The following is a 72,089-nucleotide window of genomic DNA, read 5'->3' as shown; positions in this document are numbered from 1 at the left end:
CCTGACCACTTGCAGTACTTTTTCCTTGACCACATAGTTCTGAAATTTGGTTAGAATGCTTCTTTTCTGAAGTGGTCTGTGGATTCTTTCAATAACTATTTTACCCTCTAATTCCAGAATATCAGAAGAGATTTCCTTAATAATTTCTTAAAAGATGTTGTCCAGGTCCTTTTGTCAAGTAGTCCAATGATGCTGACATTATCTCTCCTGGATCTATTTTCCAGGGCAGCTGTTTTCCAGTGAGATATTTTACATCTTCTTCTATTTTGTTCATTGTTTTTGAATTTATTTCTTCTTGATGTTTCATAGATTCATAAGTTTCCAACTGGGCAATTCAAATTTTTAAAGAGTTCCTTTCCTCAATTGACTTTTGTAGTTCCCTTTATATTTGGCCAATTGCATTTTTCTACTTTTAATAGTGTATTAATCTTTTATTTTTTCCATTTACATGTAATATATATGTATATATTTATATATTTAAATATATAATATATATATTTCAAAATATATTTTGTAAAATTTTGACTTTCAAAATTTTCTTCCTTTCTATCTCCACTCTCACCTCCCAAAGTAAGGAAGCAATTCTGAGATAGATTATGCATGTAAAATTATGTTATCCACATTAGTCATGTTGTGAAAGAAGAATCAGAACAAAAGGAAAAAACCCATGAGAAAGAAAAAAAAAAGTGAAAAGAGTATGCTTCAATATGCATTCATACTCCATGGTTCTTTTTCCTGATGTGGTTAGCATTTTCTATCACAAGTATTTTGGAACTACTTGGATCATTGTATTGCTGAGAAGAGCTAAGTATATCATAGTTAATTTTTATTTCAATTACTATGTACAATTTTCTCCTGGTTCTGCTCACTTGATTCAGCATCAGTTCATGTAAGTCCTTCTAAGGTTTTTCAGAAATTCAACCACTCATCATTTCTTACTGAACAGTAGTATTACATTATATTCATGTACCACAGCTTGTTCAGTCATTCACAAATTGATGGAATCACCTCAATTTTTAATTCTTCACCCCCACAAAAGGAACTACTGTAAATATTTTTATGTATGTGGATCCTTTTCACTTTTTTATGATGCCATTGGGATATAGACGTATTACTACTATTGCTGGATCAAATGGTATGCATGGATTAGTTGTCCTATGGGTATAGTTCCAAATTGCTCTCCAGAATGGTTGTATCAGTTCACAACACTAACAACAATGCATTAGTTTCCCAATTTTCACATATTTTCTCCAATATTTATCATTTCCTTTTCTATCATATTAGTCAATAAGATGGGTGTAAAGTGGTACCTTAGAGTTGTTTTAGTTTTCATTTGTCTAATCAATAGTGATTTAGAGCATTTTTTTCATGTTATTATGGGTAATTTGAATTTCTTCATCTGAAGACTGGCTGTTCATATCCTTTGACCATTTACCAATTGGAAAATGATCTGTATTCTTATAAATCTGACCCAGTTCTCTACATATTTGAGAAATGAGGCCTGTCTCATAAACTCTAGATGTAAAATTTTTTTCTCAGCTTTCTGCTTTCCTTCTAATCTTGGTCGCTTTGGTTGTCTTCTTACAAAACTTTTCCAAATTTAATGCAATCTTAAGTATCCATTTTACATTTTATAATGTTCTCTTTCTCTTGTTTAGTCATATTTTTTTCCATACTCCATAGTTCTGACAGGTAAAAGATTGCTTTTTTGCTAATTTGCATATCTCTTATGTCTCAATATCTCAATCTATTTTGACCTTATCTTGTTATATGGTATGAGATGGTATTCTATACCTAGTTTCTGCCATACAATTTTTTCCAGTTTTCACATCAGTTTTTTGTCAAATACCAAGTTCTTATGCCAAAACCAAGAGTCTTTGTGTTTATCAAAAAGTAGGCTGGTCATTTACTACTGTGTCTACTGTACCTAATTCAACCCTCTCTTTCTTGTATTTTTTATCCTGTAATAAATAGTTTTATTGATTGCCACTTTACATTATAATTTTAGACCTGGTGTGGCTAGGCCAGTTTCCCATGCATTTTTTTCATTATTCTCCTTAATATTCTTAATCATTAGTTTTTCTAGAAGAAATTTGTTACTATGTTTTTCTAGCTCTATAAAATACTTACATGGTAGTTTGATTGGTATGTCCCTTTAATAAAAAAATTAATATGTGTAAATTGACATTTTTATTATAGTAGCTCAGCCTACCCATGAGCAACTGATATTTTTCCAGTTGTTTAGATCAAAATTTATTTAGGTGAAAAGCATTTTGTAATTATATTTTTATAGTTCCTGGGTTTGTCTCAGCAGGTGGGCTCCCAAATATTTTACATTGTTTAAAGTTATTTTAAATGGAATCTCTCTTCCACTTTTTTGCAGGGCTTTTTTGGTAATATATAGACATGCTGAGGATTTCTAAGAGTTTATTATATTCTGCAAACTTTCTAAACTTGTTAATTATTTCAAGTAAATTTTTACTTGATTCTCTAGGATTCTCTAAATATACCATAACATCATCTACAAAGAATGATAGCTTTCTTTCTCTATTTCCTATTCTAATCCCCTCAATTTCTTTTTCTTATATTATTATAGCTAATATATCTACTATAATATTGAATAACAGTGGTGATAATAAGCATCTTTGTTTTTCCCCTGATATTATGACAAATATTCCTTACTTATCCCCAATACATATAATACTTGTTAATAGTTTTAGGTAGATACTGCTTATCATCTTAAAGTATGCTCCCTTTATTCCTTTGCTCACTAGTGTTTTTAAAAGGAGAGGGTGCTGTATTTTTTCAAAAGTTTTTTCTGCATCCATTGAGACAATCATATGGTTTCTATATTGATAAGTTCAACTATTCTGATAGTTTTCCTAATTTTGTGCCAACCCTGCATTAATGGTATGAATCCCTGGTCATAGTCTATTATCCTCATGGCAAATTGCTATCTTCTCTTTGCTAATATTTTATTTAGAATATTTGCATCAATGTTCATTAGGGAAGTTCTATAATTTTCTTCTTCTGTTTTGGCTTTTCCTAGTTTAGGTATCAGAACCATATTTGAGTTATGAAAGGAAACAGGTAGGAATGTTTTTTGACTATTTTTTCTAAATAGTTCATATAATACTGTAATTAAATTTTCTTTAATCATTTGGTAAATTTCCTTTGTAAATCCATCTGACTGCAGAAACTTTTTCTTAGAGAATTCATTGATGGCTTCTGTAATTTCTTTTATTTTTTTCTAAAATGGGTTATTTTAAGTATTTTCTTTCCTTTTCTATTAATCTAAGTAATTCATGTGTAGTAAATATTTATCCCTTTCATTTAAATTGTAAGATTTATTGGTATAGTGTTGTACAAAATAGTTTCTAATTAGTGTTTTAATTTTCTCTTTATTGGTAGTGATTTAACTCTTTAAATTTTTGATATTGGTAATTTGATTTTATTATTTTTTATCAAATTAACCAAAGGTATACCTTTTTTCATAAAAGCAGCTGTTTGTTTTATTTATTAGTTCAATAGTTTTTTTCCTACTTGCAATGTCATTAATCTATCTTTTGATTTTCAGAATATAAATTGGTATCTAATTGGAAATTTTTTATTTGCTTTCTTCTAGTTTCTTTAGTTGCATGTCCAATGCATTGCTCTCCTCTTTCTCTGTTTTATTCATATAAACATTTAGAGATATAAATTTGTCCCTAAGTATTTCTTTGGCTGCATCCCTTAATGTCTGGCATATTGTCTTGTTATTGTCATTCTCCTTCATGATTGTTTTTATGATTTGTTGTTTGACTCACTCATTCTTTAATATTTGGTAACTTAGTTTTCAGTTCGATTTTGGCTTGCATTATGATTTGAAAAAGATGCATTAAATATTTTGCTTCTGACAATCACCTCCTTCAATGTGCTTTCCCTTCTATCAGCCCCCCTTTTCCTTTCCTTGCTCCCTACTTCTTCATTCCCTTCTTCCCTCCCTTCTGTCAGTCCTCTCTTTTCCTTTTCTTTCTCCTTTTTCTTCCTCTTTCTCTATATGGAGAGGTAAATTTATACACCTAGTTGAGCATGTATGTTTTTCACTCTTTGAGTCAAAACAATGAGATATAATTATCATACCCTCCTGCTTCTTATATTGGGTTCCAGGGACCTTATCACAGGGTTTCCACACCAGGGTCTCAGTTGCTTAAAGTTTGCCCACTGGTGGTGGCCTGCTTATTTGTCCTACTTGTGTTTGGGTTCTGTGGAATGCAACTTGCCTTATTTACTGAAGCTGGAGGCCTCTTGCAGGTCTATTGAGCCAGGACTGAGATTCCTTGGTTGCTAATCTATGGTGAGACTAAGAGCCTCACATGGGCTTGCCTGGATGCTCTCTACCCTCTGCTTCACACTTCTTTAAGTCCTTCTAAATTATCTTAAGCTGGAACATTGTTTCACTCCATCTTTTTGTTGGCTCTGTCTCTCCAAAATCTATTGAAAGATTTGATTTAAGATTATTTCCAAGAGAACCAGGGGAGAGTTCAGGAAATTTCCTGGCTTCTCTCCACCATCTGGGCTCCACTTCCCAATTGTTCTTTTTAAGGAGTTGTCTTCTTCAGTGCATTTTTTTGTCTCCTTTTTTATTTGATCAATTCAACTTTTTAAGCAGTTGTTTTCTTTTTCCAAGCTGTTGATGATTTTTCCATAATTCTGTTGTGTTGCTCTCATTTCTTTTCCCAACTTCTCTTCTACATGTCTTAAATGATTTTTAAGCTCCCACTGGTATTCTGAGCTGGGGTTAACTGTAATGTTTCCTTCTTGACTGTGCTCCCCTTTTACCAGAGTAAGACAGACTTTTCCTGTTGATCTTTCAAGTTTCTTTGGCTGTTTCAAGATTTGTTTTTTGGTTGAAATTTTATGGTTGTTAGGTGGTGAGCACGGAAGCATTATGACAATTTACTGCTTACTCCACCCTCATGGTGCAGGAAGGATTATTTTTGTAGGGAGAGAAGAGGTTGTCCAAAAGATAGGTAGAATAACTCAATCAGAAGTATAGGAAAAAAGAAGAGCATGCCACATCAATAAATAGTACCCAATAATAGCTAACAATTTTGTAGCATTTAAAAGTTTGCAAAACACTCTTTATGTGTTAGTTAATTTGATTATCTTATTATCTACATTTTATAGTTGAATAAACTGAGATTTATAGAGGTTAAGGGACCAGGGCCATACAGCTCTTAATTGTCTGACCAAGCATTTGAGTATTCTCCAAGGCCAGCACTCTATCCACTATGTCCCCCTTAGTTGGCTTTTAATAAAGTAATTAAACATATTTTTCAATTGCCTACAGAGAAGATGCTATTTAGTCTAAAGGAAGCAAAACAAGTCAAAAGCATGCTCTTACCCATCATGGATCTTAGAATCTAGTAGGTGAAGAAGGGGCGTTGGACTAAGGCAAGAGGGAAAGTACATAAATTCAAGGAATTGAGAACAGAACTAACAATAATTACCATGTAATATAATATTTGGATAGGGAATTGTCAAAATTGCCAAAAGTGTTTGGACAGTATTCATAGAGGAGATATGCAGGCTTAGGGTGATAAGGCAAAAGATACACATTTCTAGTTTATTGTCTTCTTTGTGAAGAAATGGAGTGGTCATTAGTTCTAAGAGCATGCATAAGAAAACCTTGACCCATTTAACAGAGATTTAAATGAGAAGAATAGATTTTGAGGAAGAAAGGAAGGAAGTTATTTATTAAGCCTTTTTCCATTTGTTACACATTGAAAATATGCACAAATGTATTAATATATGAGTATTTTAAAACCATGATAATTGAATTGTGAAGTGAGAAGTTGAATTTCTAAAAGGTAATACTAATTAGTCAATCAACAAGTGCATTTATGCAGAATGCAATAGTTCATTCTGCATTTACTATGTACTAAACATTTCCTGGAAACACAAAGAAAAAGCAAAAATACAGCCCCTAATCTCTAAGGAACTTACAATGAAATAGAGGAGACATGAAAATAACTACATACCAATACAATATATACAGTGGAAACAGGAGGTGACCTTGGAGGAAAGATACTATAGCAGAAGGGAGGAACCAGAAATGGCCTCTTATAAAATGTGGAATTTTAGTCATCATGGACCTACTCTGGAGTGTTAGGACTCATTTGGTGGGGTGGGGAATGGGAGAGTATTGTAGACATGAGTGAAAATCAATAAAAAGGAACAGTTAGGAGTCAGAAGAGCAAGGAGGCCATTGTCACTGCATTCCAGAGTAAGTGGAGGGAAGCAAAGTCTAAGAAAACTATTAGAATATGAAGGGGTCAGATTGTGAAGGTTTTGAAAAGGCAAGAGAAGATGTTATGTTTGATCTTGAAAAGTAATAGGGAGCTACTCTAGTAGGTTCCCTGAGTAGGAAAGTGGAATAATCAGACATGCTTTTGGAAGATCATTTTGTCAGTGTAGTGAAGGATAGACTCCTGGAGTGGGAAAAGATTTGAGGCAGCAACAAGAAACAACAGGTTATTGTAGCAGTATAGGCTTGCAGTAATGGGGTTTTTTTTCGTGTGAAGGAGAAGCACAAAATGTTGTGAAGGTAGGCTGAAGGACAGGACTTGGGAACAGATTAGCTATGTGATTGGATTGTCATCACGAGCAAAATAGATGCACACTGGAAATGATCCATGACTAGTGTGATGGGTTACAGCTGGTGAAAAAAAAACAAAATTCATGAATGTTATTGAGGGTTGTGGTTCATGAGACAGTTGCCTTTCATTACTGCTTTTTTTGAGCAACATCGATAATTACCATATATTTTATTTTTATTTTCCTTTTCCTTTTCATTTTGGATGACAAGAGCCCAAGTGGCTTGTAAGAGTCAAAATGTCAGTGAAAGAAAATAAGAACAAACAAGTTGGTTTTAACAGTTCATTCTTGGCTTAGCACTGCTCAAAAACTAAGGAGATGGGAAATCCTTTCTTCTCTCTGCTTTCCTGAGGGAGGCAGAGACCTGAACGTTATGTCCTGTTATGCCTCTATGTGACTGTGAGGGAGAAATAACACTGAATCATGAAAAATAGTCCTCTGGACCAATTGTCAGACAGTTCACTCCTTTAAAAATACTGAACTACTGAAAATGTTACTTTTCAATTTCAGAGTCAATAAATACATATATTAACAAAAATCCTAGTTTATCAAAATAGAAATATAAGCACTAATCTGATTACCATCATCTCAGCACAGATACTATACCTTGTTGCATTTAAAAGGAGAACAGAGACATGGCAAGAGAATTATTTTTTTTAAAGCCTCTTATAAAAGGTGGAATTTTAGCCATCTTGGAGCTACTCTGGAGTGTTATGACTCTGGGGGAGGGGTGGGAGAAGAACATACTAGACAAATATATATCATTTACCTAGTTCAGGGGGAAAATGCTAGCACCCAGAACTTCAGAATACACTGACAGAATTATCAAGACAGAGAAACAGATCAAGTAGACAGTTTCCAAACTGTCCAACCATTACATCCATACCAAATCAACATCTGGGTTTTTCAAAGCCGGGGGGGGGGGGGCCCTCAACAACGGCTTCCCAGAGTCTCATCTGATCAAATCACAGACCACTTCTCAAAGTGAGCCCCAAAACAAAGCTACACATCAGGACTTATATAGCCTTCTCCTGGCTCAGAGAATGTAACAACCTTATTGACTCACTGGCCAATCAAAAAGTATCTACTGAAAAACAAGCCTCCCACCCCAGGCTCCCGGTGCACTTTAGCCCAGGGGCAGGGAAGATCTTACAAATTTACATTTCCATTACAACATCTTATAGTCATCTTTATGATGACAGAATATACAAACACCATCCACCCCTAGGTCACAGTAAGTCACAATCTCCTCAGGCAATAGATAGTATCCCAGTAAAGTCATCTTTCATCTGGACTAGAGACTGACTTCCAAACCCCTTCCTTCCCTATGAACTGACCACTCTCAACTCTTGCCTGGATTCACACTTAGGCAGCTCTCTTATCCTATTCTTTGTCTCAGTTCTACAGGGCCTGCTCCATTCCATGCTCTTCACAGTTTCTGTTTCTAGGAAAACAAAGTTTAACAGGGCTACAACAATATTCACATACATTACCAGTGCTTTCATCACAATTCACTTTCTGTCTGAGAAACCAATACAGAACAACAGATGGGGCTTCTGTCTTAGAAAGTAACACAGATCAACAGACAGAGCACCAATATCACAAACATTCTCTCATTCCTGCTTCCTCCCAGCTCTGTTCTGCTGCTTCATGTTCCTCCCTATTTGCAAGCTCCTCCCACCATGGTCTCCCATGTGATTACATTTAACCTATTAAGGAGCAGGGGAGATTTTCAAATTCCCTTAGCCTTATTAAGGACAATAAAATGTATACTGATTTCAATCAAAGACTCTTGATGCAATCAAAGGCAAGGCTCAAAGGTACTTGAATGGCTAAAACTCAACCAGGAAAAACATCAAAAAGTTCTATTATTATTATAAGCATATGAATATATTAGGAGATTTTCCTAGGATGGCACTAGGTTGTGGTAGAGAGTAAAAGAGAGAGATAATGATTCGATTGGGGTTTAATACCAAAGATAAAATTAACTCCATGTAATCCTTGATTTGGGAGGTGGGAGAGAGGGTTGCACAGGTTGAATGATGGGTTACATCTCTGTCCTCAAAAAATCTCATTATAACCAATGATTCTATCTTCTTTAGTGTTTTTTTTATTTTCCCGGGTATGTTAATGAGCAACTCAAGTAATTTACATAATTCTTGCACATTTTTTGTGAGTTTCTAGGAGTTTTGTGTGTTTTCTGATCATTTTAATGTTTGTTTAAAACAAATTAATTTTTTTTATTTTTTTTCAGGGCATTTGGGGTTAAGTGACTTGCCCAGGGTCACACGGATAGTTTTTGTGTTGTCTAAGGCCAGATTTGAACTCAGATCCTCCAGACTCCAGGGCCTGTGCTCTATTCAGTGTGCCACCTAGGTGCCCCCTAAGACAAATTATTATATGACCAGTATATTCTTGGTACTTTGAGTGCTTTTTGGGAAATATTAACCATATTGTCTACATTTGGGAGTACCTAGGCATGATAATATCATTATAACCAATGATTCTATCTTCTTTAGTGTTTTTTTTGTGTGTGTGTGTTAAAGGTACTACCAGTTTTCTACTTGACCAGGTCCACAACCACACAAACATCCCTACTTCTTCTTTAGCCCTCATTATAGCTTTTTTTTTCTAATTATTTGTCAAATTTTCTTGAATACACATCTGCAATATCCTTTATATCTTCCCCCTACACTCCACTCATATTGTCATTAAATAGATTCCTTATTCCCCTCCCCATTCTCAGTCTCTCCCCTCTGTCATCTATCTTCCACTCAGCTGCCAAAATGAAAAACAATACTTAAATACAGGACTCACCATATCAATCCCCTATCCAAATTTTTAGAGAGGTCTTATTGCCTTTTAAATAAATAAGAAACCTTCTATTTGGTATTTAAAGTCATGATGAGTCTGGCTCCAACACCTCTTTATAGATGAAGTTCACATTAGTCCCCAGTATGCATTCTACATTCCAACCAGTCAACTACTTGTATATGCTATTCTATCTTGGCATCTGTGCCTTTGCTGAAACTATACCACATGACTCTAATGTCCTTATGCCCTCCTTCCTCAATTCTGCCTCTTTCACTCTCTGGCTGTGTTCAAATCTCAGCTCAGGTCCTAAGTTTCACATGCAAAATCTTTCCTTTAAACACTAATTTTTAGTGTTCTCCATTCCCTGCCTCCCCAAAAAAATTTGCATTGTCTTTGTATATATTTCATATTTATTTTTGTATATGTTTCTTCTCAGAAGAAGGGAAATTTCTTGAGGTCATTTTTGTCTCTGTATCCTAGTATCTGAAGTATACCAGATAGGTATGGTGCTGAAATTCTTATGAATTTATGAAAGATACTCTTTTGTCCTCAAATTATATATTATTATAGAAACATGCATATATATACACATATATATGAATATGTTATTATGTTGTTATTCAATCATTTTTCAGTCAAGTACTACTCTTCATGAACCTATTCAAGATTTTCTTGGCAAAGACACCAGAGTGGTTGGCCATTTCCTTCTCTCTCTCTCTCTCTCTCTCTCTCTCTCTCTCTCCCCCTCTCTCCCTCTCTCTCCCCCCCCCCCCTCCAAGTGCAAGTGCATAGTAGAACATAAGAGAGGATTCTATAGGGCCAGCTAGGTGGCACAGTGAATAGAGCACTGGCCCTGGAGTCAGGAGGTGTGTTCAAATCCGGCCTCATACACTTAACACAAAAACTAGCCATGTGACCTTGGCCAAGTCATTTAATCCCAACTACCCTATCTTCACCCTCCAAAAAGAAAAGCAAAAAAGAAAAGGAGAGAGAATTCTATATAACAAGAAATTTTCCTTTCAAGAAAGCCTGTATGATAAACAATATTTGTTGTGTTGAGAATTGTCCATCTTTTCTGTGCATCCTTGTGCACCTTCTGCATCATTTTTGTTCTCTCCTGCAAAATTTTTACTTTGTTCTTTCTTTTTTCATCCCTCCATGTTACCCAGAAAGAAACGAAAAAATTTAGATGTTTCTCTATAACTATATATGCATACATATATACATATACACACACATATGTAGACATTTACTTTCCCAAACATATTCTACTCCTGATTTTTGCTTTTATGTTTGTGCATATCTCTTCTTTTCTATCCATCCTGCTTGCTCTACCTTGCCCTTCTATTGCTTGCCTACCCCCCTCCAAGAATCGCTCCCTTATCCTCCAATTCCCATAAATCTAAACACCCTTCTATATCCTCATTTACCTATTACATCCCTCTTCCCTCTAAAGATCCCTCCTTTCCTCTGCCCCTTCCCTACACCCCTACCATTTCATTTCTTCTGAATTTAGAAGACTTTCACACACACACACACACACACACACACACATTGTTCCCTCTTCAACACATTCCCAATGAAAGTAGGTTGCTAGAACTACCTGCCCTCCTCCCCCATCTAATCCTTCTTTATCAATTCTTCCTCTTCAACTTCATTTGTAGAAAATAATTACTCTTCATAGCTGCTTCTAAAATTTTAATTTCATATCATATTCATGTTTACCCCAATCTTACTTATGAGCTACCCAATTATTGATAAGAATCTTAGACATAGATTTTACACATATAAAAATAAACAGTACTTATAAATGCCTTATAATCAGTCTTTGGTATGTACTTATATTTCTCTTGCTTCTTTTATGTTAAATCTTCCGTTGAGTTCAGGATTTTTTTAGCAGTCTTTAAAGTCTGAGAATTTATTATTATATTATATCATATTACATTACAGTACAGTATAGTATAGTACATTACCTTATTTTGTTGTACAACACATTACGTCACGTTACGCCATGTCACGTCGCATCACATTATGTCATGTTTGTCACGTTACATTACGTAACTTTATATTATATTATGTTATGTTATGTTATGCTATGTTGTTATGTTACCTAACGTTACCTTACGTTACATTATATTATATTATAATAGTATATTGTGTTGTGTTGTTTTATGTTATGTTGTGTGTTATGTTATGTTATTTATATCATATCATATATATTATTTATATTAATTATGTTATATAATTTATATTGATTATATCATGTTTTACTGTTATATTTTACTTGTATATAAATTATTCATCTACCCAATTATTGATAAGAATATTAGACATAGATTTTACACATATAAAAAGTAAACAGTCTGTCCTCATAAAGCCCTTATAATCAGTTTTTGGTATGCACTTATATTTCTCTTGCTTCTTTTATGTCGAATCTTCCATTGAGGTCAGGATTTTTTTTTTTAGCAGTCTTGAAAGTCTGACAATTTATCATGATATGAAATGATTGATGTGATGTGATGTGATGTGATTACACACATAATGTACACATATAAATATATATTAATCCAACTTCTAGAAATCTTCTTTTAACTTGTTGCTATTTTCATTTCCTGATATTTTTAGAGAAACCATTCACGTGTCTATATACTGGAAAGCTGACACTTCATTAATCCTTTTCATTCAAACTTAAAGTATATTGTGTATTTTAATGTCAAAAGAGAAATCAGTCTTTGTTCTCGTAATCATTTTACAAAGTATTTCTTTTCAGAGATATCTTTCTCTTTAGTAATATAGTATATAGAGACAACTTAATAAAGGTGATTTTATTCTTAAGGTGGCATTGAACAATGTCCAAGCTTACTAAAAAAATATTTTTTATATAAGGCAAACTCTGTTAAAGCTTTTTTGTTGTTTAGCTTAAAGGCTACTATAGAAATAAGTCTTAATTTAAGTCAGTTTTCAGTCTTCATAACTTTACAAATTGCTTTTCAATGACAATATTATTTTGACTGATTCCATATATAAATTGGCAAAAATCATAATATCATCATCTCTTACCAAAATCTCAACATTTTTTTAGGAGCAGGGAAGGCAAGGCAATTGGGGTTAAGTGACTTGCCCAAGTTCACACTGCTAGTAAGTGCAATCAAGTGTCTGAGCTCAATTTCGAACTGAGGTCCTCCTGACTCCAGGGTATGTGCCACCTACCTGCCCCAAATCTCAACATTTTTTTTAATGAGTGGTGAATGTTTTTGTTTGTTTGTTTTTAAAAAATGAGCGTTTTCAGCGAGGTACAGTGCAAAAACCAATGAAGCTGGAGTCAGGAGACTTGAACTCCAGTCTCAGCTTCATCAATTACTATCTATGTGACATTGGGCAAGTCATTTAACCTCTTGAACTGGAGTACTCTCATCAATAAAATGGAGAAGACGGTTCTTGAGCTATTTATATCACAAATTTATAATGAGATCATTTTTAATGGTAAAGCATTAAACAAATTTAAGCTCCCCTCATGCAACTTTGTTAACAGAGAACATGGTTCTACATGAAAATTAATATTCTGGATTTTATATACACTTGATTTCCATTATGATATGTCATGGGTCTGTGACTTAAATCATTTCAGAAATCAGCACTTAGGTGGATCACAATCTGTCTTTAATTGAAAATCATACACAGTTACCAGAGGCAGAAAAGAGGTAAGTGATTTACTCATGTCAGTTATTTAATCCAATAGATAGAATTTAAGACTTCAAGTTCAAGTAGAGATAGATTCAAATTATGCCTCAGATATCTCTTTTCTGTTATGCTGGGCAAGTGACTTTAACCACCCCTCTTGGTTTCAATTTCTTTAGGCATAATATAAGAACAATAGCAGTACCTATCTCACAGGGTTGTTATGAGGATCAAATGAAATAACATGTTAAACGCTTTGCAAACATTATATAAATGCTACTTATTATTATAGTCACAAAATCAGCAAGCATCTGAAGCAAAATTTAAGTTCTATTTTTTTTACTCCAAGTCCAGGTCTCTATCTCCTATGAGGCTGCTTCATCTTTTAAGATATTTAACATATATTTCCTATTCTGTTTAAGAGACATCCATACTTTGAGGAATTCAACTCGTCTGATAATCTTGGTCATCCTATGCAAATCTTGTCCATCCTTTTCCATAAATCCTCCATAAAAGGTACACTTCATATGCTAAGAATATTTATCTCATTTTGTTAACATTGGGTTCCAGTGAAGTGACTATGTCTTAAATTTCTATTTGACTGGACCATACTAATTTTCCAACCATGTCTCTCTGATGGCATTCTTTATACCATTTCTACCTCACAGTTCTTGATTTGTAATGTGTAAAGCCTGAATATGCCCACTATATGTCTTTCCATTGTCCTTGGGTGACATTTAAATTTAAGTCTTTAGAGATTGTGGCATCCCATGTCTTAGAGCTGTACAGTGCTACAAGTTGAACATTGGTGTTTTAAAGAAAAATGGTAATAATTTGTTTCAGAGAGCAGCTTGGGGGAATTGAAGGCAATTTATTAATGCAACACATTCATTGAATATATTTATAAGAAGTGTAATTTGAAATTTGTCAAATTTTCATTCATCTTATTCCACTGCACTAGAAAATCAAATGTCATTGAAAAAGGTGGATTACGTAATATATCGTTTTTTTTTTATTTTTGTATAATATTATTTTGACAGAGGAAAAAGAAAACTTCAAATTAGAAAAAGGAACACTCATAAATTTGTCGCTTTTTTATTCACCTGTGTCTATGGAAGACTGAATTGATTTTCAATACAAAGAATTCACTTATGCAAAGAAATGTCTTTATAAGACAAATTTTTAAGTGTCAGTATTTTTTACACAAATCTTGTGGTTTTTGGAGTTTATCTGCTGTAAATCATTTCATTTTATTCTGCCACTCCTGTCATCCACATCCCAGTACCATAAATAACCACTGGACCAAAAATTTCCAGATCATTTGAGAAGATTTATTCTTCTGCTTATATTTCGTTAAGTTGTTGAGACCATGACTTTTTTTTTTTTTTTAGAAAAACATCCTGAGAAGTACCAAAGACCTAATGCAATGCTTGCAAACTTGTTTTTGAAAGTTCCAAAATGTTTCACTCTGTCTTGGAAATCTTTTCTATTTTATGGGTATTTCCTAAAGAGGAAAATAAAAATATGAATAGTCCATTTTTATACAAAAACAATCTGGTTTCTACAAAATGACAATAATTTCATGCAGTTCTATAGTTAAGATGAATAACATCCAATAATATTAATCCACTCATTCCTCTTCATATGCATGTGTTCTATTATTTTTTTTATTTTCCTGGTAAATAATTATATTGTGTATTATATTATAATCCAATTATATTATATGTAAATAAGTTACATGTAAGATAGTTTTCAACATTCATTATTATAAGATTTTGAGTTTCAATATTTTCCCTCCTTCCCATCCCCATGAAGGCAAACAATTTGATATACATTATACACGCACACTCATGCAAGCATTTCTAATTAGTCTTCTTGTGAAAAAAGAAACAGAAAAATGGCAAAAGAGAAAAAAAGAAGAAAAAATGAAAACAAAAAAGTGAAAATAATATTCCTTTATTTGCATCCAGCCTCTATAATTTTTTTTTTCTGGATGTGGACAGCATTTTCCATCATGAGTCTTTTGAACTTGTTTTGGATCAATGTATTGCTGAGAAGAGCTAAGTCATTCATAGTTAATTATCTCACTGTGTTGCTATTACTGTAAACAATGCTCTAGTTTTGCTCACTTCAACCAACTTAGGTTCACATAAATATTTCCAGATTTTTACTGAAATCCACTTGTTCATCATTTCTTATAGCACAATAGTATTCCATTACATTCATACACCACAACTTGTTCAGCCATTCCCAAATTGATGGCCATCCCCTCAATTTCGAATTTTTGGCCACCACAAAAAGAGCTGCTATAAATATTTTATACCTGTACCTTTTTAATGATGTCTTTGGTATACAAATGTAATAACTGTATTGGTGGATCAAGGAGTATGCATGGTTTGATTGCCCTTTGGGCATAGTTCCAAATTGATTTCCAGAATGGTTGCATCTGTACACAACTCCACCAAAAAAGCTTTAGTGTACCAATTTTCTCACATCTTCTTCCAATTTATCATTTCCCTATAAATGAATTTTTAAGTTGAAAGGATCTGTTCATGGTGTAGTAGAAAGAACACTGAATTCAGAATTAGGAGATCTAGGTCCTGGTCCTGGTTGTGCCATTAAATAGTTGTAACACTTTGGGGATTTGTTTTAACAAGTTTGAGCTTCTATTTGTTCTTTTCTTCTATTTGTTCTTATGCAATATAAGACTATAGATGAAATCGCCTCAGAATTTCCTCTCAATATTAACTCAATGATCCTATCATCCTTGGGAAAATCTCTCAGTTGCTTAGTGTCCTTAACCAACTCTTGAAAACAGTAAGTAAAAGACACATTTTCAAAAGACACTAATTAAGCAATTTCCATTTAGGTGTTCTCTACACTATGGAAGTCACAGTTCCAGCCTCACCCCCACCAATATATACATATACATACATATATATATATATATATACACATATATATATATATATATATGAACAAATGAATGAATGAATGAACAAACAAATAAATAAATAAAATAAGACAAAACTGACTTGGGGGGGGGGGGATCTATATAAAACACAGAGAACACTGTACTTGAATCAAGAGAGACTCGATCTTGAATTACGTTCCCAAACCTTACTTCTTGCTTAGTAATGGAAATGTCCCTTCACTTTTCTCAGTTTCATTACCTATTTATAAAATGGTAATAACCATACTTATACCTGTGACTGCAAAGAGTTGTTGCAAGGTTCAAATTAGTTAAATATATGTAAAGTGCTTTCCACAACTTATAGCACTATGTAAATATCTGCACTCACTATGAAATAAAGTATAACATCTTTCGCGAAAAGGATGAAAAATTTGGGGCCACCTCCTCATCATGGCTCAGAAAATCCAATTTGTGGTTTTTTTTAATTCCTTGGAAGAGGGAGTGTGTTGTGAATTCTATGCAATTCCTTGGAAGAGGGAGTGTGTTGTGAATTCTATGCATGTTCCTAATGTTAATTTGTTGTTGGTTTTGTTTTGTTTTGTTGGGGGGGGGGGTTCCTAGGTAGGGAAATGTCAAGGTGATAAGGAAAAACTGAAGGAGAAACTTGCTAGGATATAGGGGTCTCCAGAATGGGGGTAAAAGTTTTCAATGTGGGTGATTACATTTGCCCAAGTATATATTTTTCTATGTTTCTATCTCTGTATATCTCTCTTTACTGTCATGCATTTGTACTGTCTACTAAATTTGTTCAAAACTTACTGGTTCCTTTTGTAACTCTAATATTATGCTCAATTATCTTACTCCCCATGACTTTGACTTTGTTTACTACTTTTCTATAGAAAATAAAGCCATTTAGAGAAAAACTAATTTCTTCTCCACACCAACATGTGAGCATCTTCACCAAACTTCCCCATTTCTCTACCTTATGCTTTTGAATACATTTTGTCCTGAATCTCTGACAACTTAAATTACTAATTGTAGCCTAGGGTTCTTACATTTTTATCTCTCTTCAATTAATCATTTTTATCTATGCTTTAAAAATACCCTTCTACCATTTCCTTTTTTCCCCCTTGTACAACTTCACTTCCCTAAAATTCATTCAGACTGTCTGTTACTATCTTGCAATTGATTTTCTGCCACCACAATACAATTTTTCACCAGTGATTTTTAAATCCAATCACCATTTCTCAGTTATCATTCTCCTCAACCTTATCACAATATTTAACCCTGTTGACCAGTCCCTCTTCTCAGAAAGTCTGTTTCTTTGGATTCCATTCCATTCTTTTATGCTGCTTTTCCTCCTGTGCCTTAGCTTAATCCATCTTTGTCTCTTTTACTGATTCTTCTTCTTTTCTCCCCTCTACATTTTGCCTTTGTACATGTCCCAGTTCTTTTTCTGTTCTCTTTGGTGATATCGTTCATTTCTAAAGTTCCCACTACCTACTCCTTGTTGGGTAGTCATAGCCCTGACCTCTCTCTCCTGAGATAAAGTACTACATCTCCAACTACCTACTGAAATTTTCTGCCTAGATTTCCCAGTTTTCCTCTTTCCATACAACCAGTAAGTGGGTGGGTGGGAGAAGGCAAAAAATTTTTTTTCAATTCCCATTGATGTAGCCACTGATGCCTCTGAGAAGAAATCTGTTTTTTAATTCTTATTCATACTTTTATGTTATTTGAAATGGCTAATAAAGTATAAGACCATTTATAATGATATTAATCTAAGGTAATAAGTATGAAGTTTGAGAGTAAGAGGGGGGAGATTTATCTCCAAAACAGAGAAGAGCTTTTCCTCAACTCAGGCAAGAGCTGGAGACAAGCCAAGTAGTGCAGAATTTCTGCATAAATTTTCCTTCAATTTTGCAATTTTTCATTAAAAAAAATAGCATGCCTTCTTCCTCTATTTTCATTTCTCTAACGTAACTCATTGTGCTATACAGGCCAAGTGAGTGAATACTTATGTTTGTGTCTCCAATCCAGTACACATACATTTTGTAATGTATCTTGTTTTATATTATCTTCATTTCTACATCTATTTTCTCTTACATTAATGCAGGTTATTGATAACTGCCTAGCCTGGTAAGAATTTTCTTTATTCATTGCAGTAATCAAGTATTACCTAGGTCTCTTTGGAAATTTTCATGATGTTGTTAGAGACACCAAACTTTCAGGCAAAGAAAAGTATAGGTAACAGGAGCAATGTGGACCAATGGATAATTAAAATAGACCTGTGGTTGTCCAAGTAAAAAGATATGCTTTTAGTTGAGGGGTTGATCTGCTCTATTTTTCCAAGGTTGAACCAAGTCAAGTGAAACTCACTCTTTCAAAAAGTTGCATGCGTTATATGAGAGTTAGTGTCTCCTGGGCCACCTGGCAGAGTCATTTTAATTATTGTCAAAGGATGCTATTACTGTTCATTTGCTCATTGCACAGAGGAGGTGGGGAGGGTTAGAGAGGCTGTAATTGGCACTTTTCTTTGTACAAAAGTGAATCTCATGAGCACTTAGTGTTCCAGGACAGAAATAACCACAGAGTAAAGTTGTGTTCCATTTTCTAATATGTGCTGAATGAGACAACCATATACCATACAGAGAGGTCTCTGCAGAGTACTGAATATGTAATGAGAAAAATAAACATTGAAACAAAATGAAAGTGTTTATTCTATATCAAAACAGTGAATGATTTCACTAACATCATGTAGTATCTGAACACATCCATTACTGAGCAATTAGTGTTTTGTACTGCTTTTCCTCCTGCACCCCTTTGCTTAATCCATCTTTTTCTCTTTTACTGACTCTTCTTTCCTCCCCAGTACATGTTGCCCTTCCCTTAGGGTTTTGTCCATGTCCCACTCCTTTTCCCACATATTTCAGTATAAATGCTCTTTATATTTGCATATAATCATTTGAATAGTGGAAAATTCATAAGGGCTTTAAGTCAGCTACTAATCCCCTGTGTTACTGGCCTCAGAGATACATTTGCTATATATGTTTATACATTTTATCAAATCAAATAGTTTCTTGTGTTCTTAGGTTTCCTTCTGATGTTTAGTATTTTTCCTATTTAACTCAGAACAGAGATAAGGCCTTGAGATGTTGGTTACATCACAACTAGGCAGAAGATATGACAGGTGGCAGCATATGTAGAGTGCCTGAGCCTGGAGTCAGGAAAATCTGTGTTCAAATCTGAACTCAGACACTTACTAGCTTTATGATCCTGGGCAAGTCACTTTGCCTCAATGTCCTCATCTGGAAAATGAGGAAGGTAATGGAACCTATCTCATAACACTGTTCTGAGGATCAAATGAAGTAATATTTGCAAATGTACTTTGCACCATGCCTAACACATAGTAAATGTTAGCTACAATTTTTATTGGTACCCTAGTTCTTCAGCAGGATTATCATTAAGTATGCATTGATAATTTGTGAGATGAGAAGTGATGAAAATTCTTTTATAATTCAAAATTGTGAGAAATATGTTTTCAAACAACAAATTTTAAGGTTTATTATGCAAGGTATGTTCTATTTCCATCTTATAGATAATATTCCTTTGGGATCTCTAATGGACAAATGGAAGGCATGATATGAGTTTGATATCTTTTAACTATCAGACACTTCACTCTCTTTTATCTGCTTTTGTCTCTCTCTGAAATTATGTTTTTTACTGTTTGTGTGAATCACATATATACAAAAAGATATGAATGTCATTAAAATAAACACTATTTATTAAAGGTGTGACCATTCCAGGGAATCACACGAATTTCCCAAGGAAATCTACACACAACCAAATTCTTGTTGAGGGATACTTCAAAGAATGTGGGATTTTTTCTAAAAGTATAGTTTACAAACCTTCTATGCCTACCTATGTAATTGTAGTCCATGTCATCCCCTATATATTCTGTAAGAGAGCAACCCAACATGGTGAACCCCTTTCTTTATGTCTTTTTTTTTATTTTGTGAGGAACAGTGCAACACTTGGTCTTTCTGTTACTCATGGAGTAGCAAGCACACCGGGCTATTGTAAAGATAAAAATGATATAATAAATGTTAATATATATATATATCTTAAAACATAAGATGAATGTTAACTACTGTTGCTGTATTTAACTGGTTCCTTTGTCTTTTCTGGTCATTTTTCTGAATGGTATGCCATATGCCATTTCTTGTTTTCAAGACACATCATTGGTACTATGTGTCTTCTCTTTTCTCTTTGGACTACATAGCCTTTGTTGTTTTTTTTTTTTTTAATGTGATACACAAGAGGCAGAGGCAGGCCTGGAAGGGCCTGATCAACTCGGAGAGCAAGTCATCCCAACAAACACAAGGGCCACTACCAGGCCTACTACCAAAGGACTGGGACTGGAAAGAGCAAGGTAAGAAGCAAATACAAGGGCCCCTGTCCTGGACAGCAAATACTCCAGGGGCTACCATATCAAGCCTAGAAATTAAAAAAAAAAAGCCCCTATGAGGATCTCCAAAGACCAGGATGACAGAGTGAACCTCACCTGCTCCAAACCCCTCCTCTGACGCTGAAAACATAGTAAGTCTTGCCTAAGGGCAAAACCCTCTACAGTAAAGGCTTGACATCCCTAGAGGAAGGGCACAGCTAGGGCCCTGCCTCAAAATGGGTAGAAAGAAGACTACAAAGACAAAGACTCTGGAGTCCTACTATCCTCAGAAGGAGGAACCAAACTCAGAGGAAGACAATGTGGACTCCACACCCATGGCTGAAATATCAACAGGGACTGGGTCCCAAGCACAGAAAGCTCTCCTAGATGAGATCAAAAGGAACTTTGAAAACCAAATGAGATAGAAGACAAAATGAATAATTCTCTCAAAACCAAAACAGCAGAATTAGAAAACATTGTAATGAATAAAACATCTCCCTAAAAAAAAAGTGTATGATATTGAAAAGGAGCTCCAAAAATTAACCAAGGAAAATGATTTGCTAAAAACTAGAATCAACCAAATTGAAACAAATAACTCTATCAGGAACCAAGAATTAGTCAAACAAAACAAGAAGAATGAAAAATTATAAAAAGAGGTAAAATACCTCAAAGAAAAAATAATTGACCTGGAAAACAGATCCAGGAGAGATAATATGAGAATCATAGGCCTACCAGAAAGTCATTATGAAAAAATGTGCCTGGACAACATTCTCCAAGAAGTCATTAAGGAAAACTGCCCTGAGATACTAGAACCTGAGGGTAAAATAGAAATCAAGAGAATCCACCAGACACCTGCTGAAAGAGATCCCAAACTGAAAAGTCCTCAAAATGTTGTGGCGAAATTCCAGAACTACCAGATAAAAGAGAAAATACTTCAAGTGGTCAGAAAGAAACAATTCAAATATCGAGGGTCCACAGTGAGGATCGCACAGGATTTGCCAGCCTCTACACTGAAAGATCGGAGGCAATGGAATACAATTGTCCGGAAGGCAAAAGAGCTCATGTTACAACCAAGGATCACATACCCAGTGAGACTGAGCATATTCTTCTAAGCAAAGAGATAGTCATTCAATGATATAACAGAGTTCCAGAACTTCTTGATAAAAAAGTCAGAACTCAATGGAAAATTCAACCTCCAATTATGAGATGCAACAGTAACACAGAAGGGTAAACAAGGAAACCACAAACACACACCCTGCTATTTGATAAGAGCAAATGGTTATAGACAAGTAGAGGGTATGAGTATAAAATACACAAAATTACAATTAAAAAAACATTTTATTAAGGGCTACAAAGGGACTGCAATGGAAGAAAGGGAATGAATGAAGTGGAAAAGGGTAAATTATGCCACACAAAGAGGCATAAAAACAGTATAGCAGAGGAAAAGAAGGGAGGGAGATAGGAATCATATGAGCTTTTCCCTCACTGGTTCTGGTGCAAGGAGGGAATAGCAACCAGTTAAGCATAGGACTCTATGGAGAAGAAACACAAAAAGTATCATTTTAGAAGGAAAGAGGGGAGGGAGAGGAGCTTCGCATGGGATTTATTCCTGTCACTCTTGGTGAGAAGAAGAAATAACATACTTCATTAAGTATAAAAATATCCTACAGACAGTAGGAGGGGGAAAGGGCTACTAAAGAGGGAGGTGGTTAGTAGGGAGGGAAGAAGTAATGGGAAAGGGTAGGAAAAGGAAGGGGGCTGATAAGGGAATACTAAGGGAGGCAGTGGTCAAAAGGAAAACTATTAAGGTGGGGAAAGGAGAAGGGGTGAAAATATGAACATTAAAAGGGGCGGGAATAGGATGGAGGGAAAGAAACAGATAACAATCACAGCTGTAAATGCGAATGTAATGAACTCTCTCATAAAACAGAGGTGGATAGCAGAATGGATTAGAAATCATAATCCTACAATATGTTGTTTACAAGAAACACATCTGAAACAGAGGGATACACACAGGGTAAAGGTAAAAGGCTGAAGTAAAATATATCATGCCTCAGCTAAAGTAAAAAAAGCATGGGTAGCAATACTTATCTCAGATAAAGCAAAAGCAAATATTGACCTAATTAAAAGAGATAAGGAAGGAAACTATATCCTGTTAAAAGGCACCATCGAGAATGAAGCAATATCATTACTTAACATATGTGCACCAAGTGGTATAGCAACCAAATTCCTAGAGGAGAAGGTAAAGAATTAGAGGAAAAAATAGATAGTAAAATTATACTAATGGGAGAACTTAATCTCCCCCTCTCTGAACTTGATAAATCTAAACTTAAAATAAACAAGAAAGAAGTTAAGGAGGTGAACAGGATTTTAGAGAGGATAGGTATGATACATCTCTGGAGAAAATTGAATGGGGATAAAAAGAAATATAATTTCTTCTCAGAGAATCATAGCACATACTCAAAAATTGACCACTTTCTAGGGCATAAAACCCTCACAATTCTGTGCAGTAAGGCAGAAATATTAAATGCATCCTTCTCAGATCATGATGCAATAAATATTATATGCAATAGAGGGCCATGGAAAGACAGACTAAAAATTAATTGGAAATTAAACAAATTAATCCTAAAAAATTAGTGGGTCAAACAAGAAATTATATAAACAATCAGTAATTTCTTTCAAGAGAATGATAATAATGAGACAACATACCAAAATTTGTGGGTTGCATTCTTAGGAGAAGTTTTATATCCCTGAGTGCATACATGATTAAATTTTTTAAAAAGGGAGGTCAGTTAAGTGGGCATGCAATTGAAAAACCTAGAAAAACACCAAATTCAAAATCCCCAATTTAATACTAAATTAGAAATATTGAAAACCAAAGGAGAGATTAATATAATTGAAATTAATAAAACTGTTGAATTAATAAATAAAACTAAGAGCTGGTTTTATGAAAAAAACCAACAAAATTGATAGACCCTTAGTTGATATGATAAAAACAAGAAAGAAGTAAACCAAATTATGAGTATCAAAAATGAAAAGAGTGAATCTACGTCCAATGAAGAGGAAATCAAAACAATAATTAGGAATGATTTTTTCCAATTGTATGCACATAAATTTGACAATCTTAGGGAAATGGATGAATATTTACAAAAATACAAGTTGCCCAGATTAACTGAAGAGGAAGTAAGTTACTTAAATTACCCCATCTCAGAAAAATAAATTAAACAAGCCATCAGTCAACTCCCTAGCAAAAAATCTCCAGGGCCAGATGGATTTACTAGTGAATTCTATCAAACATTTAAAGAACAATTGATTCCAATAACCTACAAACTATTTGGGAAAATTAGTGAAGAAGGAATCCTACCAAATTCTTTTAATTAAACAAATATGGTACTGATACCTAAATCAGGAAGAGATAAAACAGAGAAAGAAAATTATATACCAATCTCCCTCATGTATATTCATGATATAGATGAAAAATTCTAAATAAAATACTAGCAAAAAGACTACAGCAACTTATCTCAAGAATAATACACTTTGATCAGGTAGGATTTATTCCAGGAATGCAAGGATGGTTTAATACTAGGAAAACCATCAGTATAATTGATCATATCAACAATAAAACTAGCAGAAACCACATGATCATCTCAATAGATGCAGAAAAGGCTTTCGACAAAATACAACATCCATTCCTACTAAAAACATTAGAAACTACAGGAATAAATGGAGGCTTCCTTAAAATAATAGGTAGCATCTATTTAAAGTCATTAGCAAGTATTATATGTAATGGGGAGAAGCTAGAAGCATTTCCCATAAGATCAGGGATGAAACAAGGGTGTGCACTATCATCCCTCTTATTCAATCTGGTCCTAGAAATGTTAGCAGTAGCAATTAGAGAAGAAAAAGCAACCAAAGAATCAAATTAGTCAAAGAAGAGACCAAGCTCTCACTCTTTGCAGATGATATGATGATACACTTAGAGAATCCTAGAGAATCAAGTAAAACACTACTTGAGACAATAAATAATTTTGGCACCAAGTGGTATAGCAACCAAATTCCTAGAGGGGAAAGTAAAGAATTAGAGGAAAAAATAGATAGCAGCTCTTTTTTTGTGGTGGCGAAGAATTGGAAATTAAGGGGGTGCCCATCAATTGGGAAATGGCTGAACAAGTTGTGGTATAAGTATGTTATGGAATACTATTGTGCTATAAGAAATGGGGAGCAGACAGTCTTCATATTTACCTGGAGAGGCTTATATATGAACTGATGCTGATCAAGAAGAGAAGAACAAGGAGAAATTTGTACACATTTACAGACACAACATATGTGTGATGACCAACTTTCATAGACTGGACTCTTCTCAGCAATGCAGTGATATAAGTCAATCCCAAAAGATTCATGATGGAGAGAAATATGTGCATCCAGAGAAAGAACTAGAAAGAACTGAGTTTATATCCAGGTGGAAGCAAAATACCTGGTCTTTTTCCTTCTCTTGTTTGGTTTTATGTCCTCTTTCTCATTTTTCATTCCATCTGATACAATCTGTCTTTATAACCTGACTAATGTATAATGTGAAAGTATTTACAGATACTATATTTGACTATATGCCACCATGGAGGGGAGCGGGACAAAATGTTAAACTCAAGGAATTGTGGAATTGAATCCTGTAAACTAAAAAGAAACAAACAAATTAAGTAAAAAAATAAATTAAAAAAATTTAAAAACAAAAGTACAGAATGGCTCTTCCTAAGCCAGTTAGAGCCATTGGACCTTCTGTCTTCCTACATAATAAATCACATCTGATATCTGGAAGACAGAAAAAAGTAATAATAATAATGTGATACACAGTAATTCATGCTACCACTGCATGAATAGTTGTACAGAACAACAAAATCATCCAGCTTGTTCAAACTTCTCCACCACAATCTTATTCTGAACACTTAATGTAGCATAGAGAGAACTCCTTATTCCCAAAGACCATGGCAGTATCTTGGGAAGGGGTGCCCACTCCATCAGAATTGAAGGTCATTGAGTTATTGAGGCATTTTCCACCCAGTAACAACTTACTACTTCTGCTCCCTATTTAGGAAGATTTATACAAATCCAAGATATTAAACTCTCATCCCCTCAGCTAATCTGGTCACACAGTCTTCATCTACACCCATTTGACTCTCTGTGACACTACTCCATACAATTGCCTATCTTTCTTTCCTTGAATAATAGATAAACTGTAAATTGCATCTTGTTGCCAATAATGTTTTAGTTTAGTAGAGAAATGTGGATTTGGAAAATATATTGTAAACAGCATCATAAGGAGAATTACCTTTCTTGGAATAACAAAATTCAAATTTTAAAAGCATTCCGATTTACTTATAATCTATTCGTTATTGAGTGTGTTCTAGTTGCATATGTATGCAGAGCTAACAATTTTCCTTTCTCCCCTAGTCATAGTTGAAATTTCTGGGCAGGTAAACAAGGGATGAAAAGAAAGAAGTGGGTGCTAGCAAACAAAAGAAAAAGGAATACAGAAAGGTAAATGGGAGACCACATTAAACTTCAGTATACTTTATAATTTTACCTCAGGCCAACTCTGCTCACCAAATATAATGGAATTAGAAATCAAAATATGTAGTGCTTTACATATTTATCTTTGTAATGTCAACTCCTCACCCCTGCTCGTTTATTATTGTAGTCAAATACATGGAAGATAGGGAGGGAGGGGGAAGTGTACTGCTTTGAGACATGTTTAAAAAGTTTTCTTTCCCCCCTTATATGTCATATGATTTTTATATATTCTCTGGCTGCTTCCTGTCAGCCATGATGATTCATGGTTTTGTACTGTTTGGTGACAAAGAGTCTTTTAACTGGCTACTGAGCTGGAATTCTTTGTGTATTCTAATGGAACAGCTTCTGTCCCTCAGGTTTCCTCTTTCTGACAGCTTTGAAGATGAAACACTCTGTGAGTTATTGGGGGCTTTGAGTTTGAATGCACTACCCTCCAAAGTCCTTCCTTCCCTGGATGCAACTCATGAACTCTTTGCTGGAAAGTAACTCAAAACTTTTACGTGTTAGACTGGATCCAGGAAAGGGATGTATGCTCTGGATAAGACACCAAGGAGGAAAAATCAGAACACACTCAAAAGGACTGAACCCTCATTGGCCCTGCCCTCCATTACATCTCATCTTATGTTCAGAAAATCTATGTAAAATCTATATTGTAATTATTACCTTCAATTTAGAGATGATTAAATTGGATCTTTGAGGAGTGATTTGTTCAAACTGCACAGCTAATAAGTAAAACAACTCACAGATAATCTTAAATCTTTAGACAACAGGTATCTAAAAAATCAAGGACAAGAAGTGCCTGAAGGCCAGAGCTGACTCTTGATCCTAGTGTTAGAAAGGTCATAAGAAGAAAGCAGACAAAAATGGAAAAAATAATGGGGTTAGAGTGCCTTTGTAGGAGAAATCATTTTTTTGTTCTTCTTAGTTATTTTTTTTTCATGTTTAATTGTGAATGCCTATTTTCCCAGGCTAAAAGATCATATGGGTGTTACTATTTTCCAAAGCAAGGAGTAGTGATAGACACAGAAGATGGAGAATCAAGTCCTTCATTGCTCACTTCATTCAGTGCACAATGCTGTTGTGTGCCTATGCTGTACGTCACCATATTTTGCTTTACTCAAAACTTTGGAGAGAGTTTTAACAATATTAACCAGAAAAAATAGACAATGCTAATTTAAGTAATCATTTATTACTGTGGGGAATAATATTAAACTGAGTGAAACTGAGGCACTTTGGGGGGAGATATTGGTTTATTAACAGTGTCCCATATAGCTGCTAAAGTAGATCATTCTAGGTACTTCCCAAAGCCATGGAAACAGATGATACAGAAAAAAAAAAATAATAATGGAGTAGGAATGGAGTGGCTCCAAGTAGTTGAGAAGACTTATGAGAGACCAGAGAAAGTGGGTTGACCTTTAGGTGTGGCTGATCACACCCCTCTCATACAATTACAGAATGCTAATTGCTTTCAGGGCCAAAACTGCTTCTAGTAATCTAGACTAGGAAATCAAAATAGGCAAATCAAGACCACCTGGTTAGTCATCCCCTTGGGGAAGGTCAAATTAAGCCTAGTTTTACAGGGACAGATAAGGACTAAAGAATTTCCTTTAGAGAGAGTTTGGGCGGGAGCTGATTTCCATTTACAGGTAAACAAAATAGATGTCCCAGGTTAAACTAGCCAGCATATGCCCTGGGGACTAGGAGTGATCATTCTTATTCAACCACATCTTTAATTTAGACTTGGAGATACATTTTTGAGAGTAACTAAGAAATGGGGTTTAACAAAATGGAAAATAGAATTGATTACAGAGTAGATACAATTATTAAAGTACAGTGTAATTTTAATTTCTTCAGGACATAATAGGGGAAAAAATCTAAGTGTGGCAGGGGATAGATACGAGATCCACAACCTTATACCATAAATAAATGCTTTCAATTTCCTTTAATGTTTTTATTACTTATTCAATGGAAATTTTGAAAAAGAGCATTTTATTTAAAATTGAAGATTTTAACATATGTTATAAAATCTATCTTAAACATCATGAATATTGACATTTAACCATAACCCATTCAAACCCTGTTTCTAGTCCCATAGGGCTACATTTTACAGCTTACAGACCTAAATGATAAGTTTGATAAATGATAATACCTGCTGGAAAGAGAAGATATCACTATGCCTGGTCTTTTCTCTACTAGTTTGCCTAAAGTTTAACACACCTGGAAGAATGAGTAATTCTCTCTCCTCTCTCTCTCTCCTTCTACATACATATATGAGAAGAATGTTCTCAGAAAAACCAGGAATTGCTTACATGAACTGTTGCAAAGTGAGATGGACAAAACCAGAACATTGTACAAAGTAATAGCAATATTCTAAAATAATCAACTGTGAATGACTTAGCTATTTTTAGCAATGCAATGATCCAAGATAGTTCTGAAGGACACAATAAAAAATGTTCTCGGGGTGTCCAGGTAGCACAGCGAGTAAGAGCACCGACTCCAGTGTCGGAATGACCTGGGGATCAAATCTGGGCTCCGACACTTAGCACCCACCCAGAAACGCCTGGCTGTGTATCCTTGAGCAAGTTACTTAACCCCGATTGCTCATAAAAAAAAAATGTTCTCCATCTTCAGAGAAAGAACTGATGGAGTCTGAATGCAGATCAAAACATACTTTTTCTTTACTTTCATTATTTTTCTTATTTCACCCCCTTTGGTCTGTATTTTCTTCCACAAAATGGCTAACATGTTAATGTTTTGCACAACTGCACATCGCATGTAAAACCTATATCAAATTGCTTGCCTTCTCAAGAAGGAAGCAAAGGGAAAAAAACTGGAACCCAAAATTTTTAAATGAATGTTACAATTGGTTTTACATGTAATTGGGGAAAAAATAAAATATCAAATTAAAAAAGAAGAAAAAGGTTCTTCTCTTCATCCCTCACAAGGGACCATTAACCAGCGAACCAACTCTGTCAAATGTGTGACCTATCAATGGCTTCTGTAAATGCTTCAGACCACCATTCACCACAATAATCACAACTACTCCACCTGAAAAAAAAAAGTTTCATAACTAAAGTTCTTTGGCCTTTGAGATATTTCAACATTAGAAACAGATAACGATTTAACAATGGAAAAAACCTGAAAGCAAATTCATACCATCTGTTATACTTCTGATCATGAAAATAATGGATCTTCTCTTAATCACTTTCTACTGTTACCAACTTATCATCAAAAGAACCTTTTTTTTTAACTCATTTGTCCCTATGATCTTCTTAATGTATTGACTCTCTGCATTAAAATTTGCTCTGTATGGGAGTAAGGGATATCATGCTTTTCTAAATATGTGAATAATTTTTATCACAAAGCTTTGCATATATTAAGTGCTTGATCAATGTTTTAAATTAATGTATACAATTATTTAATAATTTGGGTCTTTTACATTCATTTCCTTCTATATTGAATGCTATAATGGAAGTTTGTTATTGAGATATGTCTTTATTCCTCTTAATTTTCACATACTATTTTGCTTTCAAATCAGTATTTAATGGTAAAAAAGCATAAAACACAAATGATAATGTATTACATTGAAATAAATTATTTTATTTTATTAGATTTACTTTATATTTGTACATAATTTTATTTTAATATGTTTTAAAAGTTTATGAACCCCAGGTTAATAACTCAAAATTTAGTCCACATTCTTTATGTTCAAAAAGTTCTGATGAAGTCTTTTTTCTTTACATCCCAGTCATTTCCTAGTTCCTATTCCAGATTGAACCTTTTCTAGTGATAGCAAAAAAAAAAAAAATCAATCATGTAAAACCATGAGAACTCTACGACAATATATAGAACACTTTATACTAATAATCCTCTATCTCTCTGCCATGAAGGAAATGTCATATATTGTCCCTCCTTTTCTTTCTGCTCTGATTTTTTTTTTCCATCAATAATCGTTTAACCTGCTATTAGTTATTTGCAGTTGTCTTTGGGAATATTTTTCTCTTGATTTTGCTTATTTCACTATGAATCAGTTCATAAAATCCTTTTCATCTCTCCAAATTCTCTATATTTTATTTTGTTTCTTACTGAATTATAATATGTCACTACATTTATGCACAATAGTTTCTTTTAACCTACTGCCCAATTAATGGTTCAAATTACCAGTTTTTACAAATAATTAAAATGAGACCCAGAGAGGCAAAGTGATTTGCTTATGTTCACAAAGCTTGTAGTAAAGAATAAATAAATTATACAAACAGTCATTTTAGTTTCCATTAGTATTGTAGATACTTTATTTTTTTACTTTTTGGAGGGCAATTGGGGTCAAGCAACTTGCCCAAGGTCACACAGCTAGTAAGTATGTCAAGTGTCCAAGGCCAGATTTGAACTCTGGTCATCCTGACTCCAGGGGCAGTACTCTATTCACTGCTCCACCTAGCCACCCCTTATTGTAGATATTCTTAAATATCAGCAAACAATGAGAAGTAAGAAACTATTCATTTTAATTAATCCCACCTTTACTAAGTTTCTGTTATACTATAGCCTCTGTCCCAGTGTGTTGGCTATGAAGAAGCAAAATAATAATTTATGCCCTCATAGAGTTTACAACCTTAAAGTGTATGTATATCATAATTAAGAATCAAGAAGGAATAGAAGAAAGAATTTTAAAGTTAGGAATATTTTAGGAGTGAGAGATCACTTTGAGCTGAGAGGATCAAAGAGAAGCATCATGGATAAAAAAATGGTACCTGAGTTGGACATTGAAGGATGTAATGTAATGCCAAGGAAAGGCAACTTCCCAAGGTTCAAAATACCAGCATAGGTGCTCTCCATTTTATTCAGTGACAAATTAAGAACAGAGAAGATCAAAATATGATATCATTCAAAATACAGCATTTACTAAGAGTGATTAAATAATCTCCAAGTACTACCCCACCCCAGGACCTTCCATTCATTCAATCAATTCCAAAGTCCCTGTTCTAAATACTACTCCACCCCTAGGCTGTACCTTCATTTAGTCCATCACAAAATCCCTCTTCTCAAATGGAGATTAGTTTCCAAACATAAGTAGTACATTCATTTGTTCAATCATAGAACACAAAAAGGTCAAAAGTTCCCCACCCCTGGATCACAATTGAATCTACCCCAGAGTTACATCAAGTTTAAGCACAGCACTTAATACCCAAATGGAGGTCTTTTCTTCATCTTGACACGAGGCAAGTTCTCAGCAATCTTTGTTCCTGGGGAGACAAGGCTTAGCAAGGCCACAAGATACATTGCCAGTCTCTTCATTGATTCATCCTCTGTCTGCAGAACAGTCCTAGAACCCCTGAAAACATTAGCAAAACCCTCTCCCAGGATTTCTGTAAACATACAACAAGAAAATCCTTCTTCAGGGCTTCTGAACCAACAGAAAGGTTCCCAGACCCCTGCAACAACAGCACTGTCCTTCACCGGTGGACAGCATTCACTCTCTGTTTGCAGGACAGTCTGAGGAGCTCTGAACCAACAGAAAGGTTCCCAGACCCCTGCAACAACAGCACTGTCCTTCACCAGTGGACAGTATTCACTCTCTGTCTGCAGGACAGTCTCAGGAGCTCTTAGCCAATAGCCAGGTTCCAGGACTTCTTCAACAAAAGGACTGTCTTTCACCAGTGGACAAATCTGGCAAAACAACATCAAAACAGACAGAAAAAGTACCAGCAAAACAGCCATGTCTCCTCAGTCCTTGGCAGCTCCGGGCACAGGTCTCAAAAGTCCAGGGCAATTCAAAGTGGCCCTCAGCAATCCTCTCAGTCTCTCTCTGCCTCCACGAGGGTGCTGCTTCCAAAAAAGTTCTTCTGCCTCTCTCTTGTCTCTCCAAATCTACATCACTAGCTCCTCCCAGTTCGTGTCTCTCTTTTCAAATCAACAAGTCCATCCCACAGGTGGGATTAACAAGCTCTGGGTTTTAACACAATCAATTTGAAAACCAAGCCAATACAAGGGGATCTTTATATTCCATTACTATCACATTCCACCCCTCCAGGATCCTTGGCCTTACAATCTCAATCTAAATGGCCATGGATCGTGAAACAAGTAGAGGCACTCTGCTTTGTACTCCTTGCCGTCAAGGCAAGAAACATTTATGAAGTGCTTACTATGGATGAGGCACTGTAGTAAACAGAGAAGACATAAGTATATATATTTTTTTACATAAGGGAAATCCTGTGTAAATTCCTGGAAGTAAATGATTAAAGAGATTTGGAAATTTTTCATTAGTTCAATTTGGTTGAAAATGACATAAGAAACAGAGTAGTATGAAAGAGCATCAGAATAGCAAGAAAAAACTGATAAATCAATATGGATGAAGATATTTACCCATATATAAAGCAAAATTGAAATGTGATTTTCTAAGCTATAAAATTCTACTTGGTCTAGTTTATTAACAACCAGTATCAACATTAATTATTAATTAAAACCTAGTATTCAGAGCTGGAAACAAAAAAACAAAATGAAACAAAAAAAATTGAAATTATTGAATCAGCCTTCTTTTTTCATTAAATCTAAAACCTTATTCCTATTTACAAGAAACCTAGATTAAGAGAGATCAAGTAATTAGGCTTGGTTCATTTTAATAGTAATTAACTAACCAGTATGTGAACCCAGGCAGGGTTCTCATTTTTATTAAATTTTATGTTTATTTTTAGTATATATCATTAATTTCCACAAGATTTTGAAGTACACAATTTCTCCCCATCTTTCCCTTACCCAACACCCCAAAAGAGTGATTTCACTGAATTCCCCCTCCCCCAATCTCCTCTCTCCTATATCCTCCCCCATATCCTCTCCAACTTTCCAGTGGGACAAGATGGATTGTTGTGCCCCAATGCCTGTATATCTTATTTCCCAATTGCATGTAAAAAAAAAACATATATATTTAAACATTTGATTTTAAAACTTTGAGTTCCAGATTCTTTCCCTTCCTCCCTCCTCACACACCTTTACTGGGAAGATAAGCAATTCAATATCGATTATACATGTGTAGTTATGCAAAACCTTTCCATAGTGGATATATTGTGAAAGACTGACTATATTTCCCTCCATCCTATTCCACCCCCCCAACTTGTTCTATTTTATACTTTGACCCTGCACATTTTCTTTTTTTTCAAATGCTTTATTAACAGCTGATTTACATCATTAATTTACACCAGATTTTGAATGACAGATTTTTTCCCTATTTTTCACCTACCCACTGCCCCAAAATAGCAGTCCCACAGGATATACCCTCCTTCAATCTACTATATCCCATATTTTCTCCCATACCCCTTTTGACTTTTCCAGTGGATCTCTATGCCCCGGTGCCTGTATATTTTATTTCCCAATTATGTGTAAAATAGTATTAATAATAGTATATGTGTGTGTGTTTGAATATTTGATTTTATAACTTTGAATTACAGATTCATTTCCTTCCTCCCTTGTCACCCACCCTTTCTGGGAAGATAAGCAGTTCAGTATAGGTTGTACATGTGTGGCTAATGCAAAACAATAACATAGTAGATATATTTTAAAAGACTAACTATATTTCCCTCCCTCCTATCCCACCTCCCACTTCTTCTATTCTCTACTTTGATCCCATCCCTTTTCAAAAGTGGGTGCTGCTAACTTCCCTCCCCCTCAGCCTGCCTTCCCTTCCATCAACTGCCCTCTCATCCCCTTCCTCCCCTACTCTCCTGGAGGGTGAGATACCCTATTTAGTGTTTATTTCATTCCCTCTTCAAGCCAAATTCAATAGGAATAAGGTCGACCCATTGCCTACTCGTCCCCTCCATTGTAACCAATACCCCTTGCGTCTTCTCTGTGAGATAGTTTACTCCATTCTGTCTCTCCCCATCTTTTCTCATTATATTCCTCTTTATTTCAACTTTTAAGTATCATCCTTTCCTGATAAATTGGTCCTGCGCCCTCTATGTATACCTGTAATCATATGTACACACATTCACATATGTATTCATATGCCCCTGTACCCTCATATATATATGTATATTCATATATATTCCTTCAAATACTGAGAAAAGTTTCATAAGTTATTTATTGTTTTTCCATGTAGGAATGTTAATAGTTCAACTTTGATAAGTTCCTTATGATTTCTTTTCCCTGTTTACCTTCTCATGCTTCTCTTACTTCTTGTATCTGAATGTCAAATTTTCTATTCAACTCTGGTTTCTTCAGCAAGAATGCTTGAAAGTCCTCCATTCCACTGAACGACCATATTTTCCCTTGAAACATGATACTCAGTTTTGCTGGGTAGGTGATTCTTGGTTTTGATTCCAGCTCCTTTGACCTCCGGAATATCATATTCCAAGCCCTTCAATCCCTCAGTGTAGAGGCTGTCAGATCATGGGTTATCCTGATTGTGTTTCCACAATATTCAAATTATTTCTTCCTGGCTGCTTGTAATATTCTCTCCTTGGTCTGGGAATTCTAGAACAAAGTTATAATATTCCTAGGAGTTTTATTTTGGGGATCTTTTTCAGGAGGTGATCAGTGGATTCTTTCAAACTCTGTTTTGCCCTCTGGTTCTAAAACATCAGGGCAGTTTTCTTTGAGAACTTCCTGGAGGATAATTTCTAGGTTCTTACTTTGATCATGGCTTTCAGGTAGTCCAATAATTTTTAAATGATCTCTCCTGGATCAATTTTCCAGGTCAGTGGTTTTTCCCATGAGGTTTTTCCCATATTGCCTTCTATACTTTCATTTGTTTGGATCTGTTTAACAGCATCTTGATTTCTCATAAAGTAATTAGATTCCATTTGCTCCAATCTAATTCTGAAGCAATGATTCTCCTCATTGAGCTTTTGAGATTCTTTTTCCATCTGGCAAATTCGACTTTTCAGGGCATTCTTCTCCTCATTGCGTTTTTGACCCTCTTTTGCAATTTGAATTAGTCTATTTTTTAAGGTATTATTTTCTTCAGTCAGGCTGTTGTCTCTCATTTTGTAATTTTCTTGCATTGTTCTCATTTCTCTTCCAAATTTTTTCTCCACTTCTCTTATCTGCTTCTTAAGGTCCCCTATGGCCTGTAACCAGCTCATATATTCCTTTGAAAATTTTGGTGCAGGAGTTCTGAATTCACTGTCTTCCTCCTGTTCCATGCTTTGATCCTTTTTGTCCCCAAAAAAGAGTGTAAATTTGGAATCTTCTGTCTGCTTTGTTTCCCTTGCCTGATCATGTCACCCCTGAGTCACTTGACCCCTCGGCTTTTTGCCACAGTAGGTCTCTGCCACCAGACAGGGGAGCTTTCATCCCAAACGTTGGTGTTTTCTCAGCTGCCAGAGATATTAGATGGGTGCCCTCTCTGAGGTCTCCACATGCTCTGGCAAGCTGGACAGACAACCCAGGACCTCCCCCCTAGACTGCAATCCAGATCCCAGCCTGTTAAAGAAAGAGTCATTATCCCTCAGACTACTGGCTTGGTTTCCTTACAATCTGTGGGCCAGGAGCTCTGAAGCAGCCACACAGCTGCAGCATATACCTCCACCACTTTTCCCTCCAGGGGGCAGAGACTGGACCAAACTCCCAGACCCCCTATTCCCAAAGTCCACTGAACTCTTACTTTGTTTTTGGAATTTATGGGTTGATAATTCTGGAAACCATTACAGCTGCTGGTGATCTACTCTCCCAACAGCCCTCTAGCAGCAGCTGGTCAGGCCATCCTGAAGCTAAAACCTCTGGCTCAAGTGGGATGGGCTCTGCTCCCAGCCACTTTGATTGACCCTTCCTGCCAGCCTGCGGGGATGTCTTCAGTGGTAAGTTAGTTTCTCTCTGTCACTTTGTGGGTTCTGTAGCTCTACAGTTTGTTTAGAGTCATTTTTACGAGTATTGGAGGAGGTGGAAGCGGGAGACGTGTGGAAATCCTTTTTCTACTCTGCCATCTTGGCTCTGCCACCCAGGCACTGTCTTCAAATTCAGAGTGAAGTTGTTTGTACATTTAAATATTCAAAGTAATTCTGGAAATATTATTCATAACAACTATACTATTTTAATACCATATTTTTTTATATCATTTATTCTTGAGAGAACGTTGTTCACCTTGACCATAACAAGGATTTTCTGCTCTTAATCACTTTCTACTGTGCCCAACTTGTCATCCAAGAATTTATGTTACTATTTCATTCTTTATCTAAGCATTGCCATTATCATTATCATAAATTATTTGACTTCTGGTCCACTTTTTTTCTTCATATTCATTCTGTCAGCAAATCCTGCTGCCTCCTCATGCACCACCCTTCTCCAACCTCAAATACATTGTTATAATACTTTTCAATAAGTGTTTTCCCCTCACCATCAGTAATTTTCTTTTTTTCTTTTTTGGCTCTTTTTTTTTTGGAGGGCAGTTGGGGTTAAGTAACTTGACCAAGGTTACATGGCTAATTTTTTGTGTGTTTTTTAGTTTGTTTGTTTGTTTGTTTTAGTTTTAAGTGTCTGAGGCTGGAACCAACCTCGGGTCCTCCTGACTCTGGGCTCATGTTTTAGTCACTGTGCCACCTAGCTGCCCCCATCAGTAATTTTCTTAAAGTCACTTTCTCTCTACTGAATTAAACCACACCTTTCCTAAAATCTTCCATTGGCTTTTCAATGTTCAATAACTCATCTACAATATCTTCATTGCCATCCTAAAGATCTTCCCTCTCCCATCATCTGTATTGATAGACCATAGAAATCTGTACAAGACTTTTCATTAAACTATCCAGGTATATAATTTAAGCATAAAGTTCTGATTTATTCTGACATGGGATCATAAAACCAGAGTAGGAAGAGAACTTAGAGGCCATGTAGTATTCCCCCTTTATTTTAGAGATGAGGATACATAGGCCCTAAGACATAAGATAATAATAATTTAATAAATGATAAATAAAATATAATGTTTTGATATATGTGTATATTTTATTAAATAAATATTTTAATTCTTTAAATATTAAAATATGTTAAATATTTAATATATAAGTTAATTAAATAAATAAATATTAAAGCAAAATAAATACAAAATCGAATTTTAAAAATAAATAATAAATAACAAATTGCTCAATGTCCCATATGCAGTATCCAATTGACAAAAATCTTGAACCCAAATTCTGAGACTACAGAACTAGTGCTCTTTCCATCTAATTGAACATAATACTGTAATGTCTCCATAATATAAAATCCTAGGTAAGCTAATTGACCTTAGGGTCCTATCAAATGAAGGAGCTGTATAAGAAAGTTAGGTGGTACTATGGATAGAGCACTGGGTTTAGAGTCAGAAAAGCTGGGTTCAAACCCAGGCTCAGACACTTGCCAGCTGTGTGATATTTAGCATATAACTTAATTTCTGCTTCCCTCAGTTTCCTCATTTGTAAAACAGGAATAATAATAGCACCTAACTCTCTGGGTTATTGTGAGGATCAAATGAGTTAATAGTTCTAAAATGCTTTGCACAATGTCTGTCACATAGTAGGTAGTATTTAAATATTTGCTATTCTTTGTTGCTGTTGTCATAGATTAACAACTACCATTTACATAGATTGCAAAGTATTTTAAGTATATAATTATATTATATCCTATCCCTATGAATTTGACATCCAGGGTTTTATTATACCTATTTTATAGATGAGAAAAGACTCAAGGATTTTAATCTATTTGCCCTTGGTTGGTTTCCATGGGAAGATTTGAATTCATCTCTCCCTCACTCCAAATCTAGTACCGAATCTACTGTGTCATGCCAGTCTTTTGACTACTTCTATGTCTCTCTATGAATATGGGAGGTAATGTTCAGGGCTGATACTGGTTCTAGAACTAGAAGACCTGGGTTCCATGGCTCTATGAAATAAGAAACATTAGACAACTCACTCAACTTTTCTGACTCTGATTTTCTTCCTCTGTAAAAGTGGGGGGAGGGGTTTACAGTCCTTATGATGCTTACTTCAGATGACTGTTTCCCAGATCATTTATTTAGATCTAGATAGGACTGCAGAGACACTTGTAGCAGCAAGCATCCCAAGCATCCCCAGGGTTTGCTGCCAACACAGGTTCTTAGATCTGCTTTGTTAAAGGAAAGCAACTCAAAATGGGTTAACAAGCTTTAACCAGGCAAATATATATCATTTACCTAGTTCATGGGGAAAAGGTTAGCACCCAGAACTTCAGAATACACTGACAGAATTATCAAGACAGAGAAACAGATCGAGTAGACAGTTTCCAAACTGTCCAACCATTACATCCATACCAAATCAACATCTGGGTTTTTTCAAAGCCAAGGGGGGGCGGCTCTCAACAACGGCTTCCCAGAGTTTCATCTGATCAAATCACAGAACACTTCTCAAAGTGAGCCCCAAAACAAAGCTACACATCAGGGCTTATATAGCTTTGTCCTGCCTCAGAGAATATAACAACCTTATTGACTCACTGGCCAATCAAAAAGTATCTACTGAAAAACAAGCCTCCCACCCCAGGCTCCAGGTGCACTTTAGCCTAGGGGCAGGGAAGATCTTAAAAATTTACATTCCCACTACAACACTGAATACAACTTCCCCTGTATCCCTATTAGGTCAAGTGGACTTGTTCAAGGTCACATAATCAACAGCTAGCAGGTTACAGATTTGAACCCAGTTTCTCTGACTCCAGTTCTGGGTCTTTGTACATTATATGATACTCCCTCATTTGTAAGGTTGAAATAGCATGGTGGATGCCAAGATTATAAAAACCATTCATTCTGGTGTTAGAAAGGAGCACAAGATATTGATGAACAGCATTTCTATACCAGTTTGAGGTTTGGAAAGTATTTTACAAAGATTTCATTTTATTCTTACAACAACGCTGGGAAGTAGCTGCTATGTTATCTCCATTTTACATTTGAGGAAAATGAGGCAGAGATTTAGTGATTTGCCCAAAATGAAACAACTGTTAAGAATCTGAGGTCAGTGCAAAGAGTACCAGCCCTGGAGTCAGGAGGACCTGAGTTCCAATGCAGCCTCAGACACTTGACACACTTACTAGCGATGTGACTTTGGGCAAGTCACTTAACCCCAATTGCCCTCCAAAAAAAAAATAAAAAAGAATCTGAGTTCAGATTTGGACTCAGGTCTTCCTGACTCCAGGCCTGGTTCTCTATCCACTACATCCCCTAACTTTGCTTCTATCCCATGGCTACTTGGAAATCTAAATAAACACAAAGCAATATAAAATTGAAAGAGCCTGGAAAGGGTATTCTGTCATATAAATAAAGGCATACATGTGATGAAATTCAAATTGCCATAAATCACCTAATTAATGATAATTGCTACAGTCAACAGCCCTGAAATAGAGGAAGTTTTGTTTTATAAGTGAAAAAAAAAGTAAATGCTATAATTTTTTCCGTTAAAATAAATAGTGCTTAAGATTTAAAACTTTAAAAAGCTAATTGTTATATTATTTTAAATATACCACTTCTAACTGTGCTTTAAGATAGGATAACTAGTCTGTTCTGATTGAATGGGGAGGGGAACATTCTATCTCCCATCACAATGATAAATATGCAAATTTTAATTTTAAGGGCTCTAATATTTCACCAACTTTTCTATAAGCTCAGAAATTGGTTGTGATCTGCAGTTAATTGTAAAATATCATATAAACCCCTAAATAGCTGCTGCTCATTTGAAGCTAACAAAATTAGTTTCTTTTCTCCCTGACAATACTTTTTCTGTCTCATTGAGTTTGGATCATTATATTTACCAACTTCATCTAAGTGGAAGAGTGTTTGGACAACATACCAACTGTTTTCTTGTCATCATCCCCTAACACCTCTCCTCCTCCTCCTTTTCCTAAGGTATATACTGAGCACTTATTGGCTTGTAGCAATTCAGTTTTGAAAGATTATATAGCTAAGTTTCAAACCCAATTCTCTTTCTTACCTTACTACCCCAAAACAGAGTATTTTTGCCAGTTTTTCACTTTACCCAATGTTTACCACACCTGGAGAATCCTCTTTCACTCTATATTATAATTCTATCCATCTCTCACAGTACAGTCAGAATCTCACATCAAGCAAGTTGGAGGCAATTCTCCCTCTGATCATAGTACACTAAAATATTATCAACTTTTGATTCAGAAGATCTGAATTCAAACCTTGGCTATGCTTCCTTATTACCAATTTGCCTTTGAGAAAACCATTTCATCTCTCTTTGACTCCCTTTCCTCATCTACAAAATGACTAGATGATATAGGAACTGTTCTTATTTCTGTGACCTCTCATATTAATTTATCATAGCTCTTATGAACATTCACATCCTTCTCTGTAAACATTCATTAATGTTTTATTTCTCTCCTTTCTCCTGCCAAATCAGACTGAACTTTCAAAGAATGGGAAGAAAGGAGGGCATTAGGGTGCAGAAGCTAGAGCAAGAAGTGGTAAGACTTCTTTGTAAACCTTCCCCAGTTTTATGGTTTGTGAGAACATCCTGGTATAGTCCTGCTAATTAAATCAATGCTTGTGTCCTGGTCTATTAAGGCACAGACATTTCAGAGAAATAGCCTCAATGAAGTTTAGACAAAACTGGTTTTATGCTTCTTCAGTCTGCAGAGAAATTGAATGTGAAGAGAGAGGAAGAGGAAATAGGAGAAGCCAGTGGACATGGAGGGCAGACAATTATGGTAGTGAGGGTCACTAGGGCTATTCATTGTTTCTTTATGTATTTTACTGATGGGATACTCCTCTTATAAACAGCAGTCAAGGGATTTGGTATGTATGTCTTTGTTCTCTTTTGTGCCTGGGCCTGGGCCTACGCCTGCTCCTTGTCAACATGCTATATGAATAATTTATTGAAGGGAAAGGTTACAAATGAGAACTATTTACAATTTTAATGGCTATTGAGGCCCTGAGAATATAATACTGATATATTTGCCTATTTCAGCTAATAAAGGACCTTAATAGTCAAAAGCTATGGGACCCTAACACAAAGCAGACCTTGGTATATTCATTCTTGTGCTGTTCTCAGAACAGAACAAAATGTAAACCATTTAAAATGTTCTTAAGAAATAGGTTAGGGGGCAGAGTCAACATGTTGCCATAGAAGCATGAAAAATCCATGAGGTCCCACCATAACCACCTCAAATATTTATAAAATATGACTCTAAATACATTTTAGAGCTACAGAATTCACAAAGTGACAGAGAGAAACAAATCTCCTGCTGAAGGCAGCTGGGCAGGCCTACAGGAAAGGTCCATCTCAGCATTCTAGGAGACAAGCCCAGCCCCGCATGAGTCCACAGCTTTAGCCCCACGGTGGCCCTGGCCAGCAAAGGCCAGAGTAGATTGGAGACTGGACTACCAGTAGCTGTAGAGGTTTCCAGAATTATCAACCCATAAGTGCCAAAGACAAAGTAAAAGGTTAGTGTGTAACTTTGTGGGAATGGGGGAACCTGAAAGCACCTTCTGTCCACTGAACGCAGGCCAAAAAGGAAGAGGTACAGAGGCCCTGTAGCTGCCTCCACATGACTGCTTCAGAGAACCTGGCCTGCAGATTGTAGTGTAAGAAAGCAATCTGTCAGAGGGTAATTGCTCTTGCTTTAACCTGCCTGGATCTGGATGGTGGTCATGGGTGCTTGTCCTGGAGTGTGTTACCAGTGAGCAAAAGCTTGTAGGGGCAGTCTCTAGAGACATTACCCTCCTAATAACTCCAGCAGGTGTGAAAATCCCAAAAATTTGGGATGAAGCCCTCTCCATTCTGGAAGCAGAGTTCTACCATGGCAAAGAGCTCCAGGGTCAAGTAATTGGCTGGCAATATGAGCTAGCACAGGAAGCACAAACAGATGTTGGGAGCTGAATTCAGACCTGCATCAGCCCACAGTTTTAGCCTCAGGGTGGCCCTGACCAGTGGAGCCCAGAGCAGATTGGACAAAAAGGATCAAGGCATGCAGTGGGGTGAAGACAGTGAAGTCAGAATACTTACATCAAAAAGCTCCAAGAAAAATATAAACCGGTTACAGGCCATGGAGGAGTGCAAGAAGAATTTTGAAAAACAAGTAAAAGAAGGGGAGGAAAAATTTGGAAGAAAAACAAGAACGATGCAGGAAAATCATAAAAAAGTGAGTCAACAACCTAACTGAAGAAAATAACACTTTAAAAAACAGATTAACTAAAATGGCAAAAGAGGCTCAAAAAGCCAATGAGGAAAAGAATGCCTTAAAAAGCCAAATTTGACAGATGGAAAAAGAATTTCAAAAGCTCACTGAAGAGAATCATTCCTTCAGATGATGGAGCAAATAGAAGCTAATGACTTTAGGAGAAATCAAGAAACTATTAAACAGATCTAAACAAATGAAAAAAATAGAAGGCAATGTGAAATATCTCATTGGAAAAAAAACACTGACCAAGAAAATAGATCCAGGAGAGATCATTTAAATATTATTGGACTACCTGAAAGCCATGATCAAAAAAGGAACCTAGATATCATCATTCAAGAAATTCTCAAGGAAAATTGACCTAATATTTTAGAGCCAGAAGGAAAAATAGAGGTTGAAATAATCCACTGATCACCTCCTGAAAAAGGTACCAAAAAGGAAATTCCTAGGAATATTATAGCCAGGTTCTGGAGTTCCCAAATCAAAGAGAAAATATTACAAGCAGCCAGGAATAAAGAATTTGAATATTGTGGAAATACAATCAATATAACACAATTTCTAACAGCTTTTACTTTAAGGGATTGAAGGCCTTGCAATATGATATTCCAGAAGTCAATGGAGCTAGGATTAAAATAAAGAATCACTTAGCTATCAAAACTAATTATAATTTTTAGGGGAAAATATGGTCATTCAATGGAATAGAGTGCTTACAAGCATTCTAAATGAAAAAATCAGAGTTGAATAGAAAATTTGACATTCAAATACAAGACACAAGAAAAGTATGAGCAGGTAAACAGGGAAAAGAAATCATAAGCAACTTATCAAAGTTGAACTATTTACATTCCTACATGGAAAAACAATAATTGTAACTTTTGAAACTTTTCTCAGATAGTTGAAGGGAATATAAATGTGTGTGTATTTATGTATATATACACATATAGGTCTATAGAGGATGGTATATGTGCGTATGAATACATATGTGATTGTGTATGTGTGTGTGTATGTGTGTGTGTGTACAGGTATACATAGACAGAGGACAAAGGATAAATTGAATAGGAAGGGATTATATTTTAAAAATTAAGTTAAGAAGTGAGACAGTAATTTAATGAGAGGAGATAGGGAGAGACAGAATAGGGTAAATTATCTCATTTAAAATAGGCAATGGAAAACTATTACAATGGAGGGGAAGAGAAGGAAACCAAAAGGGAATGGGTCAACCTTACTCTTATTAAATTTGACTTAAGGCAAGAGTAACCTACACATTTGGGTATCTTAACCTCTTAACCTACAGCAAAGGAGGGGGGAAGGGGATAAGAGGGTTGATGATAGAAGGGAGGGCAGATTGGAGTGGAGGGTAGTTAGAAGCACACACTTTTGAAAAGGGACAGGGTCAAAGTAGAAAATAGAACAAGTGGGACCAGATATGATGGAGGGAAATATAGTCAGTCTTTCACAATAACCTGTATGGAAATGTTTTGTGTAACTACACATGTATAACCTATATTGAAATACTTATCTTTCCTGTAAATGTGGGTGATGAGGGAAGAAGGAAAAGAATATAGAATTCAAAATTTTTAATCAAATGTTTAAAAAATTATTATTATTATTATTATTATTATTATTATTATTATTATTATAATTTTACATGCAACTGGGAAATAAGATATATAGGCACTGCGGCATAGACATCCATCTTGCCCTACTGGAAAGCCAGATGGGGAATGGTGAGGATATAGGAGAGAGCATATTGTGGTGGGACCATTCAGTGGGATCCCTTTTTTGGGGTGGTGGCTAGGGGACAGATGGGGAGAAAATTTGTAAGTCGAAATGTTGTGGAAATGAATGTTTTAAACTAAAAATAAATATAAAATTTATTAAAAATAAATCAATAAAAACAAAAAACAGATCATTTATTGTTAGTAAATATAATGTATACATAGATATTACATTTTATATTTAAATGTATAAAATATACTTAAGAAATGTTACATCAATTTTTTTGTTGTTATTGTTCATTTGTTTTAGTCATTTCTTCATGACCCCATATGGGATTTATTGACAAAGATACCAGAGTGGTTTTCCATTTCTGTCTCCACTTTAGTTTATAGATGAGGAAACTGAGGTAAATGGGGTTAAATAACTTGTCCAGTGTCACACAGTCAGTAAGTGTCTGAGGGCAGATTTGAGCTCAGGAAGATGGACCTTCCTAATTTTAGACCTAGAACTCTATCTGCTATGCCACCAAACTGCCCAGTATATATTTATGTATGCCAGGTAATTAATAAACACACTTATATAGTTTCATAATAAATTTTGGCTAAGTTAAAATAAGTATATAAATAATAGTAACAACTCTCTAGTATAAAAGACATTTGTGACCATAGCAGCAACCACATTGGCATGCCCAGGATGGCTGGTAGTACACATTCTTTTTATTTTTTCACATTTCAATTAATTTATTTTTAGTTTTCAACATTCATTTCCACAACATTTTTAATTATAATTTTTTCTCCCTGTCTTTCCACTACCACTCACCTCAAAATAACAAGCCTATTGAATACTCCTTCCCTCCATATGTTCTCTCTTATATCCTTCGCAAACGCCCCTCCGTCCTGCAAATTTCTAGTACAACAAGATCGATTTCTATACCCAGTGCCTGTACACCTTATTTCCCAGTTGCATGTAAAATACCAATTTTTTTAAACATTTGTTTTTAAAACTTTTAGATTCAGATTTTTTTCCCTTCTTCCTTCCTCACCTGCCCCCAATAGGAAGATAAGCAATTCCATATAGGATCAATTCCATAATTGTTATTTTGAGAAAGACTAACTATATTTCCCTCCATTATTTCCCACCCCCCACTAATTCTAATTGTCTCCTTTGACCCTATTCCTTTTCTTTTTTCCTCTTTTTTTATTGTTTAGTTTACATCATTCATTTCCACAAGATTTTGATTTGCAAATTTTCTCCTCATTTTTCCCCTACCCACCACCCCAAAACAGTGATCCCACTGAATATCCCCTCCCCCTATCTGCTCTCTCCCATATCTTCCCCCATTCCCCCTCCGACTTTCCAGATATATACATATATATAACATTTAATTTTAAAACTTTGAATTCAAGATTCTTTCCCTTCCTCCCTTGTAATCCATCCTTACTGGGAAGATAGCAATTCGGTATAGGTTGTGCATGTGTAGCTTTGCAAAATCTTTCCATAGTGATATATTGTGAAAGACTGACTATATTTCCCTCCATCCTCTCCCACCTCCCACTTGTTCTATACTCTACTTTGATCCTGTCCCTTTTCAAAAGTGGGTGCTTCTGAGTTCCCTCCCCACCAGCCTGCCCTCCCTTCCATCATCCCCTCTCTTATCCCCTTAACCATAATCCCCTGTAGGATGAGATACCCTATTTAGTATGTGTGTCATTCCCTACCTAAGAGAAATTCAATGAGTATAAGGTTGACTCACTCCCTTTTGCCTTCCTGTTCTTCCCCTCCATTGTAACAGTTTTCCCTTGCACATTTTATATGAGACAATTTTACCCCGTTCTGTCTCTCCCCATCTGCTCTCATTATATTCCTCTCTCACTTCTCAATTTCACCTTTTAGGTATCATCCCTTCCTATTAAATTGGTCCTGTATCCTCTTTCTATGTATACCTGTACACATATATACACACATTTACATATGTATTCATACACCCATATACCCTCCTATATAGACATATATGTGTGCATACATACATATATATATGTGTATATGTATGTATATGTGTGTGTGTGTGTATATATATATATATATATATATATATATATATATATATACATTTCTACTCCATTCAACTATTCTCATACTGAGAAAAGTTTCATAAGTTACAATAAATGTTTCTCCATGTAGGAATATAAATACTTCAATTTTGATAAATTCCTTGATTTCTTTTCCCTGTTAACCTTCTGATGCTTCTCTTGCTTCTTGTATCTGAATGTCAAATTTTCTTTTCATCTTTGATTTTCTCATCAAGGATGCTTGAAAATCCTCTATTCCATCGAATGATTATATTTTCCCTTGAAACATGATACTCAGTTTTGCTCAGTAGGTGATTCTTGGTTTTAATCCTAGCTCCTTTGACCTCTGGAATACCATATTCCAAGCCCTTTGATCCATCAGTGTAGAAGCTGCCACATCCTGTATTATCCTGATTGTGTTTCCACAATATTCATATTGTTTCTTTCTGGCTGCTTGTAATATTTTCTCCTTGATCTGGGCATTCTGGAACCTGCCTATAATATTCCCAGGAATTTCCTTTTTGGTTTCTTTTTCAGGAGGTGATCAGTGGATTATTTCAACCTCTATTTTTTTCCCTCTGGTTGTAAAATATTAGGTCAATTTTCCTTGAGAATTTCTTGAAGGATGATTTTTAGGTTCTTTTTTTCATCATGGCTTTCAGGTAGTCCAATAATTTTTAAATGATCTCTCCTAGATCTATTTTCTGGTTCAGTGGTTTTGCCAATGATATATTTCACATTACCTTCTTTTTTTTCATTTGTTTAGATCTGGTTAACAGTATCTTGATTTCTCCTAAAGTCATTAGCTTCCATTAGCTCCAGTCTAATTCTGAAGGAATGGTTCTCTCCAGTGAGCTTTTGAGATTCTTTTTCAATCTGGCAAATTCATTTTTTTAAGGCATTCTTCTCCTCATTGCCTTTTGGAGCCTCTTTTGCCATTTGAGTTAGTCTATTTTTAAAGGTGTTATTTTCTTCGGTGTATTTTTGCATATCCTTTACCAGGCTGTTGAGTTGCTTTTTATGATTTTCCTGCATGTTTCTCATTTCTCTTCCCAATTTTTCCTCCACTTCTCTTACTTGGTTTTCAAAATGTTTCTTGAGCTCCTCCATGACCTGTAACCAATTCATATTATTCTTGGAGGCTTTTGATGCAAGAGTTCTGACTACACTGTCTTCATCACACTACATACCTTTATCCCTTTTGTCTCCCCAAAGGGATTCTATTATCTCTTTGTGCTTCCTGTGCTTGCTCATATTGACAGCCAATTACTTGACCTTTGAACTCTTTGCCACGGTAGAATTCTGTTTCCAGAATGGATAAAGCTTTGTCCAAAATTGCTGGGGCTTTCACAACTTCTGGAGCTATTAGTAGGGCTCTGTCTCTACAGCCCCCACAAGCTCTAGCTAACTGGTCACACATCCCCGAACCACCTCCCAAGGCCACGATCTAGATCCAAGCAAGTTAAAGCAAGAGCTATTACCCTTTGAACTTTCCCTTGGTCCCCCTAAAATTTGCAGGCCAAGGGCTCCTGAGGCAGCCATGCAGCACAGCTGCTGTGAATCTGCCTGCTTCTTTCCTTGGGGCTGCAGCTGGAACATGCTTTTTGGTCTCCCTCACCCCCATTCCAGAAAAGTTCCACACTGACCTTTTACTTTGTCTTTGGTGCTTATGAGTTGAAAAGTATGGTAGCCACCATAGCTGCTGGTTATTCGCTCTCCTGAACTCTGCTCTGGCCACTGCTTGTTGGGGCCTCCATGGGGCTGGAACCGCATGGCTCCTGTGGTAATCTGCTCAGCTCCCTGAGCACTGTGATGTACCTTTCTTGTTGGCCTGCCGTGCTGTCTTCAGTGGGAGATTTGTTTCTCTCTGTCACTTTGTGGGTTCTGTACCTTTAACAATTTTTAGAGTCATTTTTTTTACAGGTATTGGAATTCTTTGGAGATGGAGCCCATGCCAAAGTTGTGCTTCTACTCCACCATCTTGGCTCCAAATCTGAGTCACTAGCACATATTCTTAAATCTGCTTTACTAGGAAAGACAGCTTTTTAAAGGGCAAAAAAATCTTTTTTTTTAATTACATTCAACAGTTCAGCAGAAAAATCAGCATCCTAGACTTTAGAGAAAATACAAGCAGAGAAATAAAGCAAAACAGACAGGGCTCTGACTGCATAAATCAACTATGCATTTTTCATAAATCCCTGAATTAAGAGAGCCTTTACATCTGAGCAGTTGTGGAGCTCTGAAAATACAGCCACTCAGAATCTCCACCAGGAATCACAAGATCCTTCTCATAAGTGAGGCCCCAAAGCAAAATACTAATTCAGAGTACATATGCGCTCTTCAGAGCCAGAAGGCATCACAACCCTCTTGACTCAGTTCCTAATTAGAAATTAGAAAAAGGTGTGAAAGTCTCCGGACAAGTAAGCATCCCCTAAGCAAACTTCCTTAATGGTCTCCACATGAAGCCTATTAATGGGCAGGGAAGATTTTATTATCTAATTAATATTACAGTGGCCAAAAATGAATTTAAGTTCGTCATATGGTTAGAGTGAGATATAACAGTCATCACAAAGGCTGTACAAAATAAAAAAGAGCTACAGAAGATCTTCTATCTTGTTTTAATACTTGATGGAAGATTTATAGAAAGGTAGAAACTAGACTCGTAGACAAAGAGAAGATACACATGGGCTGCACAAGCGAGAAGAGATGCACTTGTCTATGTTATCCATCAAAAGTTAAAGTGATTATCCTTTGCCTCTCTGTAGCGTTTCTGTTGGGGAAGTACTTTACCAAGCTTTACCAAAGGGGCACAGATAAATAGACTAACAGCGGCATAAGAAAAAATATGCCTTGTGCATGTATCTATTATGTTCTGCACACTGGCTGAGTTATTGGATCTTTGTATTTAGAAAGGACAGGACTGAGTATTACCATCTCTTTTTATTAGAACTGGAAGGAAGTCTTTCTGAAGAAAACCAAATTTCATCGAGTCTTCTTGTTTCATTTTGTTTTTCTTCTAATGCAAAGGAAGACTTTTCAATTTAAATAGATGATTTTGTGAGATGTTCAATTTAACAAATACTGATTAAGAATTTATGCTATACTGATGTTGCTGCTACTACTGCTGCTGCTATTTCTACTCCTCCTTCTTCTTCTAGCCTTCCTCTTTCTCCCTTCTTTCTCCTCCTCCTCCTTCTCCTCCCCCTACTGCTACTACTACTACTACTATTACTATTCTATGTCTACTCCTACTATCATTTCCAGTTGGCATTTATATAAATAATACTTTAAATTTTACAAAACCCTTTACATACTCTATTATTTGATCCTCATTTCAAAAATAAAACAAAACACCTAGGACATATGTTGTCTTTCTTTACAAAGAATGTTTCTTTTCTTTACAAAATGATGAAATATCATTTTGTCATTGTGAGCTCTCTCTTCTCTAGTGCAGATCACAACTCATCTGCAACTTTTAAAATGGTCTTTTAGAGCTTTCTATTACCCCAAAATTCATTGTCCTGTGACCAACTCATTAATGAGTCTTCACGATGTGCCAGGAGGGAGAAGGTTCCACTTCTCTGTCTGTCTCCTCTAACAGGTGAATTCCTCCCCAAACCTCCATTTTGTGGAATTGGTCAGAACTTCTTACCTCCCCCCACACACACACGCTACTCTCCTCAGTCCATATTTCTCCATTGTGCCCCTCCAAGGATGTGTTTCCAACCTCTCTGCTTCTTGCTTTTCAGAACCCTTTTTTACGCTGCTTTCTTTAATTGTGATGTTTTTGTGTCTAGTAAATGTCATCTTTTCTATTGTACTTATGTTCTTAGTCCTTTGCATAGTGCCTGGCACAGATTAAGCACTTGATATATGCTTTTTTGACTTATTTTTAGTCTCCCTTCTGAATCTAACTGTCCTGGGGATGAAACAGTTTGTCATTACCTGTGAGAGTCCATAGGCTTCATTGGAATAGGTTTTGAGACACTAGGGAAACATTCATGCCTTGATTAAGCATCAGAAGTGAACTTTAGTGGAGGAGGTACATAATATAGATACCATTTTTCCTGTTTTATAGAAGAAATGGGCTCAGAGGCTAAATGACTTTCCTCTAAATTCATAGAACTGTGTTGGACACAGTAGGAGGTACAAAAGTTAACTTAAAGTATCATCTCCAGTACAATGTGACCTTCTACAAAGCAGGGTTGATGTTAATATGACATTCTAGCCCCAGTGATTAGTACAGTACAGCATTTTCATGTAGTAAGGGCTTAATGATTTCTTTTTTCATTTATTATCATTAGTTCTTTACATATTCTCCATTAATTTATAAGTTGCTCAAGTTCATAGAATCTCAGAGTTGTTAAGGACTTCAAAAGACATCTAGTCTATGGCAAGAATCACTCCTAACTATACCAGAACAAGAGCCCTCTCCTCAATATACTTAGCAAGCAGATATCCAATATTTGCTTAAAGACTTCCAGTGTTAGGGAATCTACTATCTCGTGGGGTTGTTGTGAATATCAAATAAAATAATGTGCGTAAAGCTTTTTGCAGACCATGTCAGTTTGTATAACAATTGCAATTTTTTTTGTTACCTGCAGAGGAAACCCATTCTCTTTTCAGGTAGCCCTAATTATTGGCAAGTTTTTCTTTAAATTAAGTCTCAGTTTGCTTCTTTCCCTCTTGCACTCAAGGCTGCTAGCTCTTCCTCCTGGGGTCAAAAAGAAATCATAAGATATATGCAACATATATGAATTTGAAAGTACATAAGGAATATAGGAGCAAAGGCAGAATACTGTGAGAGTTCAAAGAAGAGAGAGATTGCTTGGGGGGAGGAATCCTGGATATGGAAGGAAAATCATGGATGAAAAATTCATTAAGCAGAATTATCTGATAAGAGTTGAGCAGATGGACCCAGTTCCAGGGACATAAGGTCAGGAAAGTAATTGGCTGGTTGAAGGGCTTGGAGGGGTAATGTACCTAATAGTACAATGAAGAGGTAAAGAAAAACTCAAGAGTCAAATGTAAGGAGGTGAATTCACAATAGTCCAATGACTTTCTATTATAACATTGCATGAACTGAAAAAGAGGCCCACAAAAAAGGGAGAATTTTGTAAATCTGAGGAGTGAACCAGAGGGAAAATGAACTAAATTCCAGATGGAAAGATTAAGCAAATATCTTCTGATTGTATCATCAGGCCACTGTTATCTTCAATCATTCAGTCATTCCTGATTCTTCATGAGCCCATGGAATTTTCTTGCTTTCTTTTTTTCCCTTATATTATTTTAGTTTAGTTTTTTTTCCCATTTTTTCTAATTTTTCCAATTGCATGCTAAGATAATTTTCAACATTCACTTTTATAAGATTTTGACTTCTGAATGTTTTCTCCCTCCTTTATGACCCCCCTCACCAAGATGGATATAATCTATACATATAAATTCACATTAAAAATATTTCCACATTAGTCATGTTTTGAATGCAGAATCAGAACAAAAAGGGAAAAAAACTTTATAAGAAAAGAAAAAGGGAAAAATAGTATGCCTCAATCTGCATTCAGACTCCATAGATCTTTCTTTGGATATGGATAGCATTTTCCATTATGATTTTTTGGAATTATCTGGATTACTGCCTTGCTGAGAAGAGATAAGTCTATCAAAGTTGGTCATCACACAATGTAGCTGTTATTGTGTACAATGTTCTCCTGGTTCTGCTAACTTCACTCAGTACCAGTTTCCAGTTTTTGTTGTTGTTTTTTTTAATCTGCCTGCTCATCATTTCTTACAGCATATATTCCATTATATTCATGTGCCATAACTTATTCAACCTTTCCCCAATTGATGGGCATCTCCTCAATTTCCAATTCTTGGTCACCAGAAAAACAGCTGCTATAAATATTTTCTCTTTTTTATGATCTCTTTGGAATGTAGATCTAGTAGGTCTATTGTTGGATCAATGGTATGCACAGTTTGGTTGCCCTTCAGGCATAGTTCCAAATTGCTTTCCAGAATGGCTGGATCAGTTCACAACTCCATTTACAATGCAATCGTGTTCTAATTTCCAAATCTTGACCAACATTTATCTTTTTCCTTTTTTGTCATACTAGCCAATCTGTTAGGTGCAAGGTGGTACTTCAGAGTTGTTTTAATTTTCATTTCTCTAATCAATAGTAATTTAGAGCATTTATTCATATGACTAATAGAGAGCTTTGATTTCTTCATCTTAAAACTGCTGTTCATATTCATTTATCAATTGGGGACTGACTTATATTGTTATACCTTTGACTTAGTTCTCTATATATTTTAGAAATGAGGTCTTTATCAGAGATCCTGGCTGTAAAAATTGTTTGCCAGCTTTTTGCTTCCCTTCCAGTCTTGATTGCATTGACTATGTTTGTGCAAAATGTTTTTTTTTAATTAATGTAATCAATGTTGTCCATTTTGCATTTCATAGTATTCTCTATTTCCTGTTTGGTTACATTTTCCTCCCTTCTCCATAGATCTGACCTACAAACTATTCCTTGCTCTGCTAATTTGCATGTAGTTCCACCTTTTATGGCTAAATCGTGTTTTCATTTTGACTTCATCTTGGTGTATGGTATAAGACGTTGGTCTATGCCTAGTTTCTCCCATACTATTTTCCAGGTTTCCCAGCATTTTTTTGTCAAATAGTGAGTTCTTATCCCAGAAGCTGGGGTCTTTGGGTTTTTCAAACAGTAGGTTACTGGAGTCTTTGACTACTGTGTCTTGCATGCCTAGTCTATTCCAGTTATCCACCACAGTTTCTTACCCAGTAATAGAAAGCTTTGATTATTGTTCCTTTGTAATACTGTTTTAGATTTCATAAGGCTATACCAAGTCACCTTCCCTTGCATTTCTTTTCATTAATTTCCTTAGTATTCTTGACCTTTTTTTCCAGATGAAATTTGTTATTATTTTTTCTGACTCTACAAAACAATTTTTGGTAGTTTGATTGGTATGGCACTAAATTGGTAAATAAATTTAGGTAGCCATGGATTTTTATTGGTAAAAATAATGAAGAAGTTTATCATTTACTTCTCCAGCCAATTTTACAGATAAGAAAACTTGTACAAACAGAGTTAAATAAATTGCCCAGGGCCACACAATATTCAGTCTCTGAGGTAAGATCTGAAGTCAGAAAAGCCTCCCTAAATCCAGGCCTGGCCTTCTATCTACTGTGCCACCTACCTGTCCCAGTTGTATGACCCAAGTCAAGTCATGTTAACCTTTGGCTTCCTCAGATTCTTCATTTGTGAAATAGAAAGAATTGTCTTAGAATGATAGAATTGTCATTCTACCTCTCAGGGTAATTACCCTCCTCAAACTTCCTAAACTGCAAAATGTAGAGATTAGATTAGACATCAGTTGAGACAATTCCAGCTCTATGATTGGATAAATTTACCTCATATGTCTCAGCAGGTCTCATATGCCAAAGTGAATGTAAACTATTTGTGCTGAAGTTCCACAGGAATACTTTTTCATTCCCAGGGCATATAATGAGAATAACGTGTCATTTGAGGTGTGTTATGTTTTATTTGTTGGGTATTCCTATATGTCTGTGTGCATATCTTAAGCAATTTCTGAGATGGTGGGGGAAAAGCAACTCATATCTGACATCTGTGTTATACATCGAGTTCCTATGTAGAAGCAACTTTATTAATCATTTTTGGGAAACCCTTGTCATGAGCCACAGCAAAGATTAGTTTTACATATTTCCCTGCAATTACTCCATGATGAAGTTAAAAAGAGAGAGAAATTGAGAAAGAAACCAGATGTTCCTTTGGGCATCAGTTTCCCCAGAATACACCTGGCTATGTGCAAGTCTAAGAAATAAAGCCTTTTGTGGCAGGGGACCATCTAGATATGAAGCAATACACACACACACACACAAACACATATATTAGGCAGTATAGAAGATAGAGTGATGATTTGGGAGTCTGGAAAAACTGAGTTCAAGTTTTCTCTCTGACACTTATTAGCAGTGTAACCCTGGGCAACCCACTTAACTTACATGTTCCTCTGACAATTCCATAGGATTTTATATAGGATTTTGGAAATAGGTGACTGACAATCTAAACTGGTAGGTAGAGGAATTTCTCACATTGAGAGTTCCCCATACTGACAAAATCATTGATCCTTATAGCACATGCTTTTATTGTGCTAAAGTATTAAGGTTTTATTTTGCACCTGTACAATGCTATGTGAAGGCCAAATAATTGTTCTACCTTTGCCAGCTTGAGATTAGAATCTACAAGTAGCAATGAGACAAAAAAGAAAGGGAATAAGTAAATCAGTACTTACACAAGCATTGCCTCTTTATGGCTAGGGAAATTGTTTTGAAGTTTAGATTTCCCTTTTGAGTAGTGAGGATGCCTATATTAGTGAAGATTGAATTGCTAGATTAAAAATTGTAAGTATCTTCAAGTCCTTGGAGGCTGGGCTGTGTACTGCCAGGACCAGATGGGTATAACTATCTGTAGTGCACCCTGAAGGCCTTAATAGCAATGTAATGATTTAAGGAAAATTATAGGTTCTTTGTTGTTTTTAAATAAAACCCTTTAGGTCAACTTCCAATCTCATTTGGACCCCATCCCTTTTCTGTCTATGGGTATTAGATGGGCCAGGGCTCAAAACAACCAACAAACTAGGTCCAATTTATTCAAGTTATTGCACACTATTTTTTGAAGCTGACAGGATTTTCTATTTCTATGCTATAAACTCCATCAAAAGCATACTTTTGTAGATCGTAAGCACATTCATAAAAGGATATATCACTCAATTTTTTTCAGATCTTCTATTTGGGCAAAGTATTATCTGTAAACAGTGCAGTTTAGCTCAGTAGATATTCACTATCTCATCAATCTCCCTTCTGTCTCTAAAGAATTTTATAATAGCAAAAACACCCTATAGTCAGGGAACGTCTGTTTCTCTTCTGTAGTGAATCAGATAGGAAAAGGACCGGCATACCATTTCCTTAAAATGTCTCCTATGTCAACTTTGAAATGACCTAGATAATTCAGAGGACTGGTTATGCAATTTATTATCTTACAGGTAGTAATAATCCAAAGAAAATACCTAAACAGCAGATGTCTCCACAATGACATATCATAATGGAATTATGGGTATTTTGGATATGCTTATTACTTAAAACATCCCCCAGTCATTAGTACTGGCCATTTTGAATAGTGTCCTTAAATGATCTTATGTTTTTGCCTATCTATCCTATTAAAACATTAAATAAAACAGATGATCTTTAGATCTGTTGTTATTCTCCTCAGTAAAACTTTTAGACCATCTATTCTATTGCTCTACTTTTCCTATCCCATAAGATAACATAGGTATTTGAAGGTGAAACATGAAAGTTTTCATCTATATGTGAAGTGATTTCTCTATATTCTCTAACAGTAAAATATTCTTCATGAAGGAATTTGTAGAAATACTATTTATGAATATTTTAAATTTTAGAAAAGGTAAAAGAAAAAAAATAGAAAACAGATTATAGGTGATTCCTTAAATGTTAAATTCACAAAGGTTGTCTTAGATTTGGTATTTGGCCTTTGTCTCTGTCTCTATCTCTCTACGTCTATCTGTCTTTCCCTCTTTCTCTTAGCCTCATTGTGTCACTGTCTCCCTGTATCTCTTCATCTATTTCTATGTTTCTCTCTTTTTGTCTTTGTCTGTCTCTTCATATATCTGTCTATCTCATCTTCTCTCTGCCCTTCTCTATCTCAGTCTGTGTCTCTGTCTTTCTCTGTCTCTGACTGTGTCTCTATGTTTGTCTCTGTCTCTCTCTGTCTCTGTCTCATATTTCTAACTAATCTCATATTTCCAACTACATGTGGGACATTTCCATTTGGGTGTTTAACTTGAAGTGATACTTTAAACCCAAGTTTCTTCTCTGGATTATTGCAGTACATACCTAATTTATACCCCTGCCTATAATCTCTGCCTCATGAAATCTATTTTCCATATTACTGCCTGAGTAATTTTTCTAAAACTTTGATCTAATCACATCACTGACGTCCTAAAAAATTGTCAAGGGCTCCAAGGTCTTCTATGACATAGTTTCAACCTATCTTTTCTCTGTCATATAATATGTGCTAAGTTAAAGTCTTATTGGACATATTCAACTAAAACGAAATCAGCTGATGAACTGAAATAATTATGGATATTTTTAGCAAAAATGTATTTACTCTCATATATTAGTATTTCATTAGTGAATAATTTTTTTCACTCAACAAAATTCTTTGAACAACTACTTTAGGCAAAGTAGTGTGGACAGTAATAAGGAATATAAGATAAAACCAAATACCTGCAACCTAGTAGTAGTTGGGAAAGGCAAAAACACACATAATGATATCTTTAAAAGCAACAAATTCCATTAGAGAAACAAAATCAAAGTGTCTTGACATTTCAGAGGGAGGGGAAAAATCACTTCCAGCTGAGGTGAACTAAGAAATACTAAAAGGAAGCATCTATTTTGTGATCTGAGTAAAATTTCAATAAATAGTAATGGAAGGAGATGAAATTGCAAGCCTGACCAAGGATACAAAGGTGGAACACAAAGCAGTTTCTTTCACTAGATTATAAGATATGTAAAAAGTGTACTGTGAGGTAAGTCTGCAAAATGAGGACAGAGTCAGATTGGATGTGAAGATTCTTGAATAAGAGATTAAGGTGTCTGGACCTTATTGGAAAGGCAGTGGGGAGTTATTATGAACAGGCCCAATCACTAGGAACATCAATCTGATGTTAGGATGGATCAATGAATCCCTTCATGAACCATCTAAGAGATATATAACCAAAAAGGAAATACATCAATCACTTAGCAAGTGAGGAATAACAGATGGACAGTTCTTGCACTTGCACAGGTATTCATGCAATTTCAAGAAATATGGAAAGAATACTTTGGTATGATTTGTGGAAGCCCATGAATGATTTATTGAAAGAGATAGATGGAATCACCCAGGATGAGAAGGCATAAAAGGCATGTAGCATACCCTGTTACAGGAGATATCCACAAGATCACCAAGCCATTGTAATATTGATAAGAAGAGGAATGATTAAAGGGGCTTGAGAGTGGGGGTGGCAATTAGGGAGTTATTGCAATAGTTCAGGATGTATGCTTTGATTATATACTCCATCCATTTCTATCTCTTATGTACTAATATAGTACTATATTTGTCTTTTCCAATAAACTTATCACTTTCTTCCTTTTACTGTTTGTTTTTGTTTCTTAACTTACACTAGATGATGTTTTCCTCAGAGGGAGGGAGTATATCTTACTAATCTTGTTATGGTACATCACCCACCATGGTACTTTGTACATAGGAGGCTTTTTAGAAATTGTGTGAAATTAATCAATGCATTAATTATTGCATGAATAAATGGATAACATATGGTTAGTAAATATTTGTTGAATTTTTTGAGCTTGGAGGAGGAAAGATTTTATCTGTAATCTTCAAAAAGATCTTTTTAAATCTGAATCAGTGACTCTTGTTTTCAAATATTTTAAATGTAAATACGATTTGTAGCACAGGAAGTAAATTGAGTTATAACAAATCTAAATGAAATTGAACACACATACAAGAAGTGATTAAAATGGCAATAAGGCAAAGTCCCATGTGACTCTTCAGCAGTGAATCTGACATGTAACAAATCCTGCCCATAAAGAAGGTACTTTAAAATATAGCTAAAAATAAGTTACTAGCATCCCTGTCTTTAGCAAACCATTCTAGCAGTAGGTCAAATAATACCTTAGTATTCTGAAACAGATTTAATTGAAGTTCACAAGACTATATATCACTCTTGAAACTAATGTATGCTATGAGAAAAAAAATGTTTTCTCTACATAGCAAATTTGCATCTTTGCTTAAAGTCAGTATTAACAGTAGATTGTTTTGAATGAATAAAATATTGGTAGCACAGCAACAATATCCAGTAGGGTTAATCTCCACTGATGCTATCCCCCAATGCATCACTATGTATTGAAGGTGTCTCAAAGTACTCATAGGCCATAACAGTGGAACAGTGGTTTTGGCAAATGCTATCAAGGTATATATACTTCAAAACCACTAAATATCAATCAAGAAGTATTAAATAAGTTCTGCCGTGGACCAGGTACCATACTATATATTGAATATACAAAGGAACAAATGATTTTTTATTCACAAGAGATATGCATTCCACTTAATAAATTTCTATAACGTATTGTTTCACATTCATCAAATTCATATTCAGTGAAGAATTAAGGTCTGTTGTTTAAAGACAAGCCTAGGTAGTAACAGAGAGTCTTATCACAGGATAAGCCTTGAGGTGATCAAAATTTTGGCAATACAAACTCTCAAATGTCATGCATTATGTCACAAAGAATTTGTGATTTGATTTGTTGGAAAAAGTAACTATAATGACTCTACCACAAACTTGAAAGCATTAAAATGTTTTTTCTCATTAAAATATTTTAATGTTGCTTAAAAGTAAACTACATCCACAGCATTTTTTTTATTCCATGAATTAACCTACTTATTTTTGGACTATGGACTATCCTCCCATGCACATAGAGAAGGAAGGAAGGAAGGAAGGAAGGAAGGAAGGAAGGAAGGAAGGAAGGAAGGGAAGAAGGAAGGAAGGAGGGAGGGAGGGAGGGAGGGAGGGAAGAAAGAAAGAAAACTGTGCTAAGTGATTTGGAGATATTCCTGAATAAGATCACTTCTTCTAATGCATACTTTATCAACTTAGCATGAAGAGGTAGTCTTCCCACATTTGTCTGAGGCCATGGCATGATTCAATTACAGAAAATTTTCAAGTTATGAAAGGAGGAAACATGTTTTTCACTTTATTATCTGAAAAAAGGGAGACACTTTTTATTGACCAGATGTTGCCTTAGTCATAGATTGTGTCAAACTGAGCACAGAATGTGAGTTGTTTATTACCAGGACCCTAAAATATTATTCATTCTGAGTCAGTTGTCATGCAATTCTGATGTGACATGCTTTCCTGTGATAAATTAAAAAAAATTCAAATTGCTATACTGTATGAGCTTACTTCCTACGTTGAAGAATAGATGCAAATTGCTGAGAAGAGGACTGTAATTACAGGAAGTTTATAATATCAGTTTGTCCTATTATTTAATTTTAATAATCATTTACTGGAATGTCAGCATTTAAAGCTCATATAACAAACCCATCTGTAAACAAAAATACTGGAGGGATGGGAGGCAGGAATCCTATTGAAAAATTAAATATATGCCAACAAGCAAAGCACTGGGGGATAAGTAAGAAAAATGGAATTAACCTACACTAAGAGATTTACAACACCATCCCTAGTCATCATCAATAACTGTTTCTTTTAAGTCATATGAACTGACAGAAATAAAATGACTGTTATTTTTGCTCAGTCCCAGATTCCTTTTTCCTCCCCAGGAAGCCACTGAAGTCATAAATGCTTGCCTTATACAGAATGTATGTTCCAGACTAAAATGAATAAGCTCTTTTTTATTCCTCTCCCAGAGGGAAATGCACACTATTGTCATTATTTAGAATTCCATGCTGTGTAATGATTTTTTTTTAATTTTTTTTCTTGTTCTTCCTATTCTTCTGTGTCAAAAAATCATCTCTAAATAAAACAGCAAGGTATGTGTGTGTGTTTATGCAAAAATAATGTCCTAGGGATTCATAGTTATTTCCACTGAGGAATGCATTATAAAATATCTAAGTGATAATTATAGTGTTGATACTAATTTTAACCTCAGAACTGACCTTTTCCTTAAAGGGTCAATTTTCAATGTCTAGACTAATTGTTGGAGAACTATTCTATCAAGTCTCAATCCTGACTCTTTTAGTGAGCCCCTATATTTCCACCCCAGGAACTTTCTACTCTTTTTTGACATATCTTTTTGATGGCTTTCATTAAAGAGAAAAGTGATGAAGTCATTGACATCCCATTTAGATTTAGTTGCTCTACTGTGTTTTAATTTTCTATTTGTTTTAGATTATTGTCACCAGTTCCAAATCCAAGAACATTACTAGGGTAACCATGCTATTTATTGGCAGTATTTTTTTTTGTTTCAGTCCAATACAAAGTTTCCTGGACTATAGGAACTCTTGTGAACCACATGAATTTTCCAGAATGTCTTGAGTAGAGGTATTTACACCAGCTTCACATCCCTTTACTGTTGTTTGCTAATGTTCAAGTATAACCTCAATCTAAAGGTACTGGCAACATAGAGAGTCTGTACTTTTGTTATGCTTCAGAAATATCTTTTCATGGAATGCAATGAGGTAGTAAAATAGAAAATGATCATACTATATTCAGTTCTTAGGCTCATGAAGAGGAGAGGGTATTAGCATTATTTAAGCATATGTCAAATACTATGCCAAGTGCTTTACTAATATTATCCAATTTGATCATCACAACAACAATTAACAATTGTTAATGTTAACCCCATTTTACAGTTGAGGAAACTGAGGTAGATGCTGATTAAGTGACTTTACCAGCTGACACAACTTATAAATGTCCGAGGTAGAATTTGACCTAAGAACATCCTAACTGCAGCCCAGGCACTCTTTCTAATGCTCCACCTCACTGTCAAATGATGCTAAACATTAACAAAGAATAAACACTGTTATTAATTGTACACTACATACCAGGCAGTATGCTAAGTGATAGGATATAAAGGGGAAATATGGTCTCTGCATTCCTTGAGTTCACATTTGAATGAGGGAGACAACATACAAAAGACAAAATAGATGAGTCAGATGTATGCACTGTAAATAGAAGATAATCTTATGAAAAGGCCATTGAAATGAGGAGAAGAGTCTTGAAGAAGGTGAGATCTGGACTAAGTCTTGCAGGATGTGATGGAAGCTAGGAGGCAAATGTAAGGAGAGAAAATATTCCAAGCATGAGAGAAAGCTAGCAAAAAGATAGAGTTGGGACATGAATTTTTAAGTGCAAGGAAGATTCCCTAACTATGCCTTCCTACACTAAGAAACTTATCAAAATATTAACTCTAATTTCTAATATTGCAAAACATCACCATAATTAGAATTTTTAGCATAAGAGATGACATCTTTTGAAGTATTAAACTATTTTTAATTCTCTTTTTGTTTAAAAATATTACTGAATTTATGGAAATGTAGAAAATTAATCAATAAGTATCTACTGTAAGCAACATGCAGGGTATACAAAGACAAAAATGAGAGCTTCTACTTTCAAGGAATCAACAATAGAAGACAATGAATCTCAAATAGACCTCTAAAATCCTTTCACACCTAAACAGAGTAGGGGGTCTGGAGTCAAGAAAATGAATTCAAATTCAGTATGATACTTCCTAGCTGTGTGACCCTAGGCAAATAACTTAATTTTTATCTCCCTCAGTTCCCTCACTATGAAAATAGGAATCATAATAACACATATGTCCTAGGGTTTTTGTGATGGTAAAAAACAAAAAGATAATATTTATAAAGCACTTAGTACAGTCACTGGCACTTATTAGGCAATTAATAACAGCCTGTATCCTCTCTGTCTTCCAAGTAGAGATCTATAATCCTATAAAACAAACAATTAGGGCTATTCAGCATATCTCATTGGCATTAGAGTAATCCAAAAGTGTAATGAACTTCTCCAGGAGGTAAAACATTCTCCTTCATCCCTCTCTTCAAGTAAAGACTAGATGATCATGTGTCAGGTATGATTAAGAATAGACTAAGTGAGCAAGTAATATTTCTCCAATTGTTTAATTTATCTTTATTTGAATGAAACGTTTTATAATTGTTTTCATATAATACCTGATTTAGCTTAACAGGTAGACTCCCAAGTATTTTATATTCTCTTGCAGTTATTTTAAATGGAATTTCTCCATCTATTTCTGCAAGGATTTGGTGTTTACACAAGCGCACACACACACACAGTTTATTTATATCCTGACATTGCTGAAATTGTCAATTGTTTCAATGAATTTTCAAGCCATTCAATGAGTATACCCCCATTGCAATTGCAAATAGTTTTCTTTTCTCTTTAGCTATTTTTATTCCTTGAAATTCTTTTTCTCCTATCAGTATAGCTATCATTTTTAACTAATTATGCTAGTTGATAGGGTATAATTATCATGATTAACTAATCATACTGATAACAGATATTCTAACTTCACTTCTGATCTTGCTGGGAAGACTTCTAGTTCATCCTATTACAGATAATACTTTTTGTTTGTTTTAGATAGATATTACATATCATTTAAAGTATTTTTTCAAATAGGAATGGATTTTATATTTAGTAAAAAGAAAAGTTTTTGATCTACTGATTTTTTTATTGTTTTTGTTATTGATAAATTGAATTATCTGATAGTTTTCCTAAAAATGCACTGGCCTTATATTTCTGGTATCAATCCCACCTCATCATAGTGTATGATTTTTTGTGATATATTGCTGCAATTTCCTTGAAAGAATTTTACTTATTTTTTTTGTATCAATATACATTCGAGAAATTAGCCTATAGATTTATTTCTCTATTATAACTCTCTCTTGTTTAGGTATCAAAACCATGTTTAGGACTCCTCTTGGCTGAACCAAGATGGAAAAATGGAGAAAGAACTAAGCTAAATTCTCCTAACATTCTGCACTAAATAATTTTAAAATAATGCCTCAAAACAAAATGTGGAGTTCCAGAGCAAACAAAAACATTTTTTTTTTGTTTGGACATTCTTCCAATTAAAGAAAACTTAGAAAGTTAGAAAGAGAAATCTCTAATGGGGGGATAGAGGTTGGCCCAAAGATAACATGGACGAAACACCAGTGGTAGGACTAAGTGGTGGGAACAGAAGCATCAACATCTTTGGGAGCTCTTAAGTCAGAGGTAATAAAGGAATCTGGAAACTGATCAGAATGAGATTAAAGGATACTATGTGCTATTATTGGATGTAAGATTCAGATGATCTTTGACAAATGCATTGCCTATAAGCACTTCTGCTTGAAGGGTTTAAATGAGTATTATTGGTCAAGTGGCCCTGAGGAGCTGTATCACTTTTCTTCACAATGGATCAGGAACCTAAGAAACAGTATCACTTCCAGGTCCAACGGAGCAAGGTTCCTGTGGATCACTATCTTTTTTCTGGTCCCAAGGGATCAGAGCCCTGAGGAAAAGTATTGTTTCAAGTCCTAAGGGAAGAGGGGTCCTAAGAGAATGTATTAATTGCAATCAGAAGGAATCATGAACCCAACTGCTCCTGGGGATTTTTCTTATTAATGTCCTGTTCAACTTCTTTTCTAAGAGAAGATTTTTCAGTGCTCTATTTCGTCTTTTGTTAATCTGGGAAGTTTAGATTTTTTTTAAAATATTCATCCATTACACATAGATTTTTAGTTTCACTGGCATATAAATGGGGAAAATAACTTCCAATAATTGTTCTCATTTAATCTTCACTGGTAGGTAGTGCATTTACCCTTTTCATTTTTGATAATAGCAATTTGGTTTCCTTATTTTGTTAAATCAAATTCACCAATGGTTTATTTTTTAATTGGTGTTTTTCATAAAACCAGCTCCTAATTTTACAAATTATTTTATTTTTAACTTTCAAATTTATTCATCTTTCCTTTGATTTTCAGAATCTCTATTATATTGCTTAATTGGGGATTTTTAAATTTGTTCTTTTTGTGTCTTTTTAGTTACATGCCAATTCATTGGTCTGCTCTTTCTCTCTTTTATTATATTATGCATTTAGAGAAATAAATTTTCCCCTACGTACTGTTTTGACTGCATTCCACAAATTTTGGAATGTTATTTCATTACTGTCATTTTCTTTAATGAGATTATTAATTATTTCCATGTTTTTTCTTTGACACATTCATGCTTTAGGATTAGGTTTTTTGTTTCCAAGTAGCTTTTAACAAATGTTTCCTATACTGAACTGCTTATCTTCCCAGTAAGGGTGGGTGACAAGGAAGGAAGGGAATGAATTTGTAATTGAAAGCTTTAAAATCAAATATTCAAATATATATATATGTGTGTGTGTATTGTGTGTATATATATAAATATATACATATATATATATATATATACTATTATTAATATCATCTTACATGTAATTGGGAAATAAGATATACAGGCACTGAGGCATAGAGATCCACTAGAAAAGTCAAAAGGGGTATGGGAGAAAATATGGGAGAGAGCAGATTGGAGGAGGGGATATCCTGTGGGACTGCTATTTTGGGGCGGTGGGTAGGGGAAAAACGGGGAGAAAATTTGTAACTCAAAATCTGGCGGAAACGAATGATGTAAATCAGAAGTTAATAAAGCATTAAAAAATAAAATAAAATAACTTCATTATTTATAGTGCCTTTTAGCAAAATGTAATTTCCCTGCTTATTCCTTTTAATTCCATCTATTTTATGATTTTCCTTTGTCTAAGATATGATTGCAACTCCTGCCTTTTTTTTTTAACTTCAGCTGAAGCATACCATAGTCTGATCCAACATATTGTTTTAACTTTGTATGCGTCCCTATATCAAGTGTGTTTCTTATAAACAACATATTGTTGGATTCTGGTCTGTAATGCATTTTGCTCTCTACTTTTATTTTATAGATGAGTTGATTCTGTTCACATTCACAGTTATGATTATTAACTGTGCATTTCATTTCATCTAATTTTCTTCTGTTTATCCTTCTCTTTCTCTCTTTCTATCCTGCCCCTATGCTAAAGTCTATTTTGCTTCTTATCACTGCCTTCTTTTATCTGGGTTCCCTTTTTACGCCCTATTCCATTCTATTATTCCCTTACCCTCCTGCTTCTCAGTTGGAAAAGGGTATGTGCATAAAAATACATATATGTACTTACACAATTACAAACATATGTGTATGTGCATACATATGTATATGTGTGTGCATTCCTTCTTTGAACCATTTTAGATGTGAATGATGTTTATGTGTTGCTCATCCTACCCCCATCATTTTCTCCCCCTGTGTAAAATTCTTCCTTGTATACATCTTTTATGTGGGAAAATTTCCCCCATTCTTCCTCTCTCTTCCCCCTTTTCCCAACACATTCCTCTTTCTCCTAGTATTTATGTTGTCCCAACATAACTGACTCACTCCTGTGCCCTCTTTATTTATAATCTTTCTAACTGCTCTAACAATGTAAAATTCTTAGAAGTTATGTGTATCTTTTTTCCCATAAAGGGAAACAGTTTAACCTTACTGAATCTCTTGTTCATCTTTTATGTTTACTTTTTTTTTTTTTTGCTTCTCTTAATTCTTGTATTTGAAAGCCAGCTTTTCTATTTAGCTCTGGTCTTTTCATCAGAAACAACTGAAGTCCTTTATTTCTCTTTTGAATTTTCTCTTGAATGATTATATTCAGTTTTCCTTGGTAAGTTTTTCTTTGTTGTAATCCTAGCTCTTTTGATTTTCTGAATGTCTTATCCCAAGCCCTTTACTCCATTGTGTTAGATTCTAAATCTACTGTGATGCTAACTGTGGCTCCATATTACTTTCAGGGTTCCTTTCATAGTGCTTGAAGCATTTTCTCTTTAATTTGTGAGCTCTGGAATTTGGCTATATTATTTCTTGGAGGTTTCATTTTGGGAACTCTTTCAGGAGGTAACCAATGGATTCTTTTAATTTCTATTTTGTACACTTTTTTAAAAAATTTCAGATAAGTTTTCCTTGAAAAATTTTGAAATATGATGTCTAGCCTCATTTTTACCCCATGGCAAACCTGAGGTGAAGAAAATCTAAGGCTGAAAATTTTGAATATAATCTACTTATTAGGAGAGCCAGCTATTGCTAAAAATAGAGGTCAGTGGCCATTCAGTTACTAAAGACACACCTGACACAATTTGGTGGTTACATAAAAATCCAGTGATGTAAACTAAACTAAGACAATGATTAGTCTATAAGAAAGATACAGGGTGGGCTATATATTTTGCTTATTTACACTGACTTGAAAAAAAAGAGGTCTCTAGAATCCATAGCAATGGGGAAAACATAGTTTTGAACAGCAGCCTTTGTAAAGTCCTAATATAGATGCCACTTAATACCAGAGAGATCCAGCACTGGGTCAACCTCCTGACCAGGCTGAATTATCTTCCATCTATGTTCATCATCTCCTTCACAAGACAGGACCATTTTTATCACTTAAAATTAGGGAATCTAAACTCTTACAAACTCTATTCCTGAGCCATAGACAAGTAAATCCAACTCATATATATATATATATATATATATATATATATATATATAAAATTCCAGTTATTAACTACACTAAAATATTAATCAATTAATAATCTAAATTTCACACACTCATGGTGTTTGGGTAATACAAAAATTCTTACATTATCTCTGTTCTATAAGTTCCAGGTCAGTTTTTTTTCCCCATTTAGTTTCTCTTTTTTTTTCATTTTTTAACTGTTTTATTATTTATTTATTTCTCATGGAATCATTAGATTCCTCTTGCCCAATTCTACTTTTTAAAATTATTATACTCATGAGTTTTTGTAGTTTTTCAATTTTATGATCAAATTTATCAATTCTGCTTTTTAAGGAGCTATTTTCTTCAGTGAGATTTTGTACCTCTTTTTCCATATGACCAATTAAGTTTCTTAACATTCTATTTTCTTCAATATTTTTGTACCTTTTTTACCCAGCTATTAGTTGTCTTTCCATGATTTTCTTCATTTGCCTTTGTTTCTTTACCTAATTTTTACTCTATATTTTTAGAAATACATTTTTCGCTCTTTCAGGAATTCCTGTTGGACTTGTGTCTAATTCACATTGCTTTGTTGTTATTGTCTAAGGCTTTGCTTAATGCTTTTTTGACTTTATTGTCTTCTTCTGAGTTCATGTCTTGATCTGCCTTGCCACATAGTAGCTCTTTATGATCAGGTCCTTTTTGCTGTTGTTGTTTGCTCATTTTTCAATCCTATTTCTTGATTTTGAATTTTATACTAATGTTAGGCTCTTTTTCTTGGCATGAAGGAAAAAGAAAAGGGTACAATGTTTCAAAGTTCAGGCTTTTCACACTGTTGTTTTCAGAATCAGTTTATGGAGGTTGGAAGTTTTGGAGTTTACCATGATGTTATGACTAGGAAAAGTCATACTCACTGCTCTTTTCTTCTGAACTGCTGTCTTTGCCCAGGAAGAACCCCTGCTCCATTGGGATTTCAATAGATACTACTCCTCAGAGTCCCTGATTCCTTGGGGCCAGAAATGATTCAGTCTTTAGGGATTCCCTTACTTCTTGACAAAAGAGCTCCTCTTCACTGAGTAGTGGGTATAGGTTGTAAACAGTTACCCCTCAGGGTTCTCACTCCTTCTCTGCTGAAAGTGTTCCTCTCTGCTTACGAAATATGAACCAGAAGTGGGTATTGGCTATGGAGTTGCCAGATAGTATCTGACCCTTTGTCCAGTGTTAGCGCAGTAGTTACCTTAATCTTTCTCACCAGTTTCCAGGTCCCCTTACCAACCCTGCTTTCATTGTTCCCAAAGTTGCTGTTGCTTATGTCACCATCACCTTGTCTCACCCCTGGTGTTTCATCCACTTGGGCTCCAGGTCAGCCTCACACCTCAGTCATAAATCTCTCACTTCAACCTTTTAAGTTGTCTTAGACTGAAAGAATGTCTCAATATGATCTGTTGTTGGCTCTACCATTCCAGAATTAGATTTGAGGCAGTATTTTAAAGTTCCTTGAAATGGAATATTTGGAGACATTGACTCTGTTTCCTCACTCAACCACCTTTACTCCTCTCCCACTAATGCATTGTTGATGGACTGATTCAACCATTCTGGAGAACAAATTGGAACATGCCCACAGGGCCAGAAAACTATGTATACCCTTTGAATCATAAATACCACTAAATCTGTATCTGAAATAGAACAAAGAAAAGGGAAAATAACCTATAGGTTGTAAAGCCAATCATGAACACTTCTCCTGAGGACTATTGCTGGGAATAACTTTGACAATCTAATCATATAGTATAGTGAGCTCTCTATTTATTCAGCAATAAATTAAAACAAAACATTCACAACAATATAACAGAATAGCTTATTACTAAGGTGGCCACATCACAGTTCAGGGGGACTGCTCCACCCCAAACTCTTCATGGTTTCTGTATCTAGGGAAAAAAAGCTTAAGAGCATCACAACAATATACATCTTTTTCAACATGAAAACACATTTTTTTCTGAATTTACATGTTTGATAGCACATTTGTCCTATTGATCGGAAGGGTAATGGCAGGAGGGAAGAAGGAAGGGTTAAATTAGAACTCAAAGTTTTAAGAATTAATATTATAAATAAATTGGAGAAAAAAACAATAACTCGAATTCAAAATTCCTTTCAGTTCTGAGATTTTATGATTCTTAGAAAAAAAATTATTGCTTTTTTTTTCTATTTTTCTCACATACAAGCCTTGTTGAATATTGGAAAGAGTGAGTATGACACTGTAAACCACATGAGTAATTCCATAAGTTTTTAGCCAATTAATTTTATTAATTCTTGTTTCACTGAATAATAATAAATCAGTGATATCCAGTAGTGATCTTCTCCAGAGAAACTCTCTGGTGATAATCAGACATAGTTATGGCAACCCACTAAACTAGGAGCATTAGGGAAACATGAATGTTACTCCTTAAAGAATCCTGTGTCTATTTTGTTTTTGCAAGTAACCCCAACAGGAGTATGAAACTCTATGTGTGCAATGATTAAATAAAATCATTTCTTTACATTTGGGGAGGGGGGAAATGTGGATCTGAGCCTCAATTCATTCTACATTCAAGCAATTATCTTCTGAAAGATAATTGCTTGAATGCAACTGAAATGGGAATCTGACTGTTCTATTTGTAACCTTGTTTCTTTATGCCATTTAAAGAAAGTGATTGCATTTGAGAAAGTGGATTGTTTCTGACTTTCATTTGAACATAACTCACTTCTATTTTTTGCCATTAATACTCAATCTAGTCCCTGTTCTGCCATGAAGATGGCTTTCTACCTGAAAACTAAACCTTATCTAAAAGTGACTAGTCTTTCTGCAGAATGGAAAGTTATTTTCTTGGGGGAAAAATGTAGTCAGTTGGGTGGAGAATATCATTACTGTGAAACAAGGATACCATAAGACTAAAATAATCCCTACTTGTCATGACTAGCCAAAAATGACTGGGGAAACTTTGATTGGGTATGTGGTAGAGGGTGGAGGAAGCACAAAAGATACTTCATCAAGCACAGGAACACACAGACACAAAGAATAATTTTACCACTGGTACCAGGATGGGGCAGCCTATCTCCTAAGAGTCCTGAGAGTTGTTTATTTTTTTAATAACTCCAATGTGCTGCCTCCCTTCCCTTTTACTTCAGTGATGATAAAAGAGCTAACACTTGCCAAAAGTAGTGAACCACAGTTTGCTTTCAATGAGAGAGCAGGCATGAAACATAATTGCCACACCCTTGCCAGTCCCCAGACTCTATCAAGTACTTCTCAGAGTGTAAATCTCTGGGTTTGATTAAATGTGCTTTTGACAGACTTGGCCAAAATTCGTTTTGCTGAGTTCCCTAAAGGAACGCAGTGCATAATATGACATTTACAGCTTTCCTGAAAGTATAGCTATATCTAACATCTCAAAACCTTGACAGAATTAGCTCAGCTAAACCTGATGAGTCAGGTTTTAACAACCAACATACACATCTCTCTGATTTTCCCAGAAGTTCATGCTTCTCATTCTAATCGTAGGTAGACTTCTCAGGAGCACAATGACATGAATCCTGCATAAAAATTATTAAAAAGCAAAGACATTCCAATAGTGTCATAAACAGTTCATGGTGAATGCTAATGTCTCCATCCCAGATAATTCAAAGCTTATAGAAACTGAGAGAAATATGTGTATATATGTATGCATATATGTATGTGAGTAAATATGTGTGTCTGTATGCACAAATATACACATGTGTGCTTTGCAAAGTCTTTTATGTGTATTATCACATTTTATCTTCCTAACAATCCTATGACATTTGCAGCACCCAAATTATCATCCCCATTGTACAGTTATGAAACCAGAGTTCAAAAACTTTTAATGATTTTTTAGGGTAAGACAGTTGATTCCATAATACCAGAAATGGGATTCAAATTCCAATTTCTCCTGACTCCATATCCAGGACATTCTCTAGGGTTTGGAGTCTGCAATTTATCAGAGATGTTTGTCTTATACTTGATTCTTTTCATCCATTGTCAAAGGACCAGAAATGATGCAGAGAATGTTTTGATAAAGGCACAATGTTTTTATAAAACTCACTTCTATTTCATGGTATTAATTTATTTCTTAGTTTTCAGCATTCATTTCCACAAGATTTTGAATGACAAATTTTCTCCCCATCTCTCCCCTATCCCCCACCCAAGGTGACAAGCATACTGAATATGCCTTCACCAAATCTGCATTCTCTTATATTCCCCACCATTCCCCCTGTACTTTCTTGTAGGGCAAAGCGGATTTTGATACCCCATTGCCTATATATCTTGTTTCCTGGTGGCATGTAAAAACAATTTTTAACATTTGTTTCAAAACTTTGAGTTCCAGATTTTCCCCTTCTTCTCTCCTCACCCACCCCTACTTGAAAGACAAGCAATTCAATATAGGTTATACCTGTGTAGTTACACAAAACATTTCAATAGTAGCCATGTTGTGAAAGACTAACTATATTTCTTCCCTCCACCCTTTCCCCCCCCATTTATTTTATTTTCTCCTTTGACCCTGTCCCTTTTCAAGTGTTTCCTTCTAACTGCCTTCTCCCCCAATATGCCCTCCCTTCTATCATCCCCCCTTACTTCCTACCCCCTTACTTTCCTGTAGTGTAAGATACTCAGTTGAGTGTGTATATTATTACCTCCCTAAACCAAATCCAATTAGAGTAAGGTTGAATCATTCCCTTTCACATTCCTGCTCTTCCCCTCCACTGAGACAGTTTTCTCTTCCCTTTTTATGTGAGATGATTTACCATATTCTATCTCTCCCTTTCTCCTTCTCCTCATATATTCCTTTCTCATCTCTTAATTTTATTTATTAGATAGCATTCCTTCATATTCAACTCCTCTTTTGCTCTTGTCTATGTATACATGTACACAAATACAGACACACAAACATATACATACATGCACCCACCTATACACACATAAAACACACACATATATACAAATATACATATATACATGTACATACATATGCATATATATTCCCTTCAACTATCCTCATATTGAGGATATGAGGTTTTTATATGAGTTATTATCTTTCCATGTAGGAATCTAAATAGTTCATAAGTTCCTTATGATTTCTCTATCCTGTTTACCTTTTCATACTTTTGCTGCTTTTTATATTTGAAAGTCAAATTTTCTATTCAGCTCTGCTCTTTTTATCAAGAATTCTTGAAAGTCCTCTAATTCATTGAAAGACCAATTTTCCCCTGAAGTATTGTACTCAGTTAACTGTCTAGGTTTTAATCTTAGCTCCTTTGACCTCCCACATATTATATCCCAAGCCCTTCTATGCCTCTATGTAGAAGCTGCTAGATCTTGTGTTATGCTGACTGTGTCTTTACACTACTCAATTTTTTTTCCTTCCTGATGTTTGTAATATTTTCTTCTTGACCTGAGAACTCTGCAATTTGGCGATAATATTCCAAGAAGTTTTCTTTGGGGGATCTTTTTCAAGAGGCAATCTGTGAAATCTTTCAATTTCTGTTTTGCCCTCTGGTTCTGGAATATCATGGTAGTTTTCCTTGATAAGTTCTTGAAAGATGATATGTAGTTTCTTTTTTTTTTATCATGACTTTCAGTCAATCTAATAATTTTAAATTATCTTTCCTGGATCTGTTTTCCAGATCAGTTGTTTTTCCAGTAAGATATTTCACATTGTCTTTTTTTTTAATTTATTTGGATGTGTTTTATAATATATTGATTTCTCATAAAGTCATTAGCTTCCATTTGCTCCAATCTAATTGTGAAGAAATTAATTCTCTTCAGTGAATTTCTGAAACTCCTTATCCATCTGGCCAATTTGGCTTTTTAAGGCATTCTTCTCCTCATTGATTTCTTGGACCTATTTTGCCATTTGAGTTAGCCTATTTTTTAAGATGCTA

The sequence above is a fragment of the Petaurus breviceps genome, unplaced genomic scaffold, assembly GCF_028583685.1.
Source record: "Petaurus breviceps papuanus isolate PSGF00001 unplaced genomic scaffold, PetGlider_PUasm1.0 76, whole genome shotgun sequence".
NCBI lineage: Eukaryota > Metazoa > Chordata > Mammalia > Diprotodontia > Petauridae > Petaurus > Petaurus breviceps.
The sequence above is the reverse complement of the archived record's forward strand: the minus strand, read 5'-3'. Positions refer to the sequence as shown.